The 72089-nt window shown below is 39.6% G+C and overlaps 1 long non-coding RNA gene across 4 annotated transcripts; it reads right to left on the bottom strand.

Moving 5' to 3' along the window:
• Positions 1–6500: 6500 nt before the first annotated feature.
• LOC143434307 (uncharacterized) lies at positions 6501–31795 on the bottom strand. 4 transcript variants are annotated; one of them, XR_013103713.1, is made up of 5 exons: positions 31607–31795; positions 28885–28969; positions 9300–9343; positions 8972–9063; positions 6501–7063 (listed from the first exon to the last, which is right to left on the bottom strand). It is a non-coding gene; the product is annotated as an uncharacterized LOC143434307 (long non-coding RNA). The 4 variants fall into 4 exon arrangements; XR_013103716.1 differs by having other exon boundaries at positions 6501–7066; XR_013103715.1 differs by lacking the exon at positions 31607–31795 and adding an exon at positions 29677–29846.
• Positions 31796–72089: the final 40294 nt, after the last annotated feature.

Consider the following 72089-nt stretch of genomic DNA (forward strand, 5'->3'; position numbering starts at 1 on the left):
AATGGCAAAGGTGATGAAGATCCATGCAAACAGAGGGTGTGTAGAGATTTTTCTCACACTCTCAAACTATTGATGGTTCAGAGGCACATCTCACCTTGCCGTCTCACCCCTGCATTTAAGAAACAGAAGGAGAGTACACGCTCATCAATCACAGCTGATTCTTTCCCTAGTCAGCTGACCTAAGCAGCATATTTTGGGATGATATGTCTGTGACCCCTTTCACACAGAAAGGCATGCGCGAATATATAGAGCTCGGGGAATGCTTAAAACCTCACTGTTTCTACAGCCCAGAAAACACTATTGTTATAGGGACCACAGAAACAATACCAAGATGCAAAAAATATGAGGGTCCTCTTTCCTGCAAATGTCAACACAAACAATTTCTAAGCCCTCAAGTCAGAAGTTCAATAGAGTTAACTTGTAGCACGTGGACTCTGCTCAGCATTTGAACTCCAAAACTATTGCACAAATATTCTGAGAGAAAGGGCCCAGCATACAGACACTGAGAGGTTCTGACTCCACAACCATGTCATTAGACTAAGTGCAGTATTATACTGGGAGATAATCCAGGCCAAGACAGAATTGATCATAGATTCTTCATAGTTTCTAAATAGGTAGGTATATCAAAACTATGCAGATACGTTATCTTAAACGATAACTACACTTTGTAGTTGTTCGATATAACTTTATTGTTTTGTGAAGATAATGGGAAAATTAGAAACTTCATGACCTTTTCTATTGGCAGAGTTTTGACTATACAGACTCCATGCTATGGGATAAGCTGCTCTCTCACAAGTTCTCTCTTGTTGTACTAGACCCTACATAATGAGGACAGAGAATAAAGGAAAGAACTTAATTACAGAACTGTAAAGAAGGTGTCTGAGAGTCAGTGGGGGACATGCAGGAAGGGGATAGCTAAAGAAGACGGTTGCTACACTTACATCTCTCCCAAGTGCTCTCTCGTAAGATGCTCTACACAGTGGGGACATATATTTTGGCATACATGTTAATTTAGCTGTCAGTCTCTTAGATATAAATTCAAGAACCTAAAAATTATACTGTAGTCCAAGAATGGACAGTGAGGCCCACTTTGCATGCCAAGTGCAACCCATCTGTATGGCTACAGGGAAGGGCGTGTTGAGAAAAGCTGCTGTATCAGTGAAAGAGTGACCAGAAACCTGACTGCCAGGGATGAGAAGGGGACAGACACAAACATATGTGCCTCTTTTCCTGTGGATCCCAGCAGCAGGGCTGAGCCTGGCCATCTATGAACTATGGGCATGCCTTCAAATGAGTGAGGTAAAGGCATATATCCAATGTGAGAGAACAAGCTCAAAAATCACCTCCCTTGTAGGTTTTTAAATATTTTATAATTTGTTTTGAAATAAAAATAACAAGAACAGAAGATGAAGGCTTTACTAGTTGGTTAACAGTAATAACCCCACGGTTTGTAGTTTCGGACGGAACTTGGAACTTTCCTTTTTCATACTGGCCCCAGTATAGTCTAGCTCAACAATTGCTAATTGAGAACACATGAGCAGGGCTCTGAGCAGTTCCCACAGTCAAGGAGCTTATGGTTGCTGACTTATGTTCATGCTCGAGTATTTGGTTTTGTCCCTGGCAAAATTGAAAATCTTAATCCTTAAACAACCTCCAGTTCCTTCCTCCCCACGGTCTCTAGCCACCGTCATTCTATACTCTGTTCTCCAAATTGGACCATGTTACAACTTCGTGTGATTAGGGTCACTGGGGATTGATCTTTTTGTGACTGGCTCATTCCCTTAGCACAATGTCCTCTAGGGTCGTTCATGTTACACAACTGACTTCCCCAAGGTTGATTAATACACTGTTGTATGTATCCATCACATTTTCTCCATCAGTGAATCACAGGATGGAGATCTAAGGTCCATCCACCTTCTGGAATGTGAATAGGAGGATGCCGACATCTCTTCAAAATTCCTATTTCCAATTTCTTTGGTTAAGTGCTCAGAAGTGAGTTCACAGGATCACAGGGTACTTCTAATTTTAACTGTTTAAAGGATTTCAGACTGTTTTCCATAGTGACTATCATTTGATCTTTGTGGTATTTTGAATAAGAAACATCCCAGATAGGCTTAGATATTTGAATACTTGGTCCTTAGTTGGTGGCAGTGCCCTTGATGGTTATGGAACTGTTAGGAGGTGTGGCCTTGGTAGAGGAAGGAAGTAATTTTGAGAGGGCTTTGGGGTTTATAGCCTTAGCCCACTTTTAGTTTACTGTGTCTGCTTCCTTTGTGTGGTTGAGATGCGATTCCCTCAGTTTCTTGCCCTGGCTGCCTGTTTCAGTGCCTCCCCTGCCATTATAGACTCTCCCTCCCCAACTATAAGCAAATAAACTCTTCATAAGTTACTTTTGGGCATGGTGTTTTATAAAACCATGTAAAAAACAGTAACTAGTACAACCTTCCTGCTGTCTGTGTATAAGATTCCCCCACAGCCTTACAACTCTTCTCTCTCTCTTTCTCTCTCTCTCTCTCTCTCTCTCTCTCTCTCTCCCTCCCTCCCTCCCCCCCTCCCTCCCTTTCTCTCTCTCTCTCTCTGGTTGTTGGTGGTAGTGGTTTGAAATAGTGACATCCTAACTACTCTTGCATATTCTTTCTCTGTTGAGGCCCACATTCTGCCTCAACACTTTGCCTCAATACTTTTGGGGCTAAGTGCTCTGGTCAAGAGAGAGTGTGGCTCTTGGGGCAAGAGACACGAAGAATGGAGACAAGACAGGGTGTGATTCAGTCTCTTCTATTTTCTCAAGTCTCCCTTATTGAAGGGAATTCTGAGGTATTTATATACACAAGCAGGAGAACACAGGTGAAAACACTTTACCACGTGCACTATACAGCTGAGGTCACTAAACAGCAAAACAAGCTATGTGGGATAAACAATATATTTATCAGAGTGTGCTTCAGCTGTTAAAGGCTTTTGACAACCAAGTCTTTCATCAGGGTATATGGTTCCAGATGGCTGCAAAGTTGATCTAGCCGCTTTCTACTAAAGTCAGCTCCCAACAGGTCCCCCTTTTAAAATTTTTTTCAAAAGGGAAGGCTGGGAAAACTTACGGAAACCGTGCCTGTCCTAGGTTGGAGCAAAGGACCCCAGCCTCACTTAAGATGGTGAGGCCTCCCTTATTTTAGGGGCAAGGGTCTCGATATGCTCTCTTACCCGTCATTGGCTAACCGGCTTAGCACGCAAGTTAGGGGTTAATCCTCATCAGTCTTGATGACAGAAGTTTCAGAGTCCCCTACTTCCAGCCTGTAATAGTGGACCTGTATGGGTTTCATTTGTTATCTGTTGCCGAACCAAAGCCATCAGTTTGAACAGCATGAACCCGAGAGACAAGAGACTTAATATCTAAACTGTTGATATAAAAGCAACACTCTTTAAGGCAACACACAACTTCCCCTGTTGGAGAAGTGAAAGGTCTAAGCCTTGTACCCACAAATTTATACCAATGAAATCCTTGAATTTTGCATCAGCTTAGTAACAATTATACAGATTAAGACAGCCTAATATTAACCACCTCAGTCCCCAAGTCCAGGGAATTGGGGCGCCGACTCCTCATTAACTTCTTCAAGCTGAACATGGGCGTTGACTTTTAGAAGAGGAATGAGGGGAAGGGTAAATTGATAAGCATCTGAAGTCTGTCTTAACTGCATCCAGCTGGAAGTCCAGGGCATCAGTGAACATGCAGGTGATAAGATTCATTCTCCAAAGCTGTGTATTCTGCAATATACAAATCTCAAAACAAGGTTTAGTATCAAGATAATTATTTTGATTCTCTGAAATCTAATGTTCTGGAGGCCTACCTCTGTCATGTCTGATCCATATAATTCTGGAAGACATAACTACTACCTTAATGACCTCATCAGAAAACTCATAGAAAAACCTTTTTTTCCAAATTAGCCTTTCCTTAAGCCAGTAACCAGAAAAACCTTTACATTGAGTTTTTATCCAGAAAAATATTATACAACTCAGAATCACACCCATTTTGAAAGTTAAACCAATTAACATTATCATTCTGCTTAGCTCTCTGTCTAGAGCAGCCTTCTATTTATTTCTCGAGTCTTTAAAGCCTTTTTCATCTGTTTTTACTCACTTATTTCTTGCCCCATTTTCATTACTATACCCTTTATTTATCTGTTTGGCTCTCTTGACTCAGAACAGCCTGTAATTTACTCCTTGCATCTTTAAAACTTTTTTCATCTGTTTCTGCTTATTTTTTTTCTTGCCCTGTTTTTGTTACTATAACCTTTATCTATCTGTTTGGCTCTCTTGACTCAGAGCAGCCTACAATTTACTCCTTGCATCTTTAAATCCTTTTTCATCTGTTTCTATTTACTTATTTCTTGCCCCGTTTTTGTTACTATGCAATCACCTTTGTTTCACTTCCGAATTCAGCCAGCTCCGTCAGTCGACTGGTTCTCCAGCGCAGGGTGTCTTTCACTGTATCCCGCTTACTGGAGTTCAAACGTTGAGGCTCTGTCAGTTGACTGGTTCTCCAGCGCAGGGTGTCTTCCACTGTATCCTGCTTACTGGAGTCCCTGTTCGGGCGCCACTAATGTTGAGGCCCACATTCTGCCTCAACACTTTTGCCTCAACACTTTGGGGCTAAGTGCTCTGGTCAAGAGAGAGAGTGGGGCTCTTGGGGCAAGAGACACGAAGAATGGAGACAAGACAGGGTGTGATTCAGTCTCTTCTATTTTCTCAAGTCTCCCTTATTGAAGGGAATTCTGAGGTATTTATATACACAAGCAGGAGAACACAGGTGAAAACACTTTACCACGTGCACTATACAGCTGAGGTCACTAAACAGCAAAACAAGCTATGTGGGATAAACAATATATTTATCAGAGTGTGCTTCAGCTGTTAAAGGCTTTTGACAACCAAGTCTTTCATCAGGGTATATGGTTCCAGATGGCTGCAAAGTTGATCTAGCCGCTTTCTACTAAAGTCAGCTCCCAACATTTCTCTTTTTGTGCATGTGTGTGTGTGTGTGCATGTATGTGTTGGTGGTGATTTAAATACTGACATTCTAACAGGTATGCAGTAGATGTCACAGTTCCTTTGATTTGTAGTCCCTTGATTAGTAATATTGATCATCTTTTCACATAGGATTGTCATGTGTGTGTCTTCTTTAGTGACACGTCTAACCAAGTCCTCTGCCTAGCTTCACTTAAACTTCTTTTTTTAAGATTTTTTATTTTATTTATATGAGCACACTATAGTTCTCTTTAGACACATCAGAAGAGGGTATCAGATCCCATGACAGAAGGTTGTGAGCCACCATGTGGTTGCTAGGAATTAAACTCAGGACCTCTGGAAGAGCAGTCAGTGCTTTTAACCACTGAGCCATCTCTCCAGCCCCACTTAAACTTCTAATCTCAGGATTCAGACTCATCTTTTGAAGTCATCTGTGTCCTCCTATAGGCTTGAAATGAGTGTTTCCTAGGATTAGAGTAGCATAGATTTCCCCATAGCTTTAGCCTTTTTCTACTCTAATTTATTTATGTGTAAAACTGTCCATGCATTCCAGGACCAATCACACTGGGCATGTGCAGGGGGTGGGGGCAACCATTTTACTGTGGTGTTGGATTTGATTCTCCTATATTTTGATGAGAATTCTACTATCAGTTTGATTTTCATATACATGCTATTCTGCCTTCATAAAATGAGTTTGAAATTATTATATTTGAAACTGTGTTTGAAATATTTCACAGAATTTTAAACTGGAAGTGGGCTTTGTTGGGAGATTATTATTATTATTATTATTATTTTATAATGACTCCCTGTCCCTGTATCTTGTTTCTCTTTCTGCTTTTTTTTTTATCGTCCCCATGTTTCAAAGCTTCAGCTGTTACTACAAAACTCTTGACTCCCATAGGCTATCTAATGCATTAGTATATATTTCTAATCTCTACGGATCATCTTTGGTTAGTTGTACTCATTTTAACATCTCTTGAGTTTTTAAATTGTGTTACCTAAATCTGTGTCATTTTTTCTTCCTTAACCTAGCAAATGGTCTGCCCATTTGGTTGATTTTTAAAACCAATGACAAAGGTTTCCTTGATTTTCTTATTCTTTTCTGTTCATTTTATATGCCACTACTGTACTCCTGGTTATGGTTACATTTTATCTATAAAATAAGAATAAAAAATGTATCTGACATTATTGTTTCCTTTCTACTGTAAATCTTATATTTAGTACAGTGGTGGTGTTTTCTTAGCTCCTTTGAGATATAAAGTTAAGAGGCCAGTTTGGAATCCTCCAACTGTTTCTCATTCACATTTGCCACAATAAGCTTGGCTCTTTGTTCTGCTGGTGGTAGTCCTTTGGTTTAATGTGTGCATCTTTCATTTTCCCTTGTCTTAAGACATTTCCTACTTACCTTGCCATTTCTTCTTGACCAACTGCATGCTAAAGTATGCATTATTTAATTTCTAGTTCAAGATTCTTTTTAAAGAAGAAAATTAAAGAAAAAAAGATTTGACTTTATTAGTATCAGTTATTACAATATAAACATGAGAGGAAAAAAATTCAGTGAATGTTCATATCCTCCCAACTCCCCCTCCAAAAAGGTGGAAACACAAACTTCTTTTCTACAAATGATTTTTCAGAAAACCATTGTATTTGCTCTCTTTTAGATTTTATGTCAGTGTATACGATGTGACCTTCCTGTGTTATATTCAAAGTAGATATTAGTTATGTACCTAAGATGAGAAACTCCAATGTCCATCTTGCCCGTTCATCTCTAGCTTTTTAACAGTGGTCTTAGAGGTGGACAGACAGTTCTCTCCTGCTGGACTCCTGGTGATGCTTACAACATGGCTGCTCAAGTAATGAAGCTAGAGCAAGACTTGTGGAACTTGCAGATTTCTCTTTCTACATTGGAGGAGATGAAAAAAATATAACTTCTTGTGTCTATGATCTAGGTGGGAAGTAGCTTCCTGGTCCTCAGGTAAGTGTCTCATTCCCCAGGAAAACACTTTGAGAAGAGTCCACACTGTCGCGAAGCTTGGGAGATGTTTCCCATCTGCTGGAAGATAAGGCAAGGGGAAATGAAATATCTGTGTAAATAATGGTGTGACACCATTTTAAGGAGAAATCACCTAAAGAACATAATTTACAAAAACTCTAAGACCCTGATATTCTTTTTTTTTTAAAATGACTTTCTTGGTGTTTCGGCTGAAGCCATGAGCTGGGTGAGGACAATGGAATCTATGTCTGTCACTTTGTAATAGAATTAAGCAAATGGTGCCACAGTGACCTAAAAGAATTAATGTACCTTCAATATAAGAGCCATTTCCTTCAGAGAAATCAGACACTTATTAATCTAGACAAGAGATTCATGAAGAAAAGGCAGGCCAGGAATGTTATTCCTGTTGGGAGATGGAGTCAGCAGGATGGAGGAAATTGAAGTGGCTGACCTTTGTCTTAGAGGGAGACTGGTGTCAGAGCTAATGGCAGAGACCATTTTGGCTTCTTATTTTAAATTGTCACACATCAGCAATTAGAAATCGCTTATGCTCTCAGAGCTGCGCTAATTTATACTTAGATTCAATGACTCACAGACTGTCCTGGGTAGGTGCAGCCTTGGAGGCCAACCTCTTGATTTTCCACAGGATGAAACTGATACTCAGAGCTGTGGGGGGAAAAAAAATCTGCCCAGAGTCAGAGTTGTGCACACACACCGAAAGCTCAGCTCAGCCCTGAGTCCATGACCCTTTCCATAGTAACGCCAAGTTTCTTTAAAGGAGACTCATCTCAATTTCTTTCTTTACTATATTCTATAGTAAATGTGTATTATACACATGGTAAATTATAAGTATTATTTAAAACTTTTAATATTTTACCTCATGCATTATTGCTTTACAGATACCGTTGTGATTTAAAAAAAAAAGAATTGTTTTCAGTTGCTACACAAAATAATAGGCTTCATTATGACTTTTTAAAAATATATACATTTCAGCATATTTGGCCATATTTGGCCAACGCTCTCCTCACTTTCTGCCCACTCCTGCTAGCTCCCTTCCTTTCCCCAAATAGACCACCGTTTTGTTCTATGGTATGTGTCATCACATGCAAGAGAAAACACATCACCCATTCTACACTTGAAAGTCTTACTTAATCATATAATACATTTAAGAAGAATACAACTGAAAATGGATTGTATATCTTAAGAAAATGATGATGATTAATGTTCCTTGTTGTAAATAACTTTCTTGGTTTTTCTAAACAAATTCATAAGCTGACTGATTAAGGTAAATGAAGCATATGTCTGTCACTTTGGCAGACAACTAGACCAATGCTAACATATTGACCTAAAAGAATTCAGTATATGCACATATTAATTTATTTATAGTTACATCTCCAACATCAGTACCATTTCCCTCAAGGGAATCATCACTACCCACTCTTTCGCCCTCTCCACAATATTCTTTCTTCTCCTAACACACGTAGTTAAACCTAGATTCCACGTAAGAGATAACATGCAATGATTTGTCTTTTTAAGTTTGGCTTTGTTCTCCAGTCCACTTTCCTGAATGTGATGCAATTTAATTCTTCTCTATGGATAAATGAACTACAATTGGGTATATATACTAATGTTTCTTTGTTGTTTATTGATAGGCACCTAGGTTTGCCCTATATCATTCACTGTTGTGAATAACTCAGCAATAAATATGAATATGAAGGTATCTCTGTGATATGCTGACTTAATCACTTAGAGTACAGACCTAGAAATAGTATATCTGGGTCATGTAGTAGTTCTATTTTTGGTTGTTTATGGAACCAACAAGCTATTTTCCATATGAGTCACTTTTGTTTTCTTTCTCACCAGCAAGCAATAAGAGTTCCTGTCTTAGAGTTTTGATTGCTGTGAAAAGACACTATGGCCATGATAACTCTTATAAAAGAAAGCATTTAATTGGAGCTGACTCACAGTTCAGAGGTTTAGTCCGTTATTATCGAGAAGGGAAGCATGGTGGCAGGCAGACATGATGCTGGATCTGTAGGTAGCTGAGAGTTTTATATCTGGATAGGCAGGCAGCAAGAAGAAACAGTGAGCCACTAGGCTCACCAGTTTCTGAAACCTCCAAGCACATCCCTAGTGACCAACTAGGGATGACCAAGTAGATCATACTTGGTCAAGTAGGTATGACCAAGAAGATCATACCTACTCCAACAAGGGCACTCTTCTTATGGACCCATGGCGGCCATTTTCATTCAAAACACCTTAGTTCCTCTCCCCTAGTCCTTACTAGTGTTACCTTTTCAGCCAACCTGTGTAGATCTTGTTTGCTGGACCAGGGATCTGAAACGAGAAAGAAAGGAGTGGATTGAGGTCTGATGCTGTAGACAATATCACTTCAGTTTCAGAGTACTTTTATACACAAATGTAACAAAGAAAGCAATGATTCAAAGAATCTTGAGTTCAGAAAGACATGGCTGGATGAACAATCAAAAAACCATGTAAATAAATGCCTGTAAGCACATACTAAATATTAACAAAGCAGCCCTTTCCCAGAACTTTCTCAGGAGAGATCAATTTAAATACAATTGCCTGATGTGACTATAGATTGTATCTGGGAAAACACAAAAGCAAGGCAGGAGGCCATATCCAGATTCAGGGTACACTGACCAAATGGGTTCTATAAGTATGTTCTGATATCCAGCCAAAATAAGCATGTCTTATAAGAATGTAAATGTTTGTTGCACAAATAAATTATGACCAAGAACCATCCAGGGAACAAAGTGTACCCGAGGCAAAAAGCCCTTTGCTTTTTATCCTGGAGTCCATCTCAAAGTTACCCAAAGCATTGTTCACCAAGAGGTCAGTCTTTAGTTGTGGTGTCTATTGTTATTTGTTTCTGGATGACAGGCATTATGACAGAGATAAAATAGAGTTCTAATGTAATTTTAATTAATGTTTCCCTAATAACAATAGATTGTGTCTTAGTTACTATTCTATTAGTATAAAGAGACACCATGACCAAGGCAAATTTTCTAAGGAAAGCATTTAACTGGGGGATCTTCTTACTGTTTCAGAGGGTTAATCTATTACATCCTTGTGAAAAGTGTGACAACAGAGGTGAAGGCATACAGTTCAGGGCTTCATCCCGACCCATAGGTAGCTGGCAGAGAGAGACAGTGAAACTGAGACTAGCATGAGCTCTTGAAACCGTGTAATACACTGCCAGGAACACACCTCTGCCAACAAGACCATGTCTCTGATTCTCTCCAAACACTTCTACTCCCCTGCAACTAAATATTCTACCACATGATCCTACGGAGGCCATTTTCCTTCAAAACATCATAGACGCAAATTGGTTTGGTTGCTATTTATCAGCTATTTTATTTCTTTTTTAAAGAACTGCTTATTCAAATTCGTTTGTCCATTTATGGGTTGGATATTTGGGGGATTTTGGCTTTTAAATTTTCATTTTAAAATCTGTAGCTTTTTAATTGCTTCCGGAATCTAGATATTCTGTCAGATACATGGTTGACAAACCCTCCCTCCTGTTCTGTGGGCTTTCTCTGAACTCTGTGGGTTCTTTCCTTTACTAAGCCATTTTGCAAGGCTGAGGGGAAAAAACAACTGAACCTGAACTTTACAGTTCTCATTTCTCAAAAGACATGGCTTACCATGGAGTTTAAGCAACCAGCTGACCTTTGGCCCTTGGCTATAAGTGTCCACTGAAGTTGTCCAGCTCCTTGTCAATGAGGGCAAGGCCATTAACCTCTGAGCCTTTCCCTGCCTGAGCTTCCTGCCACCTGAGCTTTTCAGTGTCTATGCCTAGCCCTCCCCTTGCTCCACAACTGCCTCATACTTCTCCAAGGGGTTGTAGTTGACTGATTCCAAGCCCCCCAACTGTTATCAGGCTCCCAGAGTAACTAAGTCTTAATCAGTCTTAATCAGAGTAACTAAGTCTTAATCAGTACTTAAAGGTAACTGATCACAGAGCTCTGAGAAGTGGATGCAGCAACATGAACGGCTTCTATACTGCTGACCAAGGCTGAAGAACTCACTGTCACCCCAAAGCTCCTAACTAGATTTGGGGATGAATATGTGGCCTGAAGTGTCAAGATCTTTTCATCAAAGCCATGTGGAGTACCCTTTTCATGAAACATCTGCTTCCTCTCTCAATACAGGAAGCTGAATCATAGAAGCCATGAGCTGCTGGCTCCTCTAACTAACTTCCACTTCCTTGTATTCTTACCTGCCCTTTCACCCCCAATCTGTTTCTGACACTCTTTTGCTTTTCCTTTTTCTCAAGTAGAGTCTATTCTTTATTATCTGGGCTCTTCCTGTTTGGTGAGTTACAGAGATGATGGATAATCTCCTGCCTCGACACAGAACTTTTTGTGGTGTTGCCATGTGCTTTCAAATGTATACAAGAACATGTATACCACCTCGAAGAGTTAAACGACTAGCAGGATCTCTTCCATCCTGTCTCAAAGAAAGAAGCCTTGTTTGTCTCATCCAATGTGTGCATCTGTACATCCTGGCACATCAGCAGGCAGTATTTTATTACTCCTTCATAGGCCTCAGACTACTCACAGATGAACACAACCCTCTCCACTGTCTTATGTCCCCACAGAGCCTAGCTCTTGACTCTTCCACAATCTATTGATCTACATGTGGAGTATTTATTTTTCCTTTCTCCACCACACATTTAGCACATAAGATGAATAAGTGAACATGTAAAGAAATGAATCAATGAATACAAGAGCTGCAAAGCCTGAGTTTATTGTCCAGTTGGGCAGTCAGGTTGGTTTGACCTGTCTCAGAGGGCCTCTTAGATTCTTCAGGGGTCCAAACCTCCTAACAGAGAAGTCACTTCTGTTGCCCAGATTTGGAAATTGATCTTTGTTCTCTGACATGAATTAAGATTTCAAGTTATGTGCCTTGGAAGGGAAGAAATAAGGGAAAAGGGCAGATGGTTGTTTGGTGACTCAGCAGAACCTTGAGCTACTATAACTCAGACAGAAGTTACTCAAACCAAAGTATATATTTCTTTAGGAGCTTCTTTAAAGATCTGCTCCCAATCACCTCATAAATAGACTGTCATCAAGGTAAAAAAGATAAAGAATAACTTTCAAGGAACTGGCCTACTAATTGCAAAAGCTGATACATCAACTGAAAGCTCTCTTCTTACTCTCTCTGCCCCAGGAAAAGCAGGAGGGTACAAAGCTATCTACCTTATAGAGACCTTCCACGAGAATTAATGTTCTTGATGGCATGGATACATACAAATCTGTATGTACTCCAACTCGAATTTTTCCCTCTTAACCATAGGCTCTGTGCTGACCATTTAAATCCTTCTAAAATTTCATATTACATCTAGCATACTTTGAAAGCTTCTCTGCAGGGTTTTGTGAATCCCAAAAGAAACAATGGTGAAGCCAAACCAGTTATCTTGGCCCTCAGAGACATCAACAGTAGACCTTACCTCAAAACTAGAAAAGAGAGAGTTAGCTAAAACCTCAACTTAACAACCTACTTAACCGTTTGTACACACGTAGTAACAAGTCCTAATCTTAACAGTCTGTAGTAACCTCTTCGTATAACCAAAAATAATAATGTTTGGGTAAATAGTAACAAGCATGTAACACGTAGAAGCATGATAAAGTTGACAGCAGATGATGCACACAGAAGAAGTTATTGTTATTTAAATTACTATAGCAGGAACACATTCGAGTGGAAGTGTTTGCATAGATGTTCCAATATCTGTCAAGATACTGTCAAGATGTTTCAATATCTGTCCAATGGTTAAGGGCGCTTAAACCTTCTAAAATCATTAGTAACTTGTTCATCTTATCAATCTCATGCACTATATAAGTTTAGGTAAATATAAGATTTTCTTATTCTTCTAAGGAATAAGCATGCTATGTCTTCAGCTAGAGTGTATAAGGTATTATTTTCAGAGTTTAATGTTGCAAACAAGATAAACATCTGAGCATAGATGTGAGGGAAGATGGGACTGTCCTCATGGGTATCCCAGAAGAGCTTCTAGACCAGTAGTTCTCAAGTTGTGGGTTGCAATCCCTTTGAAATTTGAATGACCCTATCATAAGGGTCATCTAAGATCATCAGAAAACACAGATATCTACATTATAATTCACAATGGTGTCAAAATAGCAGTTATGAAGCAGCAACAAATATAATTTGATGGTTGGGGTCACACAACATGAGGAACTGTGTTAAAGGGTTGCAGCATTAGGAAGGTTGGAAACCACTGCTCTAAACAGAAGTAAGGTAATGGGGCCTGAAGTAGATTATGTGCAAAGAAGTCACACAGAACAGAAACGGGGCAGAGACAGCATATCTTCAACAAGATTAATGGTATTAGGGAAGACTCTACCTCAATATACCTGATGTCCTTATACAAATAGGATTTTAGGTTGTAATGCCAGACAACATATAGGCAATGTACGATCTTCATTCCCTCACACAGACCTTCAGTAAAATCATGCCAGCTGGCTCTTGCCAGCCAAATAGATGCCATAATTGCTGCATCCTGCTCTACTGCTTTCTTAGATTGGACCCTTAGGATCTTTAAGGAAGTCGCCAAGATTGAACTAAAATATGATTAAACAAATGTTTTGACAGAAGACAGCTTTTGCCTTGAAAATATCTCCCAATTTTAAGAGCAAAGTGTATCTCAAAGGAACTAAGCATGTCCACAGATGACAGCAGTGAAGAGAGATCTCTCTGATCTTCATGTCTGAGAGACTGCTAAAGAGACCACCATGTTGGAGTCAATGTGTGTGCTCCACTAGGCTGTACACACTTGCAGATGGCAGCTGCCACCAGAGTCTCACGTCGAGGGTCCTTTGCCGGAATCTCATTGTAGCTGACAGGAAGCCAACCCAAGAATTCAGCAATTAGTCAAAAGTCCCAGGGTGGCGCATGATGTGAGCAACTTCAGTGAATGCGACAATTGGAACTTTTGCTGAAAATGACAGGCTGCCACAGCAGAGCTTATTGAAGGAATAGCTAGAACACTAGATGCTTATGTCCCAACTGTTCTGGAAGTTAGAGGTTCCTGATAAAGGTGTTGGTGGGATTGGGAATGGATTTTTTTTTCATTTGATTTGGTTTGGTTTAGGTTGGTTATCTACCACTGATTCTTTCACCATGTCTTCACTGAGTCTCGCCTCTGTGTGTTTCTGCTGCCTTGACGTCCCGTCTTTACAAAGACAGCAGTTGTACTGGTTTACACCCTGCCTAAGAACATCATCTTAACTTAATTACCCCTCCAAAGACCCTATTTCCAATGCAGTCATATTCTGGGTAAGATTGCAACACATGCATTGTGGGGAACACACTCAGCCCACAACACACAGTGACAATTAATTTTTCTGGAAAATAGCAGTTTGAAGAAATAGACTCCAAGTATCAATTCTGTGAGCCCAATGGGAGGGTGGAAGGGATGGAATTCTGTGGCAATCTTTTGAGCTGCTGTCTGAACAGCTACTAAAACTCACAGGTCTTTACAGCTACACAGACTTTGCTCTTGCTTTCATTTGGGTCTAACATGCTATCAATTGAAATTAAGCTGTTTCTTACACATGGAGTTGATAGTGAGATCATTGGATTGAAAATATAACGTATGAGTTAGAATTCACTTTGATCAGCATTTTCTTTTTGTAGGAAAAACTCATCTTTCTCGATTTTGAAATTCTAATTAAGTTTCTCAGATTGCAATGGGACACCAAGATAAAAATCTAAGTGTAACACAGAGGAAAATGGTTTTTGCTTCTTTTTCTTTAAAAAAGGGGGAAAAAAGCATATAATTAGTATTCTAGTGAATTGGGTGACAAGAATGTCTAAGTTCCTCTGCAGGTGACAATTTTCAGCTTATGCTTTATTAAAAAGAACTGTTTGTGCTAAGCACACCAATCTGGTCTTGCTGCCTTTTATATAAACCCAGACAGCTCATTTGCTGTACACACAACTCCTGTGCCCTTCAACCCTGCTCGCTAGAGAGAAAAATGCACACCCCAAAGTGCAAACTTTGATGGAGCAATCTTTTCAGCCAAACAACAAGGATGAGAAAGTGACAGCCTTTTCTCTTTTATGACAGGAGCCAACTGCAGAGAAGCAAGTCATGGTATTTAGGTGCCTTGATTTCAGGTTTTAGATGTATTTCAGTTTCCTTGCAGCTCCATATGCCTACTATGGATGCTGCCTACAGACTTCAAAGAGTACACAAGTTTCTGACCAATTTCTGTTTTTATTCCTCCTTGGAAATTAGTGGGGAGTTGATTTTCTTAGGAGACACAATGATGGCGATTCTTGGTTGTCACCTTGACTAGATCTGGTATTAACCAAAACCCAAATGAACGCTCATACCTGTAATGGATCTTTTTTTCTTAATTAAATCATTAAAAGTGGAAAGACACATTTCTAGTCTGTATCTTTGAGGTTGGAAGATAAAACTTTAATCCAGGTATTCTGAAATCCTCCTTTGTCTGGACAACACCATAGACTGCTGGTAGTTTATGCAAATGGCATTGAAAAGGGAAGGTCTGTCTCTTTCTCTTCCTGCTTTTGCCCTCCCTATCAAGTCCATTCCTTCGCTGGCATTAGAAACTACTTCATTAGGATTCTAGCACATACTGAAGACCAGTGAAACACTCAGCCTCATAGAGTGAGCAACTAGTGGATCTTTAGACCTTCTGTTCATAGACAACCATTGATGGATTAGCTGGAACAAGACCTGTGTGTCATTCTAATTAACCCAAATTGTGTGTGTGTGTGTGTGTGTGTGTGTGTGTGTGTGTGTGTATACATGGAGAGGGATTATGTATTCTATAAGCTCTGTTACTCTAAAGAACTCTGACTTCTATAGACATTAAAACATTGTTCTCTTTATCTTTTTAGTAAAATAGGAGTAGGGAGGTTTATGAGGAGTTGCTAACTACCAGAACAGCCGAGGAGAGGAGTTAAAAGCCACTGTACCAAGCTATCCAAAATATTTTCTCTCACATTGTACATAGAGAATGCATCTCTGTGTGTGTGTGATTTGTAACATTGGTATTTACATACATCACACAAGAATCTTTTGTTGTTTGTCAAACATGTGAGCAACTTCAGGAAAGAACTTTTGAAGGACGGCACAGCTCACACATTGCAATGAAAACAGCTGTTTTAGGCTCTTGAACAAAAGGTCAACTGTTCCTCTAAGGTCCTCTGTACAAAGAAGGGAACAGCAGTGAGATAGAATGCTTTGTCCTATATTGCAGAGAATGAAGTCCTGGTTTTGAAGGGCATTTTTTACTTCTTATTCTAACACTTACTCTTTCACTCTGGGTCAGGAACCTTTGTCCAATCCTTGCTTTGTGCCTAATTTTAGCTCTACACGTTGGCCCTGAGACCATCTCACCTATGTATTGCTTTTGGCCAGTGCCTTTTAAGAAGAAATGGTCCATTATACCCGGAATCCAGACACAGCAGGGATGGAGGATGTCTATATAAATAGAGACAGAGAAAGTACATGTGCTCCGCTTCAGTCCTAAGTGTGGACGTTGGCCAGTCATCATTCCCAAACAGAAAAGCCTGGAGAGAGAAACTACAGATTAAAGCTTCCTCTTAGCACATATGAATTATGCTCTCCAGTTAAAGGAATATAAAACCTTTCCACAAATTCTTGTTAATGCTAGGGCTTCTTGGCTTCCTTTGTTGCATAAAATGTCTTTCCCAAAGTTAACAGCAGACATTCCGATGGAAGCTGATTCATAAGGAGAATTTGATTCATAAGAATTTGATGGTGCCCACATAAGACAATTGCACATCCTCTGATTCTTACGTTCTCTGAATCTTTTATGTATCTCCACCTATGGAAACTTTTGGCATGAATATGCCTGTAAGGAAAACACTTTTAGGGGAGCTGAAAACTTTTATTTTCTTCTTGTTACCAAATATTCTAAATAATCAAATTTATAAATTCATGGGGTTTGTTCATTTAAAGAACTACTCCAGCCTTGGTAAATAACAGCTCTGCAAATAATAAAAATACACTGTGGTGAGAAGACAACATTGAATTTACTGCCACCGTTGTTGGAGTACCACCTTTCTTTCATAGTATCTTAGGCAGGAAAAGAAAGGCCAGAATTTATAGAGGAATTGGATTTGCTCTAAAAATGGATCTTTAATAAAGAGTAGATTCAGATTAGCTGAAAATTGGCAAAGAACTGAAAAGATCTTTGAGGAATACTCTCTGGTGATGTTTCCACTAAAGGGTACATAGATGTTTCTCAGATTTCATGTAATGAGTCATGGAGTTACCTAAAGATCAAATTATGCTAATTAAGAGAAAATACCAAACATCAAACATAATCATGTTAACAGAAATAAACTGTTGGGTAGCAAGAAGAGTCAACACTTTGGTGTGTGTGTGTGTGTGTGTGTGTGTGTGTGTGTGTGTGTAAATGTGTAAATCACAATATAAACATGTCTGACAAGGAGGAATTATTTCTTCTCACATGTGCTCACACATAAAAGCTTTATCTTTACATGATCATGGCCATATAGCTAAACACAAAAAGTGAATGCATTATAATTTTTTTAAAAAGTAAAAAAAAAAAAATAAGCAACAAATACTTTTAAGGAGCCAAGAAATCAAATCAGTGTGCTCCAGTGCTCCCGTGGTTCCTGGTCAAGCATCTACACACTTGGACTTGTCTTCTTGTGCTGTATCCCAGCCCTCAGTGAGTGCTTGCAAGGCTCCAAACAGACCAAGCTCTTTGTGATTCACAGATAGTGGGCAGCACAAAGAGAGAGCTCCAGTTCCCTAGAAACATATCTTCTAGTCAGATGATGGAATGTTGACAAATGAAAAGACAGGCAATAGAAGTAGCCCAAGTAAATATGCTACAGAGGGAACTAGAAGAGAATGAGGAGGCCTTTTAAAAGCTAGGAGGACTTTTCTGGCTTCAGAAATGTAGAGAAGTCAGTTCAGGAAGTAGGAATACTGCAGTCTCTTGTCACAGGATTCCTGATGGAAGACCCCAAAGCATATGTCCAGGACATGCAGATGGCCACGATGGCCCACATTTGGTAAGTAATGGGAGGCTGAGCTCAAAGTGAGGTCAAACAAGGTTTACCAGGACTTGTATATCAAGCCCTGTGAGCAAGACCAGCTCCATTCACTAGGGACCATTGATAGTTGCTTTTACTCTATGCTGTGGCTAGCTTCAAATGCATCCTAGCTTTTGAACAAAGGAGACATTATTTTCATTTTGCAGCAAGTATGCATCAATCCATCCCACTGTTAAGCTGTGCTAAGGACTTCCATTTACCTTTGGAATGTTTTTTCTTCTCACATTCAAGAATTCAAGGAAGCAGAGGAAATTATCCAGGTAGGGCTGTTGTGTTTGATTGTTTCTATCTTGTGTCTCTATTAGTCAAGGTTTTTATACCCAAGAACATGTTGACATACAAAATGATAGCTGGCATTCCACCAATGCAGTCTCTCTTCAGCCATGATAGGAACACTGCCAGAATTACCATACCATCTTAAAATGGCATTGAGTCTAGCAATGCTTTACTACATTGCATTGATCATATTTAGAAACTGACCATGCCTACCTGCAAGTTGTCTGAGAAATGGTCTGTTTTTTTTTTTTTTTTTTTTTCAGGAAAATATGTACCCAACTAAAAGCTGGGATTTTTATTTTTCTATATAATAAGTCGAAACATAGAGAAAGTCTTACAGTCTTTTGTACTGTCTCACTTCTCGTAACATTAAATAACAATTCATTTATACATTTATTCATTCAGCATTATTTTACCTCAAAAATGTGTGTTGGGCTGTAACACTAGAAACAAGAGGGTGAATAAGAGTTTGACTTTAAAGGTTAATCTATGGGGAAAAAGAAACTGCATATATCTAGAAAACTATGTTACAAATCTCTGACGAAGTTGTCAATCCAGTGAGATCCCAACTCAACTGGTAAATTGCTAAAGACACAGGTAAAGTTGCATGGGAAATGGAGGCTTACATTTGGCTTTACAGTAGTGTAGTAATGGGCAAAGAAGGGGAATGTGTGGGCAAATTAAACCTGCACTGGGAAGTATGAGTTTGAACTAGTACGTGGGTTCTCCACAGTTCCCTTTGTGTTATTGGTCAGACTTGATAAGTCAAACACAGCCCAACAAATTGTTTGACCCCACTATTTGATAACCAGGATATTTCAGGTACAACTGTTTCAGTCAGTGCCATCAGAGCTAATTGGTAAAAAGATGGTGAGATGAATGGATTGACCATGCTGTACTTCCCCAGTACATATAAACTCAGAGGCAAACAAAGTACCAGACAAAGACTGAGGCAGAAGCTTATGAGATGCTGTCCCTCTGGTATTGAACCCCAAGTTCCCTATCTTCTCTCAACCTTTCTCTTGGGCCAACTGCATTGCACCAGACAGTTACTTCCTGAGCTGGTGATAGGAGGATATCTTGCCCTGTGATACCCCCATCCATCTTGATGAAATGGTTCCCCTCTCAAGTAATGCCTTGCTCATCTTTTCTCTATGAACTTCAAAACACAAATGGTGCAGATGTTTGGGGACAACAATGAACATGAAGGACAAACACGAGGATTCCAAGAGTACTTAATATTAATAGTATTAATGAAACAGCAGTATGTCCAGGTGATTGTGGCACCAGGAAGTCAATATTCTAAAGCCACAGCCACAGCCCCACTCCTGGGATGGCTGTCACTGTCACTGTGCCAAACCCCCTGTGTTGTCATTTTCTTCTGAAACAAACACAAAAGAGCTGTGTGATAAATCACATCTGCAAGATGTGCTTCATATGTCAACCACACGTAGCTTCTAAATCAAATGCAGATACATGACTTATTCCATCAAAAGTAAGCAGAATGCTGTAATTTATAATCATCTTGAAGCATACTGCAGAGAAAATGAAAGCAGACCATTAAATTTTAATGCTTGTTCTGCTCTCTGGAAAAAAAAAAAGGTGGTGGTGGGGGTTGGTTTCTGGTCATATTGGAAGCAAAGCAGCAGTCCTTATACAATTGTGCATGCACACACACACACTCAGATTATTTTGTCTTCGCCACAATTTGTGGAAACTAATTGAAAAAATGATTCAGCTGTCAAAAGCCGCCATTAGTCAGGAAGTACTCATGAGCATGGAGAAAATTCTTAAAGAGTAGGTCCTGTCCAAAGCTCCAACATCCCCCAGCCTTTCGCTTTTGACAATTGTCTGTTGTTGTGGAAGCCGGCTCCTCACAGCAGGCCTGTGAGCAAATATTCATTGCTGTGTCATCTCCACTTAGACTCTCATCCTGCACACCTATTCATCTGTGGTAAGTGAACAGCAGCATCAGCTCAAATTAAGCTGGCTTGAAAACAGCCACTGTTAATAATTTCTGCTGTGATTCAACTTAGCTTTGGCTAACAGGTGAAGATGTTTCATAACGGAGGCAATTACAGCTCTGAGAGTGCTTCCCCGCTGCCCATGTAATCAGAGAAATGGAACAGTGGTTCCTCACGTGCACGTGGGGAAAGGCCAGCCCAGCCACCATCCATCCATCCACTGCATTCGTTATCTGCTAGATTGAACAGGCTGCCTGCCGGGGACAGATGCTCAGCACGGTGATTAGAATATAAAGCAATTGCAGAGGCTGAAGGGATTGGAGTCAGTCTCCTTTATCTCAACTTACTACAGGCTTTTCTGGTCAGATAACAAGTCTTCCAAACGTTCTTTGTAGATGAGAAATCATATGTGTGTCAATGCAGGAAGACTCATGCATATTCATTAATCTGTACTCTGTGAATTTTCATTTAGTTTGAAGGCTATAGAGAAGTCTTCAAGTCTATGCAATTTTAGTACCTTTTATGACCTAGATTTTATGACGAGGAATATAGAGGGGCTGTGTTACGCCAGAACAATGAAAAAGCTTGCCAAATTTTCTCTTATTTTCTGAGATTGAATATTTTGATGGTTATACAGATTTCTAAACAGCTTTTACAGTTGAGTTTAAAAAGGAAAAAGAAGTGAACACTTTACAATGTGTAACCCTTGGTTCTGATTTACTTTATAAAGCAAGAAAAATGAAAATAGGCAGATTTCACTGCTTCTTAAATTCTAGAGACAGTCTCTATGTCTGTCTAAAGGAAATCCACTGTAGCTTTTTTTTTTTTTTTTTTTTTTTTTTTTTAAATTTCAGCTATGGTGTATCTTTAAATCATAGAAAAATCACAGCTGCATACTTTATAATTGTATAGGCTTTTCCAAGAGTTCACTCCCAGACAAACATTTTTCTCTTTCCTGCAAAAAGAAAGTCAAACAGACTAAATTGAATTTTTATACATTATAATATCCTGAAATGTAGTTGTTAATGGTTTCTGATGTGCCCGAAGGCATCGATCTTAAATTACCCTTTTCTCTCCCTCCCAAATGAAACTCTGAAAATGAAAAAGACAATTCCATTGGCTTAAGTCTCCATTGTGGACATTCATCTGCTTCCAGGCTAGTTTCCTTTGGTGTATTTGTCTTAGAAGAGCTCCAATGAACTCTTTGGTTGGTTATGTCTGAAATACAATTGATGATATAGCAGTGCTTCTCAAAGACTGCAAGCTGTCTATGAATGGCAGAGCAGCCAATACGGGCCGAGAGGGAGCACAGTGTTTAGGCCGCATACTCATTTCTGTTCAACACAGTCTTCTAAGGGGTCAGGAATTCTGCTTTTCAAACATTGACATCATAGCAAGCTATCTCTTTATTTTCATCTAAGTTATTTTCCATGGTGATTATATTTTTGATTGTATAGTAATCTTTGAAGTGTTTTTTTTGTTTCTCTCCTTGTCTACCTCTCTGTCTCTATGTGTAAACATTTATGCACATGTATATGCTTAAGACCGGAGTACAGTAAAAAAGAAAGAAAAAAGAGAAAAGGAGAAAGAGAGAGAGAGAGAGAGAGAGAGAGAGAGAGAGAGAGAGAGAGAGAGAAATAACCAGGAAAAAAATGCTTGTAATTACTAAATATGTAATCCAGTGCTGTGTTTAAAATACATGCTTAACAGGCTAATGAATTTCATGTCTTTTTAAAGGGATATTTCTTTTCTCATTCTTCAGTTTCCTCCATCTTGGCTATCTTGGAATATCCTATGCTAGAATCCACCACCTCTTCTATCTTCCCGAGACAATTACTGCTGCTCCGTAGCCTTGAAGCTTTGAAAGCCCATGTAACATTAGCCTATCTCGTCCAGTGAAAATGTCTGTACAGATTAGTGTAATGTTAACACTGCCGGCTCCCTGCTTTTGACCTGAAGTGCAATATATTGTGCTGCCGCAGCAGATGGAATCAGAGTTTCCTTGGGCTGCAGAGATTGGCTGGCTGCTGGCCAGCAGCGCCTGAGCTTGGGGCACAGGAGCCCTGCTTAAAATACAGGCTTCCGTCTAGTCTCTGCTCTTGAAGAGAGAAAGGAAAAGTGTCACAAAAGTTTGTGTAGAATCAAAATATATTTGTTAAAATAATTCATCTGTAGATGTTTATCCAGAATTTGAAAATTAATTGAATCTTTGGGTGTAAAATAGAGACATCTTTATTCTCTTTTGCTGAAAGACATGAGACAAAAGGCAAAGCTGAGAGAGAGAAACAGAGAGAGAGAGAGAGAGAGAGAGAGAGAGAGAGAGAGAGAGAGAGAGAGAGAGAGAAGGAAAAGAAGAAAAATTAACTGAACTCCATTTAACCTTTCAGTTGAATACTGAATCACCAGAATACAAATATGTATGTGTGGGGTGTTTAAAATTGTCTCTCCATTTCTGAGCATCAGTAGATCTCAGTCCAAAGTGATAATCTAAATTCCTAAATGAAATGAAAAGCTACTTTTGTATAGCTAATGTAAAACAATTACCCAGATAGTCCCACACCAGAATCTAAAATGAGTGTTAGGAGAGTCGGGCTTCAAGTTCTCCATAATAGCTCTTATAGTGAGTGCATGTTTCTGAGAGATGATCCTTATGCATGATGGCTATGTATTCACAAAGAGAAGCTGGGAACCATGTTTTATTCCCTGGGAATAGGGTTTCCTTTCACTCAGACTTAGAAGCACTGGTTAAAGGCTTTAATAGTACCACATGAAAACTGCTTACAGTCAAGGGATATAATGACATGTGTCTGTATACAAGTATGTAACTATGTAACACACACACACACACACACACACACATATATATATATATATATATATATACTCACACACACACATATATATATACATATAAAGTGATATATATAGATAATTCTAATCATTTCAATAAACACTTCAAGATATTTTCATATTAAAATATCCAAATTATTGCATGAGACATGCAAAATTTGGGATTCACTTATATATTTTAAAAACATAAAAAAATACAGAAGCTGATTTACAAGAAATCTTATATTTTTCTCTGATAGCCTTGGAAAAGAATGCAAAATGAAAAGCACCCCACCTTCCCCAACAAACCTTTCAGTTCACACAGTGCTTTGTACTCGTTCATTGGGTTAGTTTTAAGTTTGTTTTAATCCTATTTCCCCCCTCCAGTACCGCCTTCCCAAAGCAGTAAAACATATGCTGTTTGCTGCCTAAGTAGATGGGTAATGTAAGCTGTGATGTGGAGGGAACTCTTCTCTTATCCGTTCCCTCTGAGAGTGTAGTTACAGAAACATATATATGTGCTTTTATCTGTGATAAGAGCTACCATCTGCTCGACGCAATGTGCACAGCTTACCGTCTGAAGTGCTTATACACATTACAAAAACACACAGCTTTTGTGTATGTCAAGAACACATATAGGCGATGCTCTAATAGGCCAGACTATTATCTATTTGAGAATGTCAAATGGCCACAAAAATACAATCATGATGGCCGGGCAAGAGCGATTACAGCTGGCAAATAGCCATGTATGTAGTCCTGCCAGCAGCATTGGAGTGACCTTTTAATATTGTGGTATTTGTAACCTCATCCTACAAGATAATTATTTTAAGGACATGAAATCTTTTCAGGGAGGAGAGGCATCTGCTTTACCCAAGGCACAGAAGCTTCATATCTGAGATCCCTTAAGAGATGCTGTGCTCACGTGTGAGTAACAAGGAAGACTAAGACAGCAGGAAAGAACATATAAATTTGAGGTAATTTGACCTTTAATCCAGGAAAGCATACAAGAAATTCACTAGACACGTTGGTGTGTAGCTGTCTGGAGACTGATAAGCTATAATAAAGGTGCACTCTGTTACAATTCATCTAAAGCCACCACTGCTAGCATCCTCCCTTTTCGATTTTTGTTACCTCAAGTACTTATCTAAATCCCTTTCAATGCCAGCTTGAATGCACTTTGTGTTCTTTCCCACTGTGACTGTGGCTGTCTGTGTGCGTCAGTGTGTGGCAGGACACACTCTTCCCCTTGTTTGACAAGAGCCCGTGCCAACACCTAATTAAGGATAAGCCACAGAGCTCTCTGCTTTATCTTTGTCAACGGCTCCATGCCTAGCTTTCTGCCTAGTTGAGTTTTTAATGGCATGAGCAATAGTTCGGTTCAGTATTTCTCAGTCCGCCTCTCCCTGATCTCAGTAACTAAATATGGCCATCAGCCACAGTGGCGGGGAGATGGTTGTGATTTGTGGTCTGGGTTGCTTGAGTATGACAGAGGAACATGGCTGCCCTGTTGCTAAGGAGCAGCTTGCCCACTCAGTGCCCATGATAGAAGAGATCAGAGAGGTTGGAGGGGAAATTCAGGAGTCTCTCCCCAAAGTTCTCCAAAAATTTCTGGGTATCTAATCTATAGAGAAAAGGCTTGTTTGGTTCAATCTCATATTACATGGTATTAAGCATTCTAACTTCAGTTTGTACATGTGGAGATTATTCCTGCCCTAAAACTCTGGCAAGATCACATTAAAAATGCCTGAAAGTTTCAGACAGTCAATTAACAGTGTGTTTAAAATATAAAGAATGACATCTTTTGAAATATAAACATGAGGGAGAGAGAAGGAAACAGAACATCCTAGTTTGCTTTTCTCTAGAACTGCAATCCTTCCCTGGAACCTGGCTTCCACTGTAGTTTCAGTCTCTTCACTCAGATTTCTCTTTGTTCTTGAACTTCACATTTATGTTTAATGTTTCCAATTAACAGGGAAATGTCACAAGGCTCAAAGCCATCCCAAGGCAGTGTTATTTGCTGAAAAATCATTGAAACAGCAGCAGCAGCAGCAACAACAACAACATCAAACGTGCTATCATGACTGTGTACACCAGTTCTGGTGTGACCTTCGAATATGTTAAGACACCAAGATTCAGCCGAGAGGAGAAATGGATTATATACATTTGATCTTTTATCGCGGTTCCATGTCAACTTTATTTTCTGTTTAAAACTGCCCGAAGTTTCTTGTCCCGACTTCAGAACTGTTTCTTTTTTAGGTCACTTGGATGATTTTTTTTCCCATTCCATTCAAACTTTTGTTTTTGCTTCTAATTCTGGCTAACAAGCTAAACTGGAGCATTTTGTCTGCAGACAAAAAGGCGTTGAAGCACTCTCCAGCAAAAGACGACATCAGGAGTAAATGTGACTGATCAATATTTCGATCTCACTGGCTTTGCTGGGTAGATCTCCCTGTGCTTGCTATTGTTTAGTATAGAAAGGGTAAACATATAATAATAATGGGGCTGCAGAGACGGCTCAGCACTTAAGAGCACTTGCTGCTCCTGCAGAGGTCCAGGGCTTTGCTCCCTACAACCACATAGTGGCTCGCAACTGTCTGTAATTCCAGTTTCAAGGGATTCAATGCCTTCTTCTGACCTCCATAGGCATCAAGGATACAAGTGGTACACAGATATAAAGACAGGCAAAACACTCATAAGTATGCTTGTTTAAAAATATTTTTAACGAATACAATGACTCCCCAAATAATGGGGTGTTTAGAATCTACTTTAAAAGATAATCCATTCCATTTCCAACAATCCTGTGTGGCCCTCAGAAAATGGAAGTGAATCTGTGCAAAGATGTTAGCTTTAGGGGGATGTACTTCGTTGCCTTTCCTGAGATGATCAACGTCTTATCTACAAAAGCAAAATGAGAAACTGAATGCTGTATCCTCCCTGCATAAGCCCAGTCTTTGCTTTTGCCTACATTTCCAGGATAGTTTATATAAAACTTTGTCCTTCCAAGGTTTTCAAGTATGGGTCTTCCTGCTGTCAGTGGAGGCAGGCTTCCTTCCCAACACTTTCAGAGCACAGCATCACCAACATAGACTGTCCTACCTCTTCCCCTTCAGGACATCATGCTGATGCCTTTGATGTCTCTGCTGATTAACATGGTGATAGTGGGCTGTTATGGTAACATCTGTACTCTTTTATAAAGCACCATGGGAGACCAAGGCATGCTTGCTGAGCTGACCATAGAGAGATTGATGTATATTCTTACTACTTCATGACGGTGTATTTCTCTTTCCTGTATTAATTGGACCACATTGAAGTCATAGTAACTAGCATTGCCTTTGACTAATTGGCCTTCAAATTTGTCAAAGCCAATCTCCTAAAATACACTATTGTCAGGAGGCAAACAGTGCATATCTCAAGATCTGACTTTCAAGTTTGAAGAATTCGGGATGTTCAGGCTATCCCTTGTATCACTGTTCTGCTATTATGTCAGTGTTTTTTATGGCTATATTGATTAAATTGGAAATGTCACATGACCACAATTCCTTAATCCTGTGACCCACCGTGAATATATACCAAGTCTACAATGATAAGAGTTCTATTTGGAAAGACATCTCTTTAAGAGGATAGGGGTCCTAGAATTATTATAGTTTGTGAGACAATGAAAAAGAAAAACTGTCTTTCATAGACTAACTTGAATCTGTGCTGAAATAAGCTATCTTCTGTTTCAAGACACACGAGTCTAAGTAGGCACAAACCAAGCGTGAACAGGCTGTCGTTTGCAAGGTGAATGAGATGAAGAAAAGTAACTCGTGATTCTTTCTTGTCACACTTACAAATTATAGGGACTTGGGGCTAGATAGACCACTCAGTGCTTAAGAACAGTTGCTTTTTTTTCCAGCGGTCCCAGATTTGGTTCTCAGCACCCATATCAAGGAGCTTACAACCATCTATAATTTCAGTGCCATGGAGTCCAGGGTCTCAGTTGCCCGCGTTTATGTGCACATACCCAAATGCGCATGCACATACCTACACATAATTTTAAAAACATGAAAGGTTTTTTTCAAGCTTTCGGTACTTGCCTTTTCAAACAAAACTTGGTGGTTCCTTACACTAAGAGAGAGTAGAGAATCATCCATGTTCTAATTATAAAGAGGTGAATTTAAAGTATCTCAAGGTTATAACGTTTTCTGAGTGTCTTAATTTCATTTAGCAAATTAGAGTAGATATATTATGAATCATACAAAAATAACTATGTGTGATTGAGAATTTTACCTGTATATTTTTGTGACTTGCATTCAAGTTTATGTTTTTTTTTTGTTTTTTTTTTTTTTTTTTTTTTTTCTGCCTTCTTTCAGGGTGGATGCTTTTATAGGCTATAGCTAAACCAAGCTTATCTGTAAATGTGTCAGTAGGTTGTTACAATGGGATATGTTTCTGTCTGTTCTGCCATGGCATTAAGTAAAACAGAATGCTTGCTTCACATTACCTTTGTTTGTATATATGTTCCAGGAAATTCACTAAAAACCTACCAATTATGGTGTACAGAAACAGCTCTGCTTCCAAAGAATAAACATTCTGTCATTGCTATGAGATGAGATGTGAATATTTTATATAAGAAATTCAAATTTATATTGAAAGCTTATTCACCATTGAGTAGACCATTTTTGATGAAAGAATAATTCAAGAATTTATAAGCCTTTTCCAGAAGTCATTGCTTTGTAGAAAATAAAAACTATTTTTCCCCTGTGGTTATGAGTTTTGTTTTGTTTGATTGATTGCTTTTGGGATCAACAATTAATTTCTTCAATATATAACTATCTTAAGCTAGTAAATATTTAAAGTTCCTTATATGCAGAAGGAAACTAACGGCATGCAGAAATACATTGTTGTGCCTGCAATGGAGCAGTACATACACTTCATCCCCAGATTTAAAGAATCAGTGCAAAGCGCTTATAACAGGAACACCAACATGCAGACAGAGGTTAGCTTCACCTCTGGCTGAATCTGATGTCAGTGTGGTAATTACCAGGCCCAGTCAATAACACCTCTCCTCAAGTATAATTGCAAATCCAGTACAACCATGACCAGAACTAAATTGCTTTAGAACAATCAATAGGAATTTTCTGATTGTGTTCCCGGGTGTATGCATCAAATATAAAAAGGAAAAGTGTCCGTTCAAGCAAAAGGTCAATTTTATAAATAAAAAATACTGTTTAAAAGTCATGTTATGGTTTATGTTCTTTCCAGATAGAAGGGACTACTACACATATAGGTTAGTTGTCTGTGGAAAGAAAGTCACGGTAGCACATTTGTCTGCAGACAGCTAACAATATAGAAAAAGCAAGACAATTCTGAGTGAGATATACATATGGCTGAAGATAAGTAGGCAATTCTGCAACTACATAGCTGCTGTTTAGAAATATAGCTTTGAACTTACAACTGAAACTCCGCTACTCTTTGGTAAGGGTGGTCATTAAAGAAGATATTTAACTAATGAACCCCATAAGGTACCATTTCCAATAGAAAATAAGATCAGAGCTATTAATCTCCTATCAGACCTATGGGATAATACACTCAATGTCCCATCTGTAGACATCGGTGAGGCTTAGAGCCACAGAGCTAAGCAGAAAACAAAACAGTTGTTTGGTGGTAATAAACTTGGGCTAAATTCTGTTGTCTTACCTTCAGCTAGATGAGAGCAGCTTCAGCTACAAGAAAGTTAGAATGGGATTCCCAGCCGGTTGGTGATGGTGCTGTGACCGTGAAGCTGTGGAAATGAGCAGGGTGTGGTCAATGGAAAAGAAAAGGAAGAAGTAGATAAGGACACAGGAAACTCTGGTGATTCTGGCACAAAGAAGAAATTGAAGAGACCAATGGTTTAGAATGTATGTGCTAGTTATAATAGGGCTCATGGGTTTGAAGGAAATTGTCTCCCATAGGCTTACATGATTGAATGCTTGGTCCCTAGTTTTTGGAACTTTTGGGAAAGATTTAGGAGATGTTGCCTTGTTGAATGAGGCATGTCACTGAGGATGGGCTTTGAGGTTTCAAAGCTTCATACCAGGTCCCTGTCCAGCCTTTGTCCTCTGCCTCTGCCTCTGCCTCTGCCTCTGCCTCTGCCTCTGCCTCTGCCTCTGCCTCTGCCTCTGCCTCTGCCTCTGCCTCTGCCTCTGCCTCTGCCTCTGCCTCTGCCTCTGCCTCTGCCTCTGCCTCTGCCTCTGCCTCTGCCTCTGCCTCTGCCTCTGCCTCTGCCTCTGCCTCTGCCTCTGCCTCTGCCTCTGCCTCTGCCTCTGCCTCTGCCTCTGCCTCTGCCTCTGCCTCTGCCTCTCTCTCTCTCTCTCTCTCTCTCTCTCTCTCTCTCTCTCTCTCTGCCTCCAATTGGCAGATCAAATGTAAGCTCTCAGCTAACGCTCTAGCATCAAGCCTGCCTGCCTGCCTGTAGCCATGCTTCGTCCATGATAATCATAGACTCACCCTCCAAAACTATTAGCAAGCCCCCAATTAAATGTTAGTTGCCATAGTCATGGTGTCTCTTCACAGCAATAAAAAAAGTTAGACAGAAGTTTTAAGACAGAACTAATAAGACAGATATCCTGTTTTCTTATTGTTTAGATAGTCTTGCTTTGGAGCATGCACTGAATAGAGTATTCTGTGGTGGGGTGGGAGGGGGGAGCACACAGCTAAGCCATTAAAAAGAATCCAGCAATCTGAATGATGCAGATAAGAAGGAGGCTCAAGGGAGACTTCTTTCATTATCCTGGGATCAGTGTATGACGTCAGTGCATGGGGAGGAGGAAGAACATCTTAATTATTGCAAGAATAGGGGAGCAGCGGGTGACAGTGTACTTGTCTAGGCTACCATGAATAGTTTCTTAGGGCTTACAGATGCTAGGGACACACGGTCAATACAACTATGTGTTGAAATGTGCTGCTGAGACATCAAAAACCTTCTGGCAGTGATGAAGAACATGAATGCATTGTGCACTCATCCAACCTATTCATAGTTTTCATCCCAGAGGTATTAAAAATAAAGAAGAAAAGAGTTGGATGGATGAGGTTAGCCACTTTCCCTGCATTCTCACACATTCATTTTGGTTGAATCAATGTTAAATAAATCCTATTCCTCAAAGCCAAAACTCTACTCACCAATTATATTTAGTGCAGTGCTTTCTAGTTCATGGCAGAGGTTTTCACTATGTATTGTGTCTTAGTTACTTTTCTTTTGCTGGGACAAAACACTGTGATCAAGGCAACTTAAAAAGGAAGCATTTAACTGTGGGGGCGGGGGGGGGGTGGGCTTCATGATTCCAGAGGGTCAGAGTTGATGTCCAGCACGGTAGAATGTATGGCGGCAGGCAGACCAGCATAACACTGGCACCTGGGGAGTTTACCTCTGAAACAACAACCACAAGGCAGAGACAGAGAGAGAGAGAGAGAGAGAGAGAGAGAGAGAGAGACAGAGACAGAGACAGAGACAGAGACAGAGACAGAGAGACAGGGAGAGACCTAACTAGGATTGTGGGATTGGTTGGGATTTTGAGACTTCAAAGCCTGCCCTCAAAGACACATCTCCTCCAACAAGGCCACACCTCCTATTCTTTTCCAAATAGTTGCATCAACTAGGAGCCAACCATTCAAATATATGAGCCTATCTCATTAAAGTCAACACATACTGAATTAAAAATTGATTAGTTAAGAATTAAAAAGAAATCAACAATGGCTAATCATCACCAACATTAAAAATATGCATTATAAGACTATCCATGTAAGTCATTTAAAATATTGTCTGTATAATAATGGTTTATACATACCCAATTTAAAATTGGCTAAGCATACAGCAGCCATTACCCTTCAATGAGGTACACACACACACACACACACACACACACTTTAGTTTTACATTTTAAGATAGAGAGAACTATTTTTAGCATAAAATCACTATTTTATAATACTTTCTCAAAGGCTTTTGATAAGTCATATATATAAAAATACAGAATAAACAAAACTACCTAAAACATGTTCATTAACACGCACAAAAAGGTATTTCTTTCAAGGTATAACATATTAGATTTGAGGTCTTTTATAGAACTAAATGTCCTCAAGGATTGGGTGCAGGATTAAAGACATCAGCAATTCCTGAAAGCCAAAAGCAGCCCTAAGTCTTGTGAAGCAAGCCTGTGATACATTACACTGTGTTTTCTGACCATTCAGTCTGCACCAGCAAACAGAGCTCTGCAGAGGGCATATAACAAGAGTTCTACAGTAGGTATTTTTGCATGAAAGTATACATGAAAATTTTGCAGTCAAAACAACCCAAAGGGCTGTTAAATAGCTGATAATTTCATCAAGCTGAAAATGAATATGGCTCTGTTACCAGTATAATGCTATAACCATTTTCAATTACCTTGTTTAACCCTTGTAAAGAAGTGAGCAGCAGGTGATACAAGAAATACTCCAGGAAGGAGAAACTCAGATGGGACCGCTCCAGCATGCTGCATGGCGGTCAGTGCAGGGGGGCAGTGTGGACTGCTGCACACATCAGTTTTAAATTGTCCAAGCAGTTGTTTCCTGTAGATTAATTTGTAATTCTAAATTTTCAAGCACATGAAATGTGAGCTTGGCCTTCCCTCAGGCCATTTACAGGGCTACAGCTTTTCTGTAATCTGAGGCCCAGGCAGAGTGCTAACACTGAAAACTGAAGGACCTGGGCCAGGTGGGAGAGGTAGGAAGGAGAGCTGGGGGCAGAACAAAGCAGGGTGTGAGGGGGGTTGAAGGACTGTAGACTGTGGGCAGGAAAGAAAAGATGCTGAAGGGTTGTTTTCATGGCTCAGTGGGTAAAGGGGCTTGGCGCCAAGCCTGATGACCAGAGTTCAATCCCCAGAACCCACATTGGTGGAAGGAAAGAATTGAGTCCTGTAAGTTGTCTTCTGGCTTGCTCTTTGCTACACAGGCAAACAAATAAATGAATATGTTTAAAAGAAAGCATCCAGAGAGAGCAGACGAGCTATAGAAGGGATTGGGGGTGGGGGTGGGGAAGCACAACAGGATCTTTCTTCACTTTACTGCCTCCTCAAAACCATTTCTCAGATCCTTTCACAATCAGCAGAAATTTTGTTTTGTTTGAGAAAGGATCTCACTTACCTAACCCCAGCCTCGTTCTGTCTCACAATGGTTGAAGTTATGCCACCACGCCCATCAAAATCAACAGTTTTTGAAAAACAGTATTAGCCTTGCATCCTTGAAAAAAAATAAACACATAAACAAATGCATGTGAGTTGAAACCTTTGGATGGTGAGAGACATTCAGACCTGGAGTCAGCTCCACTTGCTGTTGGGTGACAAACCAATTAGTCTCCTCCCTCCCTTCTAGCCTTTAGACAGCTCTGCACTCTGCTTTGAGGCCAAATTACCTGTCACACTGTAGAACAGTTTAGGTCCAGGGGAAGAAATGTATCCCTTGGTCCCAAAGTGGAAGTAATTACTCTGGAGCTGTGAGATTTGGTCAGTCAACATTTGTTGAGCAGACATTTCTCATAGAAAACTATATGAAACTTGTGCTTCCTTAAGCAAAATATTCCCCCCAGAGTCCACAATTTAATGCTGTCATGTTTTGACCTCTCGTGGAGACATGGATCCCTGAGGAAATCTGATGTTTTAAGAGATTATATATTTTCTTCCTAGATGAGCCTAACTTGCAAACTGTACACTACTGACTGTATTTTCCCCGTGTCAACTCCCCCCCCCAAAAATTTAAATTGTGATTTCTGTTGCTCACTTTGATTTTTTTCTCATGTAACTATTTCTGGCAATGTCCTAAATTTGATTTCAATAAATCCAAAATGTACAAAGCCACATCCACTTAAATTATGTGGCGAAGTAAAATCAATGAGAAATTTACTGACACCTGTCTTTAAACAGACCTTGTAAATAAGAAGTATTTTCTAGCAGGTAAGAATGCCCCTGCCAGTATTAAGTCATTGACTCAAGCTCCTTGTTTGGATGGCAAGATGTCTCAGAGGCGACTCACAACCAGTGACTGCCAGGAGGCAGCAAGGAGTTTCCATAGTGCCCTTTGTCAGGCAAACAGACAAGAATCCAGCAAAGAATCCCTGGTGCCACATGGGGTACTAATTTTCTCATCCATATGGTCAATACAGCCATTTTCTCCTGAGCTCTGAGTCACCAATATGCCAATGCTGCGTCATTATGGTCACAGAGAAGGCGAAACAGGACAGCAGATACGGGTCTGAATCCTTTATGCGCTGACCCTCCTACCATGCCAATATAGAGAGCTGTGATTTACGGGGACTGGAAAAATCGTTTCTCTGATGTGAGATTGACAACTACTGTACACACAAACAACCTGTGCAAGTTGTGCTCAGATAGCTAGGTTTTCTTCTAGTTGAAGCTTTGCTTGATAAGACACATAGCATAGAACCTAGTCTCTGTAGCTATTAAATTGAGACTTACCAAACAATATTATTAAAGCAAGATAAGACTCCTGTGCTTTTTTACACTGTAACTTTCTCTCTCTCTCTCTCTCTCTCTCTCTCTCTCTCTCTCTTTCTTTCTTTCTTTCTTTCTCTTTTCTTACTTTCCTGTTTCTCTTTGAGACAGAGTTTTCCATTAAGTAGCTATGTCTAGACCTTGAACTTTAACAATCCTCCTTCCCCTAATTTCTGAACTACCATGTCCAGCCAGACCATAGTATTAATACACCTTTGTAGTTTGCATTTTAAAAGTAGTTTATTGGGCATTAAATTACCAACAAGGTGCAAATGTCATTTTTTTGAAAGAGAAAACTATCAAACTTTTGGATATTCAGTGAACACAATTGTAATTGACTGAAAAGTTGTGATAAGTAAAAGTTTGCAGGGCCATTAAAATATCTTTATAGTTCTTGAGACCCACTGCTTCTGTGAAGTTTCCATTCAGCTTGGAAAATACAAATTGATCCCACATGCACATGTATTTCCCAGGGCCCTCCCTTCCCCTTCTATACCTTTTACACATGTCTTTAAAAACCATCAGAGTTTCTCAGCTCAAAACACTAACTTCACTTCTTTTTTTTTTTTTTTTTTGCTTCTTTCTTTCTTTCTTTCTTTCTTTCTTTGCCATAAAAAGAAACAGAACAGAGTGGAGGTAACATTATCCATAACAAATGAACTGTGTTTCCTGCAAGACGTAGGTAGTTCCTGGATCTGACACACAAGACCTTGTAATGATGACGTTGAATGGACTGTTTATATTTCCCTGTGCCAGACTACCTGGAAGTACATATTCAAACCTAGTCAGGCTGGAGAATCTCTTAGGATTATTTCAGCTATATCAAGAAATAGCTGTCTAGAAACATGTGCATATGATCATAAATCCTTATCTGGGAGTAGGCGGTCACAGAACAAATATCGGGTTTGTGTCAGACCACTATTTAATTAGATGTAATTAGTATTTGTCTTCTTCCATTCAGAAGTAGGGATCTATGTCTTTTAGCGTCTGTGACAGTGTAAAACTTTCCAAAAAAGTAGCTGTCACAATAGATGAAAGGTTGAATAGGATTGGAAAGATACAGATGTGGGTTCTCCTGGTTGACACAGAGTAGTGTCACAATCAAGCGCCAGAGGTTATGAGAAGCCTATTGTCTTAATGTATGAGAGAAAGAATGAGCAGGAAACAAGAACAATAATGACAACAACAATGTAGAAAGTCCCAATGGATCAAAGACTCACAACCGCAAACTTCCAGGCACACTGCCTAGGCAGTGGCCTGATGACCTGGGAGCTACTCAATGCATAGCCCACTTGTTAGAGTGAAAACAGCTAACCCATGACTAGACATCTTTTTCACCTGCTGTTATGTCTCTGTGACACACACACATGCATACACACACACTCAATCATTTGTTGCTTTGATTTTTTTTAATGTGTCTCTTAGTTTTCGGTTTACTCTTCTATGCTGTGCTCCTCAAAATATCTCATCTTGGAAAGCCACAAAAAGACATGCCTATTATGGTCAATTATCATTTTCTAAAATGAGAGCCCCTATTTGGAGTGAATATGTTCAAAAAGGCACTTATTGGATGAAAATTCCGTTGCATGCATGTTAAGAGTATCATAATACAACCCATTAGTCTGTGTAATTAATATACATTAAGGGAAGCCTACTGCATGAGTGTGTCCCTGTACAAAGCATGCATGCTGTGATTAATACCTCTAAGGAAAGGTGCTGGTCTCCCATCACACACAGAGAAGTCAAACAGCATTAAAACAATCAGATTGTGGATCTAGAGGTACTTGCTGCTCAGTTGAACAAGGCTGGTGTTTAGAAGTCTTATCTTGCAAGAGTTCCCCCAGTATTATAAACAGTGTGTTCTTCCATTTAAAATTGGGTTTTAAAACATTCTTATTAAATTAAGGACACCTAGCGGATAATTTTTCACATTAAAATTTTAATAGGGTGAAGTGCTATCGGGTTTCATCTAGGAGAATATGGAGCCATCTTCCCATTCTCCCCAATTTCCTTTGTAACTCTCCCCCATGTTCATGATTTGCATGCAGCAGCCTCCTGGCAGACATTAAAGGGAACACAATCCCACTGCAGCTAATAAACTCGCTGTAACAAGTCCCTCAACTTTGTCTGGTCACAGGGCTCAGCAGGATTGCCATATGTGGGGCTCGATACAAGGTAAAAATAACATTATTTTGTGCTTTCAAAACTATACAACTCTATATTGTCTCTTTGGAAATGGAGTTTGCTTAATGTCTAGTGATTATCTCCTATCTGCCTTGCTGTAATATCAGTGTTTTGTTCTTTTTTTCTTCTTCTTCTTTGTTTCTAATCACTGGTGTTATCTGGAGTTTGGAAGAAGCGCTACAATTAAACAGACTTTGAACACACCAGGGAGAGACAGCAGGGCTCTTTTGGCTTCAGTTCACCTAGCCCATCATTCGAAAACATTTCTGGATTTATGTGGGTATCATCCACCAGTGTGGGCACAGCTGAGGTGACTGTGCTAATTAACTGTCCCGCTGAAGCAGCTGAGAAAGCTTGTCTAAACGCCATGGGAATATGCACGGTTAGAAAGAAATTCTATCCAGTGAGGTGAGGGTTTAAATATAGAATCCAGACAGGGAACACTTGTCCTTAACCATCAGGTGACAACACCATTGGTTATGAGGTGTTTGAGAGCCAGTGGTGTCAGAAAGGGAACCAAAATGATAAGAGGAAAAACTAACCCTCCGTAAAAGTTCAAGGGCCTCTACTAAACACAAAGTATTTGGGAATAGCCACCTTAACATCTGAAGAGCAAAAAAAGCAAGAGCCAGCAAAGGTCCATTGTCAGGAATGTGGGAGGAAAGACCCACATAAGGGATCAATAGCCAAAGGACTGCCCTTAGCATCCGTGAAATCTCATCTTGCAAGTTTGACAAGTAGTTGGGATTGTGAAAACTGGCCAGTGGAACTCAGTGTCCCAACAGGCTACAGTGAGAGAGCATGTGGGTGGGAAAGGGTTTGTTTTGATGGAGGAGGCAGAGAACCTATGAGGACCCGTAGGTGGTGTTAAGGGATAGCACATGAGGTTTAATGAAACTTTCTGTGGTTCGAGTACCCCAACCATCACCAGTTTTAAAAATAAATCAAGACTGAGCCAGGTGGCGGTGCACACATTTAAGCCCAGCACTTGGAAGGCATAGGCAGGCAGATCCCTACAAGTTTGAGGAGAACCGGGCCTACAAGGTCAGTTCCAGAACAGTCACAGCTACACAAAGAAACCCTGTCAAAAAAAAACCCACAAAAAACAAAAAACAAAACAAAAACAAAAAAACACCCAAAAATATAAGTAAATAAATAAGAAATAAGTAAATAGCTAAGATCCTTATTTGTATTCTACTTAAGACATGCTTTCCATTCAGATAGTCTTCAACTTTCTTGTGTGATGGGTTGTGTGTTAGGCTTTGCCAAGAACTGTAAAGACTACGATTTTAATGTTGTCTGGAAGCTAAGATATTAGCCTGGCAGAACACATGAGACTCCGGGGCAGAGACAAAGGCCTTTCTTTCTCTCAACCTAGCAAGCAGCATGAGCTTTTAGTTCGTATCCTGTGCTGTTTGCCTCTCAAGGCCCTTGAGTTAATGCAAAGTTGCTCAGGCAGACAATGAACACAGTTAGCCTCCCAGCTGAGGAAGCCTACGTATTCTTGAGAGGAGGTTTTATTCCTGAAGAAGCCATGGTCTCTGTTATATTGGCCAGGCAGCAAACCAGCCCTCTACTCATGGTGATTACCTTCCAAGGCTGTCTTTTGTGAAAATAGCCTGGGAAGATGTTCAGCACCTGTAGGCACAAGATGTACTGCATCTCAAGTGCTGTGATGGTTTCAGTGAGATGTTCAAATATTTGGTACTCAGTTGACTGCTCTGTTAGAGTAGATTTAAGAGGTACAGCTTTGCTGGAGAAAGCATGTCACTTGGGTGAGGATTTTGTAGTTTCAAAACCATGTACCCCTCCCTATGCACCCTCTCTCTCACTTCCTGCTGATGGTTCATGGTTCAACTTGAAAGCCCTTAGCATCCTGTCCCAGCTTGCTGCTTGCTGCTATGTTCTCCTACATGCCAGACACTTATCTTGCTGGAACCATCAGAGCACATAAACCCTTCCTTCTAAAGATCGACTTGCTCATGGTGGTTTATCACAGTAGTAGAAAAGCAACTAATACATGAGACCATAGAATTCTCTTCAACATGTTACTCATAAATATATACTGAAGAACTCCAGGAGGCAGTCAGGGGGCCTATGGTGTTTGTGTGAGTTCCACTGTGTCTAAGGTCGATCCTGGCACAGGAAAGCATATTGACTCAAAAGTCACTTGCAAGCATGGGGAACAACATTCATTTGGGGCTGGACTTATAAAATGACAGAGTTGGGTTGTAACCCAGACACAACAGAAATTGTCTTTACTTTGAGGCAAATAAAAATCTCACCAGTGTGCCTGTTCCCTTCTCTGCTTTCTTTGTTTATCTCCCCTTTCCTGAGATTTCTCAATGAAACAGCCCTTACCCACATAGGTAGGCCTTCGAGAAGGGTAGTCGTGTTGGCTCACAGATAGCTCAAAATGTCTACCAGCTCTGCAAATCAAATCTATTGGGATTGCAGCTGGAAAAATAACATCTTAAAGCTTCTGGCTCCCATCTAAATGATTTATGAAGTAAAACTGTGTCCAGAGTCTTTCAGCAAACAGGAAGTCCTAAAGAACCACTGTACTTGATTCATTTTTTAACAGTGATCTATTCCTGTTCCATGAGTGTCCCAGTGAATCAGAGGATGACCAAGAGTCAGGGGACTCAGCTCTAATGTTCTTCCCGTCAGCTATGGGAGCAAGAGCACACCAACAGGCCTACCCCCAGTCTCCATTTATTTAGCTGGAAAATGGGTACAAAAATACTACTACATTGTAGAATTGTCATGGGGATTCAATAAGAAAATATTTATAACTCCTTGAGCAGAACCCGTCTTTATGAATAACAGCTGCTATTATTAGGTTATCTTGTCATTCTTAGGAAACCATAAAGCATGATGTGAATGCCTGTCTCTTCTTAATTCACTGTCATCCCTGAGATCCATTGTTACTCTTGCCAGTAAATCAAGAGACAATTCCTCTCACCATCTCAGAAATTCATAGAGCTATGTGATGCTGCATTTAACTCCACTTCTTAGGTGAGAAACTCTGCCTTTGTTCGCCTGGGTAATCGAGATTTGAGAAAGGTGCCAGTGGGTCTTGGTGAGTTGCCAGAAAAACAGGTCCACAAATTTTACTCACATGGGAATAGCTCATACAAAAGTGCAGTGTGGAAGTCTTGTTAAAAAGCTAACAGAATTCCCATTATGCTCCCTGCCTTGTACGGCAGATATTATTAGGACGAGGCTTTAAATCAAAACTCTCATATGCGTTGGAGTTCTGAAAAGCTGAAGGTTATGCAGACTAGGCCCTGAGTGGATTAGCACTCAAGCCTGTAATGTCACTCTGTCTTTACCCTAATCTTTTGTATCAACAAAGCAGTTAAAACAACAACCCCCTAGAAGATAGAGAAACTGGACTCTGAAAAGGTATTAAGTTGTCCGGCTCGCTTCCTAGTCAGTTAATTATCTACCCTCTACAGCTGAGTCATTAACTCACCAGGCAGAGATTTACTGAGATTCTGCCATGAACAAATTACTATCCTGGCCCTTGGTGATCCAAAGTGATTAAGGTCAGGTGACCATGGCCGGGACGCTTGGTGTGTAAAAGGAGAGAGTGCACGCAGTTTTTATATTCCTCCAAACACAGTGTAGGTGATCTTAATACTGTAAAGTGAGTTCCTTTGTCTTGCTGCAGAAGGCAGCTCACCATCTTTAATATTTAGAGAATCAAAATAAAGGATAACATAGTCATGTTTCAGCCATGATGGCCAGAAACCGGATTCTTTGGGTAGTTCGTGGTGAGCATTTTACACAGCATCCAGGGTAACAGAAACACTAGATTTCACTTTTTTTTTTCACCTACTGATCTCCCCTGCTAGACTCTGAGAGATACAGAGGATTATATGTTAAGTAAACTACCATGTGGTGAAGGTTCTCTGGGAAGTAAGAGGGACGGGTAAGAGAAAGTAAGAGAAATTTGTTTCATTTGGTTTGTGAGTTTAAGAAAGAGATTGCCAGGTTGAAAAGCATAAAAACAAAGCTATACATTAATTGATTGAATGAATGAATAAATGAGTGATTGATCGATTGATTATGATGTTGGCCTTGAACCCAGGGCCTTGCCTATGCTAGGTAAAGTCCCTACCACAAAGCTCCATCTCGAACCATAATACGTTTGTTTAAGGCAGAGCGATCAAATATAATGAACAATAAGAAAGTGTGAACCTCTTACGTCAATTCTGGTTTATTTGTACACGGGGCGTGGGCTGGTTCCATTGCTCAGCTAGTAAGATAACTTGCTGCTAGTCTTGATTACTTGAGTTTTATTCCCAGGACCTCCATGGTGAAAGTGAAGAGCTAAATCATGCAGCTGGCATTCACATTTACACACACACACACATACACACACACACACACACACACACACAGAGGAATAAATATGTCTATGTCTTTTAAGAAGAAATAGAAGCAATGTCTTAAATGACATTTATGGATGAAACATCAAGGCTCTATATTACTAATCAAAGTGGGTTCCCCACTCTTTTCAGTTCCTCTTCCATAGAGCAATTCAGAAGCACATCATCTATGTTAAAGATAGGTAATAAAATACACCGAATAACTGGGGAATGGGAATGTAGAGCTTTTATCAGTATGGTAAGAAATTATGACCTTCAAATCAGTATTTACATGATACCCCAGAGCTTAGGCCTTATACATAATACTAGGTCAGGAGCTGAGTGAGTTCATCTATGAACCAGTCTTGGCTTGCCTCCTGTTTTCATAGACAATGTTCATTGTAACACAGCCACCCATGGTTCTCTTTACATGTCATGGATGCTACTGCACTGTGATGAACGACTCAGATAAATATGAAAGACACAATGTGGCCCACATGGCTAAAGCATTTACTGTCAAAAACTTCCTTTAAACCAGGGTTAGCCATAAACTCGCTGTGAACCTGAAGTTGTTGGCTTTGAGCTTGTTGTTCTCCTGCCTCTACTTTCAAAGTATGTCATCACACCCAACTTTACCTTAAGTGACATCTTAAAGGAAATATTTATTGACTCATGTTCTGGGTTTAAATGGTTAATAAATCTCAACACAGTGATATAAAGGAGAAGGAGAGATGATGACAAAGGAGATAAATAGGAAGAAGGATTTAAAGGGAGGGCAGAGAAGAACATTGGGGGAAACACACTAACACTAAGGGTGTTTAAAATATCCATGCATAAATATACTTTTTATCAACTTCATCTGTCATCTATCTATCTATCTATCTATCCATCTATCTTCATTTAATATATGCATCTCATATAAAAGAGTTACTCTACACAGTAAATAATGTCCCCTCTCAGAACCCATAGGGTACCAAATAACACATTCAATGAAGGCATGAATACCAACCCTGGAGTTGTTGGTCATAGGTGTATCAAAGACCCCTAAAAAATGCAGGGGCTTGCCATGTCATTCCCACCAGAATTTTATGGCAAGACTCTATTACTAAAGACACCACACATTCCCCTCTTCACCGGGCATTGAGAAATCAAATTGGCACTGACTAGGAAGCTTCCTCCCTGCTGGTTAACTTGCATAGTTCCTGAAGGAGCTATGCAGGCTATAGAAGGAAAGTGTGATCAATAGCTTTGCCTAGCTGTGAACTCTACGAGATACAATAATGGCTGACTTGGCAAGTCAGGAACATGGATGCAATAGTGGTACTGATGCTATCGGGGTAGCCAATGCTTTTATTCACTTATTTTCAATTGTACTTACATCCTGCTCCACAAGAAGAAACACATTCCTGGTACTGTAAATGCCATTAAGCATCCATTTTGAGTGAGCTCTTGGGCGGCAGGATTAAAGTACCTATTATTACTTTGCTAAATGGATATTGTATCCAACTGCCCTCTAAATTCACATCTCTATTTTCATAGACTAATGCTACTCTCTGTCCTAATCTGAGAGCTTTGCTGTACAGTGTATGGCAGTTAATTCAGAATATCAGAGCTAGCCAAATTATAAAGACTAAATGCCTATGTAGTGCTCAGCCATACTTGGGAAACCTGTGTCAAACCCCTTTGCCCCTAAAATTCAGGGACCATGAGAAAGAGGAGCTGAAAAGCTGTAAAAGCAGAGTTCATGGGGGGCCAGAATGTACTAGGGTCTTCTGCACATGTCAGGACCACTGCACTCACGAGCTGACAGTAGCTGTGGTTGGTAAACACCCGTACAACATCAAGCCAATCAACACTCCAGCATGGAGGTAGGAGGGGCTTATCAATCCTCCTCCCTAGCTAAAGAACTATCTTGATGACTTCTCAGGGAGGGAAAATCAATTATCTTCAAGAATGTAGTCCTAGTAGATTGATCTCCATGTTTCTGTGTAGAACAACACATCCATGAGTGTATAGGTAGCACAAATTATACTAGGTAGGTTATTAAAAGCAAAAACAAAAACGATGGAAAGGGATGAAGAGGAGTGGGGCAGACCCGAGAGAAGTTATGGGAAGGAGTTCAAAGCGAATATGGTCAAGATACGTTGTATGTATCTACTTATAAAATTTTCAAAAAGAGTTAATAAAAGTATTATCAAATAATTGTGTTTTCTCAGTGAATTATGATTAATAAAACTTTAAGCAAAGAAAGGACTTTAAATAAAGGAATAATGTGAAATCTGTTTATTGTCAGGGTAAGATCCACAGCACCTGGGAAATAAATGAATATTAGTTATAGTAATATGAACTGACTTTCTGCTATGTTTTGTACAAGTTCTTCAATGATCCTTGTGCCATATCATACATAGTTATATCTATGGTTATGAGGATTATTTTTCATTAAAAGAAAAAAAAAGTGAAAAACCCCACATAGCTCTAAACTGGCATCTCCCCTATTGTAATGTGATCACCAGAAGGGAAAATTCTATCCTGCTCATCATGACATTTCTAGAACTAAGTACACTGTCTGGCATATGATAAGAAACTTAGCAAAACAGACATTTGCAGAATAAATGGGAAAAGGAACTAATGACCAAAGGAACAAATGCAAATGTGTAGGACAAGCATTTAAGGGCAAGAGGCAACCTCTCAAAGCCATCCTGGGAGGCTGTCAAAGCCATCCTACATCATCGGCCAGCTGAACTCTGGTACCCCGCCAGGGCTCCAGGCTATATAACTTATGATATCTGGAGTGCTGGAATCCAGAGGTACCAACCTAGAGATGCTCTCTTAGCCCAAGGCAGTCTGACACTTCTGTATTCTACCCGAAGAAAGTATTGCTTCACTTGTCTACCAATTAGTTCCTGCCTTTAGCATGACCTATTTTCTTCCAATTACTCACACCTGCTTAATCTCGGCTCTTTGACTCCCACCAGTTTGGGGAGGGCTTCCTGTAGCTGCAGGACCTCACTCCTCTCTGCGGGTCCCCTCTCCATCTTCCTTCTGATGGGCAGGCTTGATTGTTGTCAAACACTGCTGCCTTCCAGACTCTATCTAGTTCTCCAACTGATCCTTCAGCTGCAGCAGCCCTTAAAGGCTGACAGGATGAATTGCTTACTTCCCAGGCTCTAATGTTTATCTCCCTTTAGATCTCACCATCTGCTGTGATTTGGCAACTCAGGTAAATGCGTTCTTCCCCCCACACACACACATACTTCTTTCTTTCAGCCTCCTGCAGGAATTACCATGTCTCTGTCCTCCTCCCTCTCTTCAGACATCAGCCCCTTGGCGATGTTTACACTGAGATTGATGGATGTGCCTGGTGCTTTTTTTTTTTTTTTTTCTTCCATGCTGTCTATCATTTTTGGCAGTTCACTGATCCAATCTGTCCACCAAGGCCTGTGGATAGAGACCCAAAGAAATCTGTAAGATCACAGTCAGCTGTGTCCCTCCTCAAGCCCCTTACTATCTGTCATTTCACAATGGTATCTCATTAGTGTCTGAGGTGAGACTAGAGACCCAGTGGGAGTGGTCAGACCTTTTTGATTTATTCTGAAATTGACACAGAACTTGAAACTGTGATTAAAGTATCAGAATCCTGGTTTCTTTCCAAATTTGGAAAAAGCAGCTCATAGGATCTCGTGCCTCCCTTTGGCAAAGTTCGCTGGAATACCTTCTCACTACAGTTCTCTTGAGGTTATTCACCCTTTCTGTTTCTAACTCTTTGCGTTCTTCTGTCCCTGAGATCAGCATAAAGCATTTATGGTTATTCTTGAGCATGACCTTGAGAGCAGCTGAATGTTTCAAACTAATAGGAAATGACCCTAATCGGATACAATAAGCATTGGTTTACTTTACTGGAAGAGCTTAGCGGGCCATGTTCTGTGATGACCATTCATCCTTGACTGGAGAGCAGTAGTCACCAGATACAGAAGAATAGGGCAGTATTTCAATAAACTTTTATGAAAAGCAAGCAGGGAGACAGATTTGGCCCATGTTTCACAGTCCCTTCCTCTGTGTTTTGAAATACCTCCATCTGATTTTGAAATACCTAACACTATATCCATTCATGAATGAATTCTCAAACCATACTTAAATCATCACATCAACTTGTAAAAGCTACCTCCTTTCCATTAAATGCATTTGTATTTATGAAGAAGAAAATTAAGGTGTCATCTTATTAGCTATAATTAAACTACCTTAAAGGGGCGTCAGCATGTTTTGTAAACCTGAAACTTATGTACAACTTTTATGAAATTCAATGAAATACTATGTATCCCTTACTAGATCTTTCAGACATTGTTTATACAGTGAATAACAGACTCTAATGAGACCAGGGCCTGCTTTAGTCCCTGGTTCTGACACAGGTCCTTAGGGGAGTTCATTATCTGTTTCAAGCCACCATGGAGTCATTTAGCATACTGTAACAGAAGACAGTGTCACTTAGGACTCTCCTGGCAACCATGTCCCCAGAGAATATCATGGCACTGGAGACAAGAATATCTGTTTAGTGTTCTTGATTTACTGCAGAGACCAACAGAGTAAAAGTACAGACCAGATACTGTCTCTGTCTCCTATAGACAGATACTTCCTGATGAACTACTTTGTGACGCTTAAGACAGATATATTTATTTCTCAGAAAATGTCATTTTGCAGGACCAGGGAGATGACTCAGTGGGTGAGGGCACACACTACCCACCCTGTCTTCTGAGTTTGAGTCCCAGAACCTACATGCTGGAAGAAAACAAATGAGCCTGTGGAATTTCTCCTCTGATCACACACATATACATTGACACACAAACATACACAGAGACATATGTACAGAGGAGGGGGCGGTAAATAAATAAAGTTTTACAAATTAAAAATTGTGCCTAATTTTACAGATCATATTTGAAGAGGTTAAGTAGCTGGTCTAGGTTGTAGAACCAAAATGCCTCTGTGTGTAAACAATACATAATGGTCCCCTCCCCTTCCTCATCTCTTTTCATGTACTCACTAAAATGGAAGAAATTTTGCTTCGTACTTGATGTAACATTGATAATCAATGAATACTTCTTAAATCTCTTCAATTCAACATTTCCCCTCTTTCCAGGTCTTGTGTCTGCTCTGGCTTCATTTCTGTTGCTGGAATAAAGTATTCTGACCAAAAGAGATGTAGAAGCAGAAAGGCTTTACTTGGCTCACAATGTCAAGTTACAATCCATTGTTTCGGAGAAGTCAAGGCAGGAACTCAGAGCATCACTTGCAGTCAGAGCAGAGGGGTAAACAGGTTCTTTGCTGCTTGTTTGCTATGGCTTATGCTCTGCTAGGTTTCTTCATGCTTACACAGCTCAGGATGCTCTAGCTTAGGGAATGGTGCAGCCTACAATGGGCTAGGCCTTCCTACCTCAATTAACAACCAAGACACTCACCCATAGGCATGGCGACAGGTCAAGCAGATCTAGATAACCCCTCATTAAGAATCTCTTCCCAGGGTGTGTCAAGTTGAGGGTTAAAAGTAAAGGCATCATTGTTCGCTCAAATATGGGAACGAAAAGCCACAGAACCATTTATTTTGTATTTCTCATCCTTTGGCATCACACACACATTCAATGTAATGGTTAATTATATATATTTACTTGAATGGGCCACAGCATCTAGATTCTTATGATAGGGTTGTGGACATTGATACCCAAATTGGTAGACTTTAAGTAAAGCAGATGTGCTCCCTGACAGTCTGTCTCTTTCACCAGTTAGCAAAAGCAGACTTCCCCCAGGGCAAGAATAAATTCTGCCACCAGCCAATCTTGATAGTTAAATGAGGACATAGACTGTTCCCTGGGACACATCTCCAGCCTTCCTTCCTGGCCTGCAGATTTTGATTTTTCCAAGATTCATAAATGAATGAGCCATTTTCTTAGAATGAACACACACATGCACACACAAGCTCATACACACACCACACATATATGCAAGCGCTCTTTCTCTCTGTGTGTGTGCATGTGTCTGTCTGTCTGTATCTCTCTCTCTCTCTCTCTCTCTCTCTCTCTCTCTCTCTCTCACACACACACACACACACACACACACACACCACACATATATGCAAGCGCTCTTTCTCTCTGTGTGTGTGCATGTGTCTGTCTGTCTGTATCTCTCTCTCTCTCTCTCTCTCTCTCTCTCTCTCTCTCTCTCTCACACACACACACACACACACACACACACACACAAGCTTATATACCTTACTGAGTCTTTTCCTCTGGAGAACCCTGACTAATATAGTTGTTAGGTCTATAAATTTTTTTTTCTCTGAAATGTTTTTTATCTTTCTCAATGCCCTAAATTGGCTCAGGTCCCAATCTTTTGCAGAGGCCATATAATTAGTCTCTCTGCTTTATGTTTCTCTAATTTCCAATCTGGAATTAGGTCAGTGGCTCCCAAAAGATCACACAATCAAATTTAGACTCCTTGACATGACATTCAAGACCCTTCATTATATGAGGCTGGATTTCCTGCCCTGGCTTCTTTCTCCCACTTTTCTCTTTCCACTTCACTGCATTAGCATCCTGTGCCTACGTCCATCTCAGCCCCGAGTCTTGCTCTTCGATTGAGAATGACCCACATCAGATGGCAAAATTCCAGTTAAAGATACAATCAAGATTTTTTTTACTTCAGCTTTCTAGTTGGCATTTGTCTGCTTCCATTGGTGACTTTGTGCCATCATCTAAAATCAGAAAATGAGTTCATTTCTCCCCAAGAATTATTTTCTGATCTCCATTGAGTTTTAAATCCCTGTAAGCCAATAGATTCCACGGACACAATGAAAGACCAGCCATCCACAGTCAACATATCTCAAGCCCCTGTGCTTATAATCACCCTATTAAGAAAAGAAATACTTTAAAAAGACACCCATCACTTCAGCTATGAGACTGTTGAAATATTGAACCCCCAATAATTGACATTATCTCAGGAGCCCCATTATGGAAGAGGGGGAAAGCTGAAGCTCTCAATTCAGCCAGAGGAGGAACTTGTTTCCTTGAAGAAGACTTCATGTAGGTCTGACAGCTTACTCAACCACTCTAAAGAGAAATTATGATCTAAGACATGATGAACAGAGAGAGAGAGAGAGAGAGAGAGAGAGAGAGAAATCTCCTCTTAAACTGAAATCTCATGTCAGGGTCCCAAAGACACTTGGGAGCCACAGGTCCACTAGACCTCTTTGTTTCTCTTCCCAAGTCTCCCCTATAGTCACGTTAGATAATCTCCATTTTCTACCTTTTACTACTACTTATCTCTTTAATTAACATGTTTGGGTGAATAGTAACCGTATATTGCTGGAGATGCCACATCCCCAACTCAAGTAACATTCTGTCTGCATTTTCCTTCTCTGACAATATTTTACTGATGTATTCTAGTTATATCTTTACTGCATAGCTGCATCTTCATCTAAGAAATAATATTAGACAGAGGTTCATAAAATTTCCAGGATCATTTGAAAATCCTTTTGTTTCATGCTGTATTGAACCTGGTTTCTTACTAGCTGTCATGTGTGGTTTTTTTGTTTGTTGAAATATAAGATTATAGTTCCCTTAAAATTCCCATTGGTGAATTGTTAGGCGTTATAGGATATGTTATCAAAAGGTCATTGAAACACAGGTTCCACAAGCTTCCAAAGTTAACAGATAGAATGAATAATTTTACATCTGGAAAAGAGCCCAGTCAAGAATTAGGTACAATATTACAATTTTTTATTCATTCAGCAAAGAGAATGGCTTCTCTCCACCCTGCTGCATCTGGAAATATATATGTAAATAAAATACTTGGTATCTTTGAGGAGATTTAAAAAGAAGACAGACAGGTTACCCAAGTGTGAACTGTAAGCAATATTTGCAGTACTAGAAGAATGTCTAGGTTCAACTTTAGGAAGCACAGGCACTAGCAAAAGAGACAAATAAGTGATTGTGGAGTTTAGTCCACGGCTTCATTTGGGAGAAACCCTGGCTTGCTTTAGGCAAGTGATCCCAGCACCATCAGCATCACAGGAAAACTAATTGAAAAGTAGTCCTGACTCTGATTCTCACATCCAAAAGAAGACAGTCTTTGTTTCTTCATCCAGTGAGAAATGGACATACTGTCCTACACAATAAAGTGCTACATTGAGAAAGATGAAAATAACGAGGACTATACAAAAAAATCCAAGTAACTTGCATGAAAAGTCAGACATGGTAACATATGTCTGTAATCTAGTGCTTGGTAGCCTAGGGCTGGATAGGTAAGCAAGAGAGTTAATGGCCAGCCTGGACTACTTAGCAAGCTTGCTTTGAAAAAGCAAGACAAAATTCTATACACAACCTAATCCAATTTTGTTCAGTGTGTGTGTGTGTGTGTGTGTGTGTGTGTGTGTGTGTGTGTGTGTGCAGTGTAGGATCTGTGAAATATGTTTATGAAGGGTAGGGTTGTTTAAATATATTTGGGGTGTTTTGTGCTTGGGAGTATAGAGTATGTCTGATATGGGTATGGGCTCTGTGTGTGTGTGTGTGTCTGTTAGAGAGCATCATACATGCCGTGGTACCTGAGTGGAGGTCAGAGGACAACTTTCAGAAATCAGCTCTCTCCTTTTACTGTATTGGTTTCTGGGATCTATCCGAGGTCATCAGTCTTGGCAGCAAACATCTTTAACCACTGAGCCATCTTGCAAGCACTTTACTTTACTTTCTATGATTATGAAGAAAAACATTAGTATAATCCCATTGAAGAATTATGATTACTAGATTTGTGGTTTGGAAAATTCTATTAGTTTAAGAGATAAATTCCAAATATGCAAAGGTGGAAATAACAGGTGTTTATTGCAAGAATCCAAGCCAGGAATGCTTGGGGCTTGGTAAATAGTCAGTGGTCACAGGAAAGGGAAGAAGGAAGAGATTTGAAAGACTTCTGAGAGATAAAGTCGCCAATATTACTTTTGACTGAATAGATATTAGAGAGGAGGAAGAGACTCACACCCTTAATTCACTGTTGTGTTTCCTCACAAACTGGCTGTTCTCATCAAATTTTAATAAATTAGAGTGCAAGCTTTGCAACTTGGTCATAAGGTAAGAGAGGGGACACTTGTGTGAGACACAAGGTTAGTTGAGTGGCTTGAAAACTGTCATCTGTAGCAGAAATCAAATAGAATATATGAATGCTATAACAAGTGTTTGAGAAAGTTGTTATGTTTAAACTGATTTAAGTGTACAGCACATGCATGCATGAATATATTATGTTAGTCCATTCATAAAAAAATACACTTTTTGTATCATTTAAGTTACCTTAAAGGAGAATGTACAGGAGTCTCTATTGTTTTGTTTAATCTTGATTTCTTCTTCTTTTTTTGATCATTCTTTTTTTATTGGATATTTTATTTACATTTCAGATGTTATCCCCTTTCCCCATTCCCCCCACCCAGAAAGCCCCTATCCCATCTCCACTCCTGAAGTACTTAATTAAAAAGTAAAAAGTACTTAATTTAAAAAATGATTTTGACTCACATTCAAAATTCTACAAAAGGGTCTGGGTTTTTACACTATCAGGAGTCGGTAAATGGATCTGTTAGGGAAAATATTACAATAAATCACAATTTGCCCCTCAAACTTGCTATCAATTTCATTCATCTGTAAACTGGGCAACAGGAAGATTATTGGGATCATTTCTTGGTACTTTAAATTTTTTTTGTGTGTGTGTCATCTTGAAGAGCCTTGAACAGGGATTCTAGGTAGTTTACTAAAATACCCAGCTACCATCATTATGGGAGACTATTTCTTAGCATCAATGGAATACAGTTATCTCTGGTTCAGAAGAAACTTTTCTTCTGCTCATGTTTCCATTCTCCTAATGTGCTCAGTTCAACAGACGAGATAGAGATCTCGGAGGGAGTTTGTCATCCCAGTCACCTTAAATAAGTCCTTAGGGGAGCCTCATTGGCAGGTTGATCAAAGCACCTGTGTCCTTGTCTAATTCCAGGATCTAATTTCCTTTCTTCTTTCACCTTCAGTGGTGATCCGCTGGGAGAAGGGAACAAACTCATAGTCCCTAAAAGCTGTATCCTTGCTCTCACAATTTTAAGGGACGCTAAAAATTCCATGTCCCCTTCAGAGAAGCTCCGACCTGAGTTCTGCTTGCATTTTAAATTTGATGGCTATCCTGTGGCCATCTAAAAAGGGAGGTCTATGTTGTGTCTGCTACCGGGTCGCTCATTTTTTCAGATAACTAGGTAGAATTAGCATTAGCCTCATTGGCTGCTCTCTGCATAGCCTTGGGCAAGTCACCTAGCCTCAGTTTTAACGAGAAACAAATTACTGCTGAGCTAACATTACTGAGTGGAGCCAAAGCCTTCCCAGGACTCTGTGTGGTGCCCACTGCTCGTCGACCAGTCATTTTTCTCATCCTTAGTTTTGATAGTGGAGACATTGTGTTCTGATCAGAAACTTGCAGCCTGAATTTAAAATGCATTCCAAAGGGTTTAAAGAATGAAGTTAACCTGCATATTTCACCATCACTTTGATTTACTGGCTCTACCACAGGAATCTCCATTTGCTTAAATATTGCACTCAGTGTCATCATGTGCATTGTTTATGTTTGCTGTGATTCAACCGATTTCAAGGGTATGCTTTAAAAATGTGTACACCATAAATAGAATGGGAAATTTATAAACGGATATGCATTGGAAACACTGATGCCTGCCTGGTGCTTGGTACTGAATATATTTCCTTGTCTCCGGATAGAGTCTTTGAGTATTCTCTCATGAAATGTGGAACCTGTCTGTTATCATAGTCTGGGAAGAAAAGCTTTGGGATTGTTTTCTCTTTACTATGGGCTGAAGAATATTGTAATGATTCTGCTAAGGTTGGGATCTGAAGGGTTCTGCTTGTAAACACAACGGGTCCAACTTATATGAAACCCTGTTCATATTCTGTAGGTTTCTCCAAGCCACTATTATGAGCAATGGTCTGAGCAACTAGGGGTCTGTGAACATGGGTCACGGAAGGATGTCTCTATCTCAGAGTCAAATATAAAGCTTTTGTTCCTTACTGTTTTCTTCTAAAATGTGCCTCCCTAAACTTTGATGATGATGATGATGATATTTCCCTGAGCTAGACCTGTGGATCATGTCTGTGGCGTCTGTGAGGGAATCAAATTGTTATACTGCTAGAGAGATGACTACATGAACAATTCTCTCCCTCCTGTTTCCAGTTAACCTTGTTCCCTGTCTGCAGCTGCAGACACCTATTTTCAGCAATTCCTCCTGGAAGGTGCGTTTTTCTACTGAAGGAGAAACTCTTTTAATATGGCGGCTTAAAATGAAGCCACAAATATATACCCCTATGGAACAGTAAATTGTAAATTGCCCCCTCTTAAATTTCAAGTATGAATATCATTAAATCAAAGGCCTGAAAAATGTGTGTATTAAGAGTCTTTTTTTTTTCTCTTATAGGACATATTCTCTTGTCTTATTTATTCTCTTGAATTTCAGGCTTCAGATATGATTTTATGGGGGAAATTCTTAAATGAAACTTTGTTACCAACTTGAAGATAGACTTGTTTTTCTGCTTTCATATGATCCATTTAAACTTACCATCCCAGTGAAGTATGGACTCATTTTTTAGAAGAAAATATATTCCATAGACCATAATTCCCCTAGACCTTTATTTATTTGATTTCTGCTCTCTGGGACCACGGCCCTATGACATGCAATTCTCAGTTCTGTTTGCCTCCCAGGAAATGGCATTCATAAAAATAATTTCACAGCTGACTTCAATGCCAAACCAACAATAAAATATTCCAGCACATTCTCACGAGGAAGCCAACCACGGACAGCCACTGCTCCCTCCTTTTTACATTGAAAAGACACCTCTCAGTAAAAGCCATCAAAACCCTCTCCAGAACACACTACACAGTGATCCTCTAATATGTGTGTCCTTGGTTGTCAGCTAACTGGAGCTTCACCAATTCCAGCTACTAAAAATTCGAGGACATTATCAACATTCATATCTTAGCAATTCTTTTCCTATTAATGAAGTACTTTTAAAGAAGGAATTTATATCAACCAAGTACAGAAGAAGCTTCAAGCACTGAGAGTTCAGCATCGTCTTTTCTAAATTCAGTCACAGTCACACAACTTTTTTCCTCCCGTTGACCCTAGAGGACAACACCTTCTGCTCAGTTCTTACCTGGCCTTTGTGGACATTCTGCACCCTAAACCTCTTTCTATCACAAGCCTATCTTGAGTTCCTCCTAGATTTGAGTGTGCTTTATTTAATAATCTGCCCAGTGCCATTATGTTGTACATTTATTAACACAAGATGGGAAAGCTGATCTGAAAAGAGAGGCTCCATGACAACCTAAGTAGGCATCTGCAGACAGATCTTCTTTCTGCACACCCCTGTGCTTTCTGATGTAAATTACAAACAAACAGCCCCCACACTAGGGCGGGGAGGCTCTGCCTGTGTCCCCACAACACTGAGCACCTTCTGATCTTGATTTAGGTATTTCAAGACAGGCAAATGGCTGGATATTTAAGCACACATACAGCCAAATGTTTGCACACATAGTCTGAGCTGACTAGATAACTTTCAGAAAAATCCATAGATTATTCAACTTCTTATTTATTGTCTGTATCAACACACATACACAGGACACACACACAGAACACACACACTTAACATTTTTGTCATGATGGAAGGAAAGCTAACCTGACAAATTCAGAGGAATGGGGGCTCTATCACATTTTATAACTTGAGCTACATGAAGTAGTTGGGGCTCAAGAGGAAAAGAATGGTGCACTCTGTGTTGTTGATCCATACTTATACAAATATTTGATGTTAAGTTTGGTCATAGAACAAAGTGATCTAGGCAGTGGTGTTCCTGTTTAGATAATGAATAGATCTGAGTAATAATCTTTATGGACCATTACAACCCAATATTATGCTTGAAATAATTTTTCTTAAAAATAACTTATCATCATTTTTCTTAGTATTTCTTTTTTATTCTTCTAAAGCTAATCAGGTTTCCTTCTCTGGCCACTCTCCTATAACTCAGATCTTAATTACTAATATTTCAAATCTGGACTATATTGCAGAAGTTTGATTTTTATCTATTTTTGCATAGAATCTGGTAATTGAGCTTTAGGATATTTCATCTTTCTAAATATATTTGCAAAAGAATGAGCCAATTTAATGTACCTCCATTGAGCCATTTAATAACACTCATTGGGGGCCCTGGCAGTCACCTGCTGTTAAGCCTTAAAATCTGGCTCCTATTCCCTCAATCCACCTTGTTAAAAAGAGAGAATGGATTCCAAGGTGTCCTGTGACCTCTACATACGCCATGACATACACACACACATGCACACACACACACACACACACACACACACTAAATAAATGTTTAAAAAAAAAGGAGGAGCAGTCATTGGCTCCCACTTTCTTTTATTTCTATTTTTCTCCTAAAATATTTGAGTCTGAGTTGAAGAGCATCGTAATGCTTCTCTTCAGAGTGTCTCAGCATCATTGAAGACTTTTCCAGTGTAACTGTGGCACTTGGAGATGTCCTCTAATATACAGACCACACTTAAATTTGCTTTTATTTCCCAAATATCTTTTCAGTTGTCCTGTTTTTCAGTAGGATACAATCAAGGTTTGCCATCTTTATTTGTTCGCTACATCTTTCTTGTATAGAACAGAGGTCTTCACCTATGGACCATAGGCCAGTGATATGTTGTTGTTTTTTGTTTTTTTGTTTTTTTGTTTTTTTTTTTTATTTCTCAAACTGAGAAGAGTTTTCAAATTCTTAAAGAGTTGTGAAACCAAACAAAAAAACAAAAACAAACAAACAGACAAAAAAACAGGAAAACACCCACTAAAGATATTATACAACAAAAAACTTCCCTCTACCTCCAGATTATGAAATATTTGCTGACATCTGCTCTAAAGTGCCACTCTCAACTCCATTCATTTTTTGAGAAAATGCAGTTCATGTATTCTTCACCATTAGACTCCAGTTAAAATAACAATGTATTCTATTAATATAAAAGAATTTCTATCAAATATGTATCTTCTAAAGTTTCCTTTCTTTAATAAGTACAACATTTTATGTTGTATAAAAATAATAAGATAATAAATACTTAATACTATTACATTATACAAACTCCACAAATGAAATTTGTACATTTTCCATTTCATCATGTGCTATTAGAGTACTTCACTGCCTGGCTAATAATCTCAACACATGAACATACAATTATCGCCACTGCAATCATTTCTGTAGGTTTACCACCAGCCTACAGTAATGCTCATGCTGAAGACTTTTGTAAAGTGAATATAAAATGCAAACAAAATACCCAGGAAATAGAAAAAAGCCATAACAGCATTGACCATAAATTTTGAAAAATATAATGCTTAATTAGATGTTTGACTAGAGGATAGCACACAAAAAATAACCATTTTTTCCCCACACACATTTCTTTAATTTGTGGTATCAAACTCATTATTCACAACATTTTATTTTAAATCTGTCATAATCTGTATTTCTGTGGATATTTGAGTAGGCATGCTAAAGAATAGTTAGTCCTGAGAGTTAAGACCATGTTTAATACAGTTGTGTGTGCGCGCATGTACATGTGCATGTGCGTGCGTATGTGGATAAAGACAGTAAATTGCCAGTGCAATAAAACATGGGAATCAAATTTTTAAAAAACTGTCAATACAAATTAGATACATATAGGTAGTAAGTCAACTGTCTTAGTTTGGGCTTTATTGATCTGAACAGACACCATGACCAAGGCAAGTCTTATAAGGACAGCATTTAATTGGGGCTGGTTTGCAGGTTCAAAGGTTCAGTCCATTATCCTCAATGCAGAAGCATCGCAGCATCCTGATAGACCTAGTGCAGGAGGCACTGATAGTTATACATCTTCATCTGAAGGCAAACAAGAGGAAAACTGGCTTCCAGGCAGCTAGGATGATGGTCTTAAAGCCCACACCCACAGTGACACACTTACTCCAATAAAGCCACACTTCCCACTACTGTCATTCCCTGGATCAAACCATCACATGAATATTTATACAAATAATAATATACAAACCATCACATGAACATTTTGAAAACAATAGTAAATTCAAATTTATTGGAAAATTTTCAATTTTATGTTTTCTTATAATATTTAGGCAAAGTGTCCTTAAAAAAAAAAAAAACAAGAAAAGGTAAAAATGATGCCCTATAGGTAGTACAAGCTATTGTACAAGCAGATTGTTGTTTTACATTATGTGAACATGGTTTGAGCACCCAGTACCTGCTCCTGGTTCTCCTAAGAATGGGAGGTATGAATCTAATAATGTAACATACTCCAGCCCTGAGAAGTTCAGAAGGTGTGGTTAAAGGCATGGTTTCCGCAAATGATGCTCCTATGTCTTCCCTCTATACACAAGATATGAGTTACAGGCCAGTAGTATCACAGAAAGAAAATCTAGTCCTGAATTCGGAAAGACACACTATTGTCATTGGTGATGTCACTGGGAGTTGAGCAGGAGGTGTTGCCATCAGACAGCAGGGAACATGGGAGCTTGGTCACTGGAGAACCTTTCAAGACAAAAGGCTGTAGCATAAACAAAAGCAATAAGGCAGACGAATGTAGGCTTAAATGGTTCAAAACCTACTTTAATAAGGGTTCTTAAATGCTTTAACCTCCCTTCAGGCCCACCACCCACCAGAGGTAGTGGTTAGGAAAGGGTAATAGAGCAAAGGCGGATGTGTCCCTGTTTAGAAACAGTACTTTGGTGTAATTCCTGTCTGCGTAGTCAGGATATCAGCAGTTCGCTTCACATGAATCAGCAATGGTAGCTTGATCCACTCACAAACACCACTCACGAATCAGCAATGGCAGTTCAATCCAGAAGAAATTGTGAGGCTCTCCCAAACAGCCTGAGTCTGAGAATGTGGCAGGAAGCTACCAGACTATCAGGAGTTCTTTGGTGTATTTCTCTCTACAAAGTCACTACAAGCAATGATCAGTGAAGAAAACAAGATGAGCCAATGCAGTATCACCGTGGGGCAAAGACCAGAGTCAGCAAAGCCCAACAATGACCAGCAAAATTTGCAAGGTAAACCAATGCAATAGCTTTGTCCACTGTTGGTTGGGTTATGCTTATACTTTTTCTAAGCATCACGTGTCCTCTCAAGTGTCTGCTCAAAACATCACATGCCCTTTCACCAGGCCCTTCCAGAAAAACACCATGTGTCTCTTCTCAGCCAAACATCCTCTCATGTGTCTGCTTCAGCAAGGGATCAACATCATATGACACAACTGAGTCTCCAAAGAAACCAGAAATTTCCACTTCAGTGAGTGGAATGTCTAGTATCTTCTACAAACAACTGAAGGTTCAGTGTGGTTAGGACCCAACTTCCCATGCAGAAAGGGAAGAGTGCAGATAGCATTTGGTCTGACTGTGAGGATAATTCTGCCGTTCTGCTTGCCAGGTGTGAACAACCTTTCCTGAAGAGAAGCTGTGCCTGGCAGTGAACAAATAACCGGTAGGAGATTCTGAGTCTGCAGAAGACTGACAAATGGGCTGGAATTTCAGTACTGTGGGAGACTGGAATTTCGTAGGTTCAGAGGCTAATTACTTTATCTTGGGCTAGTTTTAACCTTCTGGAACAGCCTTTCCTTGCGCTCCTCTCTATCTGAACTAACATCTCTTGGCAATAAATAAAAACCTCTTAGAAGCTATCGACTTAGCAGAGCACTGGCTCCCACCAATCCAAGAGCTAAGAAAGTCATCAGATAATATCTCAGGCCTATAGAAAGGCTTCCACTATCTTCATGCACTTGCTTTTTTGGTGCACCAATTTATTTCACCACCAATTTATTTCAGTTTCTTGAGATAGGGTTTCCCTGTGTATCATTGTGCGTCCTGGAACTTGCTCTTAGAGATAGGCCTGCCATAGCTTCCCAGCAGATTTAAGACATATGTGCCAAGGCCTGGCTTCTAGTGATGTATTATAAAGTTGCCTTGATGAGTGACTTTCTTACCTGTAAACTATAGAAACCCTATGAAAGTGCTTCCATGTTGGAGCATGGACGGTAGGGAGTAACCTAACTCTGTTGCCAGGCCATGGTTACTCACATTGCCTTCAGAATAAACTATGTCTCATTCCCTTTAAGATGAGAGCTGTGGTTTCTAGGTTGGCACTGGGGAAGGAAAACGGAGCTGGAGAACATAAATGTTGGTTACCATTTCTCTGAGTTAACAGAGAGCTTCTGTAAATCAGAGGGCTTTGCAGTCCACCAGCTAATGTTTATTGCCTTCAGTGTGATTTTTGCAAGCAGTCGTTTGCTCTATTCAGAAAATGTGATATTTTTTACAACAGAGTCAGAATAACAACAACAACAGCAAAAATTGGCCAAGGAAACATCTCTAAAACCCACTAAACTCCCTAAGGATATGAATGCACACAGCCACCTCTTGGTGTTCTCCTGAAAGGATTTAATGAACTGCTGCCCTGGTGGCCAGGGAACTGTACAGGTTCACACTCACCCACAGGCACTAGGAAACTGATTCAGCATTTAGGAATCCAGGAGACCCAGAATCCTTGAGGTGGCTTGAGAATCCTTGAGAATTCTTGAGGTGGCTGCTGAATACAAAACTCCTGGGGTAAATCTCTTTATTATTCTCTTCTCTTCCACTCCCCAACTGCTGTTGCTCCAGGCCTTTCTTCTATTCTCTCCCCACCCCCTTCAGTTGCACTGCAATAAACCTGGACAACTGGATGTCTCTTGACTGTCTGTCTGCAGCTGTTAGCTTTATCTTAATTCCCTCATCGTTTTGATGTGTTTATGTTCCGTCTTACAGCTGGACCACTAAGTATCCTTGTATCTTACTTCAGCCATTTTAGTGCACAGGGTGAACATTTAAACACAACTCTCCATTTTTCAATATTTTAAATATATAGTTCAGAAATCCCTAAAGTAGACCTGAGGGAGGTGGGTGGGGGAAGGAGTCTCAGGAACTCAGAAAATTGTATCATAATAAAGGAACTTCATTAGCTTTTACTGAAAGTGTGTGTGTGTGTGTGTGTGTGTGTGTGTGTGTGTGTGTGTGTGATCAGATTGGAGACTATAAAATAAAACTGTATTGGAAAACAGCCTGAGAAAAGTCGATAAGAGTAGGGTTAGAAAAGACTCCCTTCCTGGGCCATTGACGTCTATTAAGCTAAGAATCTAATTATTTGCCTTTGAGACTGTTGGACTACAACTTTCAAAACAATTTTTCTGGAAAACATATTTTATTACCAAGAAATTTTCATTGATTTTTTAAAATGTTGTAAAAGTACTAAGTGTGCCTTATAAACACTGTTAGCATATTTTAAATAAAATGTCACCTTGCCAAGCCACAAACTCCTCTCAGCCTTTCTAACTCAGATCAGCACAGCTTGAATTCTGGGAAGCCCCACCAAGATTGTGGTCACAGATTTCCATCACTGCTAACAGCAGGCCAGCTTGGAAATGAAGCAAATATCAATTCACTCTGAGAGAAAACATGGCAGCTGAAACATAAAGAATTTGGCCCACATCCTGGACTTTGGTTACATGCTGAGCTGTGCAGCGTAGCACTCCTGTGACTGGGAAGGCAGGGAGGTTACAGGAAGTATGGTATAAACTTTCAGGGATGGGAGAAAACTCTCAAATATAAAGAACATTGATGTTGCTTTAAGACCAATGCTTGCTGTCTGTTATACACTGAAGGACTATGCTGACTCTGTTTGTTTATAAGCATATGTGTGTGGCTTTAGCAGAGAAAAAAAAATGATAGGAAGTAAAGCATCAATTATGTATACACAAATGCAAAAACGAAAGACTGCTTTACTCTAATATGTTGGGGGTCTGCTTAGAAATGTTAAATTGTTGCTTTGGGCACCAGGAAAAGAATGAAGGAAAGATCTCCCCAAAATTATCCTCTCCCATAACCAGATGTCTCTTACCAGAGGTTTCTCACTTTCCCTTAGGCATAGATCTTGTGAAACGTGGTTTATATAAGATGGATCCTTTAATTGTCATCCAGAGCAAGAGAAATATTAGTAAGAAAATGCATGAGAAAAGGCTCTCCAAATACAAAAGAGAGAATGGAAATTGCCTAAATTATTTGTTCTCAAGCTTTCTGCGTTACAGCAACAGGTAGAAGGAAGCGAACCCAGAGAGGAATGGATCAAAGGGAGAGCCTGGTCTCAAAGCCATGCAAGGAGAACTATAAAGAATTCTATAAAGAAATGAAAATGCCAAGTAAACCTTTCCATGGACATCTTTCACAAACATTTTCTTCCATAACATCCTGTTTATTTCCTTTATGGTATCTATCAGAAGTGGCAATTAGATTATTCACTCTCTGGTTTACTTCATTCTTTCCTGTATCTCTGTGAGAGCATTGTTGATAAGAGCGGCTGTCTTTTGCATGGTCTCTTGAGTGCCTCTATAATGAAATAAATGAGTGTGTGTGTGCACAGAAGTGACTTTGATGAAAATGAGCTGGGGACACGTGGCTGGAGGAGGTTTGCAGCGCTTAGGAGGCTATGACAACTTAAAGGACCCATTTTTGCGTGCTGTGTAGGCCAAGGAGTTCTAAGATGGTTCTAGAAATTGGCTTTGGATTATGCCCAACAGAATCACAACATTGGCCCTTCAAAGCCACAAGCAGGTGCCATTATTGATCTGTCCCATCAGAGAGTAGCCATGCTATTAAATCAGGAACTCAAACAGTGAGGTCTGTGTTGTAGAAGACATTTCCATTTAGAAAAGCCCCTTTCTTCTAGAAATACTGCCTTATGGCCATGCTTCCAATGAATGTTCATGAGGGAGCATGTTTCACCCTGGTACAGACAGTTCTCAATGTACAATGGTTTGGCTTATATTTTTATGATGTCATGGTGGTGTACAAAAGCAATCAGCATTCTATAGAAACCATTGTTTGGACTTTGGATTTCAACATTTTCCGAGGGCTGGTGATATGCAGTAAATTACGTATTCTGGTGAGTCAAGGTGGCAGCAGAGAGCCACAGCTCTCATGAGCCAGCTTGGACAAGATGATAAACATCCATGCTGTACAGTGGGCTATCTTGTCAACCCATGTTATTTGGGGGTCAATGTATTACACCAATTTTCAACTTCTGTTGAATCTGTCACGATATAGCCTCATCATACACCAAGAAACATAAGTGCTCCTAAACATGAAAGCAGAACATGACAGTAGGTCGGTCAGTCATTCCCACTATCCAGTCATTCTTACCCTATTGGCTCAGCAGGCTTTCTTCATTCCACCTTCAAGAGACAATTCCTGCCCCAATCCAGAAAAATCAAAGTTCACACTTGAACTTTATCAAAACTTTCCTGGAAAAACAAAATGTTTGTCTACCGCAGCAAGAATATAACCAAGAGTCTATCTGAAGTGCTGGTTCTGACACATGGAGAACACGGAGATCAGGAAACGTTCAGTAGACACCGGAACATGCAACGATGCAAGCTCTTAGATCTGGGTCTATGATTCAGGATACTACAACTTCCTAAATCATGGTTGTTGAATTCTCTACGTGAGTCTGTGCTATCCAAATATCCAGGTAAGCCTGGAATTCTTATGTTTTGCTTCAATTAGTATATAGTGAATTTTTATCATTTATAACCAAGAAGACCCTGAGAAAAGCCATTCTACTTCCTTTAAATTGTAAACTAACACAAGGAAAAGCAACTTTCCACCACAAGTGTTGGATTGGTGTCTAAGAGTTAATTATCAACTCAGAGACTGCCCTCTAAGAAGTAAAGTGTTCCTACGCCACATTAGCTTTTTCTATTTTTATTCTAACTCAGCACGAAGGTCCAAACTCCAACAAAGAGTTAGAGGAGTCAGAAGATAAATGGCTGAAGATGTGAGCTTTCCACATCTGTATTTATTCATTTAGCTAACTGGCTCGAGGCTGCAGCAGAATTATGTCCTACTCCTGGTAACCCTTCACCCACTGCAGCGTTTTCTTATGAGAAAGTAATTCTCCATTGATAGGCCAAACACATGCTGTGTGTTTGTTCCACAGAGGAGATTTTGCAAATGGAATTATTAACAACTCGGGCTTTGTCATTTCCTTCCCTCTTTTACATTTTTCTCTACTCCTATGCATTTGCTATTTCCCCTTTCACATGAATAGAATAGTATATTTTATATTGTCCATTAAACTTGGGAAGAAATTGTAATAGTAAGATATGCTATTTTTAAATGTAAGGAATAATGTATGAACAGGCAGCACTTTGAAACATTTTAGCTGACTTCATAGGTCAAAATACAATAGCAGAAACCTTGTAAATATAACAGAACATGAACTTTCAATAGTTACTAAATATAGTAAGAGGTTTTCGCCTCCACTCTCTTGCTCCTCATCCAGCCTATCCCGCTTGCTCACAAAAACTCCTTGTTCACGTGTTGTACATAAAGGGTCAGGATGATTATGAACAGCCTAAAACAGTAGGAATGAGGTCTTGCCTCAGGAAACAGCTATCTAAGGGTGACTCTGTAGTCCAACTTAATTCTAGATAAGGCATAAGGGTAAGATAGCTCAGGCCTTGAAAGAAAGATAAAAGTCAAGAGGCGTGTGGTAGGAGAGACACATGCTTCTGTCCCCTCTCTTCCTGCTCATGAGGAGTTTGGCATTTGGGAGTGTGACTCACTGCAATCTAGGAAGGGTTTTTGCATACCATGGAGTATAATACAGATGACCTCCAAGACGGGAAAGAGATGGATGAAGTCTGGGTCCCCTAGAGCTCTTAATAAGAGTAGCTGGTGCCATCATTCTTAAAGTTACTACTTTTATGCAGCTGAATTTATTCTAGCTGATAAGAGATGAAGTATAAATAGTAACTATCTACCTATTAGTCCTGTTGTGACACTATTACATTGATAGTAATAATTAGTGCACATGTTAAACATGAGAAGCCTAAGCTTTTCTTCAATAGATGATCATAACTCTGGGTCCATAACTTCTGCTATAAGTCAACTCTGTACAAATCCAGAAAATAGAACGTGTAGGTAGAAAAGAATAAAAATTCAATTGCACAAATGCTGAAGTGTGCTTGGTCCAGATGCACTTTCTGCACCATTTCTCTCCCGCACCGCTTTAGCATTTCCAGATATGATTAAAAACAGATTAACAGAACAGAATGCGTCATGGGCCTCAGCTGAGTATAGAAAATTAAAACAGATTTGAAAACTCTTCTGCAGCACTCAGGATTTAAACCCACTGAATATGTCAGCAATTTTGGACGCTCCCAGCAAGAGATAAAAGAAGCAAAGATAAAGGGACGCAGGGACTGGGAAAGTCTTTGGGGATATTAGGGCAATTAAGAACAATATGGAAGTAATCAAAACTTGGTCGACAGACCAAATAAGACCTTATGAAATTAATATATGAGCCAACATTTGCAAAATGTTGCATGCCTTTAGATTACATGTGTCTACAAAAGGAAATCGAGGGTTTCATTCAATACACAGACATGAAACATTAGCAACGGATGAAATGCAAAAGGCCTCCCTAGGCTGGAGCACAGACAGGCCTGGGGAAATTTGAAGCCTTATGGAGACAAGAGCCAAATTTTAGGGGTTGAAGCAGTGGTTTTTAATCAGTTTGTCATGAGAAATGGAATAATGCAAGAGTCAAGGACATGCTAGAGCCAAAGAGAAGCAGCCATGTTTATTGCGAAAAAAATCTGTTTCAAAAGTTTGATATTGATAAAGTAGACAGAAGCTTTAATAAATGGCTTTAATAAATAAGTTTTTAACGAATAATTTTAAGTTTAATAAAGTTTCCTATTCTGAAACATATGGAACTGCCTGGATGTAGACACCATGTATTGATTAATAAGGTCAAGACTCCTACATTAAGCATACTATGTTCCCCTGGAGACATCCTAAGAAAAGAACGAGAGGCACAGGCATAGATAACCGTGACTGGGAGCTATCAGCCAGCACAAATCTCACAGAGATGAGAATGCAGCCAACAGATGTGACCCAAAATACACCAGACAGCAAAATCACAGTGTCACAGTGAGGCAGACGAGAAGATAGTCCCTGTCTGGTTTACACGTGACAGGCTAGAAGCTGACAGGCTGCAATCTCGATTTCAGGGCTGAGGCTATCACCTTTTTGTGCATTTTTTTCTCAGCCTGTTCAGCATGCTTTTGTGCATCATCAGATGCGACCACATCCTAAAAAGATTAATTAAATCATATCAAAGATATTTGAACCTCAAGTAATAACACTTCAAAGGCGTGGCAAGACTGGTATTTCTGTTGCTCCTTTGTTTCACTGCCTCTTCTCCTTGGTGCTTTTCCACATCCGGAAAAAGCTCTTTTAGTGTCGCAGGCCTAGCCATTAAAGGACATCCTACCCATGTCCCCTCTGCCATCTTCACAGTCATATCACACATGTGACCTTCAGCATTCACTGAAACTTTGCCAGGTGCAGGCTGTGATCCTGGCAACTGTAAGTTCCTGCTTCAGCACAGTTTTCCTTACACTCCCCTTAACTGTGATAATCCCATTTGAAACCTGGTGGTTCTACACCATAAGTGGAATCACCAGATGGAGGAGCCACTAAGTAGCCACATTTAGAATCTGCCAGTAAATTGTTAGACAAGATATCTGAAAGTCTGGGCCCATGTGAACAAATCACCTATCTTTTTAGCATTCAGAATGGAAGGAAAGGTCCCTGAGTGATGCAGTGTCTCATGTCCAGGCAACACCACTAAGTGTTGATCCAGAAATACATGAGCAACAATGGCCTTTTTGGTTTTAATGGATGTTGGAGGATATTTGATATAGAACATTGGAAAGTACCAGACAAGTTAATCTTGTCCGGAGACAAGAGAGACAGATGCCAGTCATTCTTGTTCTTTGCAGTCAGGAGACAAAAGAGATAGAGATGCCAGTCATTTTTGTTCTTTCCAGAGTGTGAGTAGTAGAGATGAGAAGAAAGCTGCAAGTAATGAGTATAGAAGGCAAGCAAGATGCAAACTGCACATAGATATCCCTCTGATCCAATCATAGCAGTGTAAAGAGAGGGTTGGTCAAGCATGTGATGAAATGATACTCAGGCTTACGAGACATCTGTTGTTACTCGGATTTCTGATAGCTACCATCTAAGGGAGATGCTGAGTTCTTTATCTCAACCTCGTTGATCCTTACAGTCTCTGTTAGTTATGCAGGCACCCACTGTCCTGAAAGTGAGGTAAAGGAGTGTTGTGAACCAAAAATTGTCACTTCTCCTCATGATCCCCACTGGGGATGGCATTTCTTCTTCCCTTTTCCACATTTAACCCTTGAAGTTTAAGGTGCGCAGGATGGGGGGCAAGAAGTAGGATGGATGTTCACTTGTTTTTGAAACCAGGAGACCCATAGAGTACCTCAAAGGTTAGAAGTCACTGCAGGCCTGTTGCTTTCAGAAAACCACTTAGGAAATAGGCTAAGATGTTCTTACGGATAGTTGATATTTCCTCCATAAAAATACATGTAATCTACAGTCTATATCTATATCCATATGGTCTATATTCATATCTAGTATATAGCCTGAATTTTAAGGAATGAGTTGCTGGAGTCATAGCATTCAATCCCCTCCATAATTTTGTAATGTAGGGGCTAATATCATCTTGTCTATATGCATTATGCCCATGGCCATACAGCATATGGAGGTTGTCCACTATTGCATGACAAACCTCCAAAATGTTATGGTTTAAAATCAGCAATTAATTCCTAAATTTCAGTTTTGATAAGTAATTTCAAGTCTCTCATCAGACTTCACATATCATTTGGAATCACAGTCATTGAAACTCTGACTTGGAGCTGTAGGGACTGCCCCAAGGGCCCTCTTTGTAGCTGACATTTCATTGTTGGTGATTTCCAACCTGCTTCAGTTCTATACCTGTGGCATTCTTCATATCTCTTCCCATGCTTCTTCTCTCCGGATTCCCTAAAAGAAAAGGATTCAGAAAAGAAAAGCCAATCACAATGCCCTGACCCAGTTTCAGATATCACATGGTCACTTCTGTCACAGTTGGTCACCCAACATTACATTTACTATGGAGGGGACCACACAGAAGCACAACTACAGTTATCTCTGAGTACAGTCCCAAGATACCCATATGGTACTGATTCCAGGTTCTCCACCCTGCTCAGATACACAAGCTCACAGCTACTCAAGTCCCATGTATAAAAATGGCATGCTATTTGCATATACTTCACATACCATCTCCCATACTCTTTAAGTCACCCTAAAATTACTTTACAACCCTTAATTCAAAATGTTATATATTTAGTTTCTCTGATTACATTGTTAAAAGCAAATGGCAAGAAAAAAAATCTGTAGACGTTCAGGGCAGACTTTTTCCCCCCTCAAACCTTTTCTATCCATAGTTGTTTGAATCCAAGGATGGAATACAAAGGGCCAACTGTGATATCTAATGACAATCAACAGGTGCCCTTCCAGATGTTGCCTAACACTCAGCTAATCAGTGATGACGACAAAGCTGTAAATCAGGTCCCTGATTCTTATTGGCATTCTAGAATGTCACCTGGGAAGAAAACTCAGTCATTGAGTGTGACAAAGAGGAGCCAGCGACAACCAATCCTGGAAAACATAGCCACCTTACTTTCCAGCTTGTTCCTTGAACTCCTCAAAATCCAAGTTAGACTCAAAATTCAGTCTGCTTTCTTTGCCAAAAGTCCCTTTCGTGGTACTAGCATCATCCAAGGAGAAGCCCAGCCTTGAGTTCTGGGTGACAAAATGGTGAGGATTCTGAGTGGAACTGCTACAGTAAATGGAGTAGGTGGCAAGTGGCAGGAGAAGCAGGCACAGGCAAGTGTGTCAACCAGTTTTCACCACTCCCACAAAGACCCAAAGGAAAAAAGTATTGGGAGGTAAGTTTTGTTTTATTTTTAAGGTCTTACTTTTTTCATTAAAATCTGTGTTGCGGTATGACACTTTCATGTATATAAATCATTCATTATACTTAGTTTATGCCCGTCATTCCCAGTGCAGTTCCCCTGAAGTCTGTCCTCTGGCTGGTCCCTTTCCTCTCCTATGACCCCTTTTTGTTTGTGGATAAACAAGTATCTAATTAAATTTAGGTTGGCACATGAAAGAAAGGATGTTGTATTTTGTCTTTCTTATACCCTTTACCATCTCTTGTTCCTCATTTCCTTTATACCATTTTGTTCCCCCACATGGATTCCCTTGTCTCCGTCCGTGCCATATGTATTATATTTAGAAGATTACATTATCCGGTGGCAGCATATCTAACATCTGTGTATGAGAAAAAGATGACATTGTTCTTTTGTAGTTCAGCTCATTTTCCTTATTGTAATGATTTGTATTTCTAGCCACTTCCTCAAAAGGACATAATTCAATTCTTTATGGCTAAATAAAACTCTGCTGTGTTCACTGACTTCATTTTTCCTATCGATTCTGATGAGCATTAGACCAGGTCCGTGTCGTGTCTTCTTGTACTTTTCCATGGTATAAACATACCCACCTTTACACCACCAAAATAGCATCACTAGGTGTGTAGTTAAGAAATGCACAGAAGTATACTGTATCATATTCCTGTCAGACGACACTGAGATAGATATACATCACCCTATGAACATACTTGATAGTTGTATATACTATAATGATTAGGAAGTGATGTGTTCTGCATATGCAGTCTATTTATGTTCCATATAATTTAACAGGTTACAGAAGTTCTTAAGGTTGATTTTATTTTCATTACATTTTCCTATGTGTCTCTGTGGGGATGTGGGGGTGGGGGTGCATGTGAGTAAAGTTGTCCCTGAAGGCCAGAAGAAGGAGCTGGAGCCTCTCAAGGTAGAATTACAGAAGATTGTGTGCCACTTGATGAGGAGAACTCTGAAAGTGCCTCAAAGGATCTTAACTACTAAGCCATTGTTCCAGCAGTAATTTTATTTTTAATAATGCTTGTAGATAACTACTACTTGCAAAATTCCCAAGGATTTAATGACTGACTTCCGCAAGCTGGCACTGCAGCTATAGCACAGCATGGGATAAATATACCTTCAGCTTCACACACAGCTCCTCCAGGCTTGTACCAGTCTGCACTTCTATTCCTCTGGTTTCCAATCACGAATTGAATAGTGATTCAGTTTAGGATGTGAAATCCAACCACACATAAGATGATGAACTTGAGGAGGAAGATAATCTCCCTGTGAGGAGACAGCACGTGCTATGGCTTAAAGACTTGAGTCCCTAGTACTGTCACAACATGAGAAACAAAACCCTAGGAACAAAAATGACATGTAACTGGGGACCCAAGTATAGAGAAACAGTAAGAGAGACCAAACTATCATGGGGCATGTCTGAGGGTTTCCTCCAGATGTTTTAGTTACATGAGAGAATATCTCTACCTTTAAATGCCATTTTGAGTTGGGTTTTATTACTAAAAGAGTTGCCAAAGATAGTTGAATGGCGTGCCTTCACTAATTAAATTCCCTGACAGATATCAGAGGACAGCAGGTTTTGACTCTGTATGAAAATAATGGAGATTATTTTTAGGTAAACTCTTAATTTTTGTTCTTGAATGCTCAAAAAGCAATCTAAGTTAATTTTATTTTTTATTTATTTTATTTATTATTTTAATTTTATTGTTACAAGGCATTAGATACTATTACGGAAACTTTTGTATATTACAATAATTATAGATTCAGAGACCGCTGCAAGAAATAAAACACAGAAATCCAAGAAAGTATTTTATTTGTGTTTTGGTTTGGGAGAAGAGTCACTGTGTAGCCCAGGCTATCCATAAACTCCTGGTCCTCACACCCTTGCCTCCTAAGTGCTGTGATCCTTAGTGTGCTCCACTATGTCTAATTCCCCCTGGAGCACTTACCAGTTTCCATCAGTGACAACACCTTACAAGATGTTAGTACAAAAATACAACTGAAGTGTCACTGTTAATAAGACAGCATAAAGAACAGTTTTGTATTCACCGGGTCCTAAGTTACCCATTTAGCGTTGAACCACAGGCAGGCCATCACTGACCAGTGATGGACCTCAGAAGACATCCATCTTATTAAATGGCCCTCAATGGCTTCCTGGGAAGTCTTTCCACACTCATTCTGTCCTATCTCACTTAAGATACAGAGGATCTAGTCTTGAGTAAAGTCTAAGTTTGTTGTTTTTCTTTCATTTTCTTTAATTTCTCATCCTTTCACAATTACTCCTGCCAAGAATATTCTTCCATCTTCTAGTGATTCTGTAGGAAGCACTTCCTGCGATCCTGGCTAGACTAGATGACCCCAAGGTTCACTGTAGCTCTGCACTCTGCCCTTCATGGCTTCAGCCAAACTCTTCATCTTTCTGTTTTCAGCCTTTTTTTCCTAAAGGACCATAAAGTTGCTAAACAAAGTATAGGCCCTTTGTTCCTCTCTCAGTGTCAGATCGACAGCATCTAGGCCAGCTATGGCCCTATGGATGTTTAGTGAATGATGGGGAAATGAACCAATGAAGATATGCATATAATTATATATAGTGCTATTCGTTATAAATTATATATGTTACACAATAAGACTACATATATACATCATATACATACACATACATATATATTAAAGAAAGGAATAAAAGGAAGAAGGAAAGTAGAAAAGATGGAGAAGGAAAAGGGCACGCACATATTCATGATCTCAAATAACAGATCCAGTAACCTTGACTATCAAAAGTCAAGCTTATCAGGAGATTATTATCCTAACACACAACTTTGCAACTAGAGAGGGTCCCAGCACAGAGGTTAGGTTAAAATGACTTTTAGTTGATTTCAGAACAGTGTTCTCCTTTGAATGGCTCTAAACATCCAGCCAAGTTTGAAGACGAGATTCCAAAGTGCACAGATAAAGGTCTGACTCTGACACTGGGGGACCCAGAAGTCCCCTGTCTTCTTTTCCAAATTAAGCTCTAGGACAGAACATTTGATAAATAATTTGTAGCATTGGCTACAGCCGCTAGAGAACTGACCTCCAGTGAGGACCAGAAAATCAGCAATGCTTACACTCATTCTCACTTTATTTCCATCTTACTAGAACAGGGACAGTGAGAATCTTGCTGATCATAGCTTACAAATTTTCCAACTACACCAAGAAATGGAAGAAACACAGCAGAGGCATCATGTCAATACAGATGTAGATTCCTAGATAAAGGTATGGCACTGTAAAGGAAAGATTAAATAAAGAGGACCTATCACAGGCGCTCACCCTGAGTTGTTCACCAGGCCCCCCATAGGAACAAGGAATTGGCTAAGACATTTATGGAATTAGGAGAGAAATGTTTGGGGCAAGGAAGACAAATAATAAATTGCATGGACCGACAACAGCAACAACAAAAAAATAGGTAGCCATAGCAGCTCAGCTTACTGGGTCTGAGGGAATAAGAACAAAAGGATAATTGTAGCAAGTACCATTTAGTGAGACTGTTTACTGATCCAAGTGTTCAGAATAAGTTACAGTGAAGTGCTTGACCTTAAATAGGACACCTCTGTCATCCCTGTTAAGGCTGGAAGAGCACTATGAAAGAGGGGACAGAAAGAATGGAACAGCCAGAAGATGCAGAGATGTTCAGAAGAAAAAAAATCCATCTGCATGTGACTGTTGCACTCATGAACTCCCTGCAGTTGTGGCTACCTGGGAAAGAAATATTGGGCCTGGGAATATTTTATCTTGGACTGGAGAGCACTTATGAGGCCTCCATCCCTAGCTGAGGAGCCATGATCAGTTAATGGTTTCTGGGGGAGAAGGTATCATTCTCTTTGGTGGTATAGCCACTGATAAGTTACCCATTCTCCAGTCAATAACCTCCTACCCATGCTGGTGCAGGTGGTCTTCTTTAAACACAGTGGGTCACACATAAAAGAAAGCCAGGAAACTAGGATAGGGACTGGGTGGGAAGAGGAGTTTCACTAGGACAGGGAGGGGGTGAGAAAGGGGATGAGGTTGAAATGACTAAAATGCATGATATTTGTGCATGAACCTATCAAAAAATAATTTAAGATTAGAAATGATATTTTAAGACATTGTTCTACATGTTCTTAATTTTTCCATTAGCATTTTTACTTTTAATTTGACTTCATTCACAACTAAAACATTAAAATGGTCATCTTTGTGGGACAGCCTGTGATGTTACTATTTAAAAAATAGCACGGGAATATGCTTATGAGTGAAAAATTCTGGGGTTGGAAGCTAATAATAGAACTGTACCGTGAAACTCTTCCCCAAAGAGACATAGGCCTGTGACAACTGAACAGAAAAGACGGAAAAGGCAATGTTGAACTGGTTACTTTTATCCAAAGGCATTAGATTACATGTGTGGATGTATGTGTATGTGTGCTTGTGTATGTGTGTGCATGTGTGTATGTGTTACTCAGTGCTGACCATAAGGTTTTGTGCAGTCTAGGCAAAGGCTAAGCCATTAAGCTGGATCCATACCCCATCTTAACTTTCAGTTTTGAAACAATGCATAGTTTTCCTTGATATCTTACTTATTTTACTATATTGTTCATTTGCTTTTGTCATTGGGATATAGGAAACAAAAATCCAACTTAAGGTTGCTCAGAAAAATTTTTACAGGTGCCAATTTTATGGTATATGAAAGATGTCACTACCATAAGAGAGCTGTGCTTAGATGGAAAACACATGGAGTTTGCGTGTCACCTCCCCATGTAACTAACTAACCTTCATAGCCACACAAAGATAAAGGATGTATACTTCTAGAGAGAAAAAGAACCAGTGCTCTCATTTCTATTCCCATTCTCATTATTATTCTGAACACCTAACTCTGCGCTTTAAACAGTCATACCCATATTTATGTAAATAGAGGTGTCATGTGAAAAAAAAGTTTAAAGTATTACTTGGGTTGTTTTCCCTTCCCTCAAAGTTATGAATATTAGAGACATGCTATTTTTGTGTTACGGCATCATTTAAAGAGCTGTAATTGTCAAGTAACTCCATAGTAGTAATGATTCATTCTATGTCAATCAAAGCATATAACTAGAGTGATATTTGAGTATCATCAAAGGGTACATGTAGCCATCATGTTACATATGTGTTATTATGTTCTGTAGCTATTAGAGTACATGTGTGTGACCACATTATTGAGGATATAAAGCACCGATATGTTTCACATGGCATGTAATTAAATAGTTCCCAGCACTGAAACTTAGGATGGCTTTAGAGATGGTCCATCCAGAATATACCATTACATAAATGAGGAAAGTGAAGCCAACAGAAGTTACATCATTTGTCCAGCCATATTGTCCATAAATGCTGTGTTAAAATGAGACCCCAGTGTAGCAACACTTTGATCATTTCCATTAATTTCAAGGTGAATATGCTTTTAAAATTGACATGTCAGTTAAGAAACCTTTAATAGCAAGTAGATGGATACAGAATTGAAAATGGTTTACAGAATATGGAAAATATATTACAGGATATCCATATATAAACAGGAAGCATGAAAGAAATTCTAGGAACACTTGATTCAATGGTTTAATTGTATAATAATGACTTAAGTTTCCTCCTATCCTTCTGTTCTCTTATCCCCAGCCTATCCTCAGGCTGGCCCCCCTTACAGTAAGGAGATATGGCAACATTCCCAGGCAACCATAACCAGCAGTCAAAGAAGGCTAATTCTCTCTAAATGCCATTTTATGAGAACAAAGACATTTTGGCTCATAGCTCTCATTGAATTTTCAA

This window comes from Arvicanthis niloticus, chromosome 14 (assembly GCF_011762505.2).
Source record: "Arvicanthis niloticus isolate mArvNil1 chromosome 14, mArvNil1.pat.X, whole genome shotgun sequence".
In the NCBI taxonomy this organism is placed as follows: domain Eukaryota; kingdom Metazoa; phylum Chordata; class Mammalia; order Rodentia; family Muridae; genus Arvicanthis; species Arvicanthis niloticus.